The sequence below is a fragment of the Crotalus tigris genome, unplaced genomic scaffold (genome assembly GCF_016545835.1).
Source record: "Crotalus tigris isolate CLP2741 ecotype Arizona unplaced genomic scaffold, ASM1654583v1 scf7180000020497.760770, whole genome shotgun sequence".
Taxonomy (NCBI): Eukaryota; Metazoa; Chordata; class Lepidosauria; order Squamata; family Viperidae; genus Crotalus; species Crotalus tigris.
In genome coordinates, this window is record NW_024098046.1 from 72090 (window position 1) to 137896 (window position 65807).

The following is a 65807-nucleotide window of genomic DNA, read 5'->3' on the forward strand; positions in this document are numbered from 1 at the left end:
AATAGAATAGAATAGAATAGAATAGAATAGAATAGAATAGAATAGAAGTATCTTTATTGTTATTGTGTAACTCACAACGAAATTAAGTGCTGTCCACAGCACACACTACATACAAGTAAAAACCACAAATAAGAACATACGTTATATACACCCTGTCCTTCACATTCTATTAACCACTGCGCTGCCCCTAATATTGCACTTCAAGGTTGCACTATACAGTGATATTCAATATGGTTACAGCTCTGGGATAAAAACTATTTTTCAGCCTATTTGCTTTTGTTTTTATTATCCTGTACCATCTGCCAGATAGTAATAGTTCAAAAAAAGCATGTCCAGGATGAGATGAGTCTTTAAGAATATTTTGAGCTTTTCTAAGACAACAGGAACTGTACAGTTGATCCAGGGTGGGGAGGAGAGGACAGCCAATAATCCTCTGGGCGATGGTAATGACCCTGTGGAGTGCTTTTGTATTTGCTACTGTGCAGATAATGTTAATAATGTGCACAATCAGGAGAAATAAGAGTCTTCTCAAATCATACAACTATATTTGTGTCCCCAAAAAAGTAACAACGTGGACAGCTTCAAATATATATTTGGGTGATGCTCTAAAAAGTCATGTTGATAATGCTAAAATGACCATTGCTAGATCACAGCTCCTGTAATTCCTTTTAACTGGCCATGTAGGGTGGAGTTGATGTGAATGGGATTCAGCAACATCCGAAGTACCTCCTCATTATGTAATGACAATCCATTTGATGTCTGGATAAGGGCATCCAGGTTAAAAGGCCACCCTCAGCCTTAGAGCTCACTGGATTATTTTGGTCCAATCATCTTTGCTTAACCTAACATATCCCACAAGTAATACCTTGCTCAATTGTAGTAACTGTGAGAGGAATCTTGGAGTCCTACCTAGTGAATCATCACTTAAATGGTGTGTGCTGCAGCTGCCAAAACAGCCAACACAATTATAGGCTGCATTAACAGAGGGATAGAATCAAGATCACGTGAAGTGTTAATACCATCTTATAATACCTTGGTAAGGCCACACTTGGAATACTGCATCCAATTTTGGTCACCACAATGTAAAAAAGATGTTACCACAAAGAAGAGGGAGTCGAACTATTCTCCAAAATACCTGAGGGCAGGACAAGAAGCAATGGATGGAAACTAATCATGGAGGGAAGCAACCTAGAATTAAGGAGAAATTTCCTGAAAGTTAGAACAATTAATCAGTGGAACAACTTGCCTCCAGAAGTTGTGGATGCTCCAACACTGGAGGTTTTTAAGAAGAGATTGGACAACCATTGGTCTGAAATGGTACAGGGTTTCCTGCCTGATCAGAGAGTTGGACTAGAAGACTTCCAGGGTCTCCTCCAACTCTGTTATTCTATTCTGTTCTGTTCTGTTCTGTTCTGTTCTGTTCTGTTCTATTCTTGTTGTGAACTTAAAATGAAAGGGGATCTCCCTGACATGCAAGGCTCTAGAAGGTAGGACAGAAACGCAATATTCATTCATTCATCATTCATTTATTCATTCATCTTTCATGAATTATATAATTATAGAATAATTATAGAATTATAGAATTATGGAGCTGGAATGGCCCCTAATATCATCTAATCTAGAGCTTGGTGGCGCAGTGGTTAGAATGTAGTATTGCAGGCTAATTCTGCCGACTGCCAGCAGTTCGATTCTCACCAGCTCAAGGCTTCCCATCCTTTTGAGGTCGGTAAAATGAGGACCCAGATTGTTGGGAACAATATGCTGGCTCTGTAAATCACTTAGAGAGGGCTGTAAAGCACTGTGAAGCAGTATATAAGTCTAAGTGCTATTGTTATTGTTATTGCTGTTGCTATTGCTAATCCAATCCTGTGCAATTTTCAGGAAAACCAATTAAACCATCAGTGAGAAGCTGATAAATGGTGGCTAGCAAATGAGAATATGTCTGCACTTTCTCTAACCTGATCGCCTTCAAAAAAAGCCAATGCAGTCCTAGCCTGCATTTACAAAGGAACAGAATCAAGATCACATGAAGTGTTAATACCACTTTATAATGTCTTGGTAAGACCAAACTTGGAATACAGCATCTGGTTTTGGTCACCACAGTATAAAAAAGATGTTGAGACTCTAGAAAGTAATGCAAAGAGTAGCAACAAAAACGCTTAGGGGATTGGAAACTAATACGCATTGCTGGAATTGGGTATGTCTAGTTTAATGAAGAGAAGGACTAGGGGGGACACAACAGCAGGGTTCCAATATTTCAGAGGTTTCCCCAAAGAAGAGGGAGTCAAGCTATTCTCCAAAGCACCTGAAGGCAGGACAAGAAGCAATGGATGAAAACCAACCTAGAAATAAGGAGAAGTTTACTAACAGAATAATTAACCAGGGGAACAATTTGCCTTTAGAAGTTGTGGGTGCTTCAACACTGAAGGTTTTTAAGAAGAGACTGGATAGCTAATTGTCTGAAATGGTATAGGGTTTTCTGACTGAGCAGGGGGTTGGACTAGATGACCTCCAAGGTCCCTTCCAACACTCTTATTCTGCTATCTTTGAAGGGACCTATCATATCCCCTCTCAACCTTCTCATCCGCAAGCTAAACATACTAGGTCTTTTAATCATTCCTCATAGGACTTTGTTCCCAGTTCTTTCACAAAATTGGTAGCCCTTCTCTGGATTTTGCCTCGATTTATCATTGTCTCTTCTTAAACTGGCGTGGACAGAAGACACAGCAGAAAAAAACAGCCCTAGGTTGTATTCACGCTGTCTGTAAGGACCCACCCCACTTTGCATCTTAAGAAGACAGAACTCTTGGAATAGTTCTTCCAAAAGGCATCCTTTATTAAGAGAAAATGGTTGCAGGCGTTCTAGACAGGACTTGGGGTCCAAGCTCTCCCATTCAAGGTTTTAAGGGATTTCCCCAGTAGCCCCACCCAATCACCCCCTTCTTCCAACGACAGTCTCAGGCATTACACTCCCACCCCCTTTTCCTTACTGCCGGCTGGATGGAGTCTTCAGAGAGGAGTACATGAAAGGTAATAGCCCCATTGTTATGGTTAGTCCTTTTGGTGATATCCACATCCAGTCCCTTTGAAGTGTACTGAAGGAAGTGAGGGCCATAAAGCCCCTTTGTTCACCCCCTTCCCTTCATGGTATGACAGAATCCAGAGAAGGCAAAAATTTTCTATAGTTGATAACTAGAGATAAAATATAATTGGATTCTGACACTGTCATTTTGGAGGGGCTTCTCTTTTCAAGCAGACCCTTTGAGGCAGTCTGAATGACAAGAGATACTTAGCTATTTAAAATTTTCCCTCTTTCCCCTTCTTTTTTTTTTCTACATCAGGATGGAAGGGTTACCTGGGGATTTTTCCACTCCATGTTTCAAAACAGCTTGCATAATCAGCTGAAGCCCCCCCCCCCAAAAAAAGGGTTCAATACCAGAATTTCCTTAGAACAGATTCCTGGGGTGCATAAATAATCAAACTTCTGCATGCTTTTCCATTTGCTGGTCCATCCCTGGGGAAACCTGTCTTCCAAATTCTTCCCATTTTAATAGGGACAGTCTATAATCCTGGCATGGTGAAATCTCCCCGTAGTTGTGCTCAATTCCTGGTGGCAAATGCAAGCATGTCCATGTCAATTTGTTGACCATATGGAAATAGTTTAGGATTTTTTTTTTCCAATTTCCAGTCTAGTTTGCAGACTGAGACTTTTCTGGCGGTCTTCCATCTAAGCCCTAGCCACATCCAACCTTTTTAGCTTGCTCACATGGCTGGTAATGGCACATGAGGATATTTTTATCGGAGAAAGATGTTGAGGTTGGAAAGGGAGGAGCTTTGCAGAAACTGCAGGAGCTTCATGGGGCCTCTGCAGGCTGGAAGGAGAGATTCTCCTCATTGGAGTCTATGTTATTTCATTACCTCCCTCAACCATGTCCTTTTCCAGTTCCCTTGAATGCAACTCCCATCATCTCCAGCCGTCCTGCTATTGCAGTGTTTCCCAAACTTGACAATTTTAAGGCATGAGGACCTCAACTCCCAGAATTCCACAGCCAGCAACGCTGGCTGTGGAATTCTGGGAGTTGAAGTCCACATGCCTTAAAATTGTCAAGTTTGGGAAACACTGTGCTATTGGGTAGTTGAATGCTTCTGTGTGTTTTCCCAACAGACTGTGGGGAAGGCTGTGACATTTTGTGAGACTGGGGAAAGAAGCAGCATAAAATGACATACTGGGAAGGCTACTTGGCCAGTAAGAAAAGAGACTGATGTACAGACGGTCATTTTTTCTCCCTATAACAGTGATTGCATTAATTGGCAGGAGCTAACTTCTTAATTATTATTTTTTTTTTTAATCTTCAGGTATCCCAGCCCTGTGCCAGAGTACACTGCTCTGTTATAACTGTACCCTTGGACAACGCTGCTTGGAGCCATCATTGGTAACCTGTAAAGAAGAAGAGAGGTGTGGCACCATAAAGGGATTTTCAGGTGTGTTCCAGGATTGTTCTGGCCTTCTGTAGATGCCAGATTTATTTGTTTGTTTGTTTGTTCGTTTGTTCGTTCATTTATTTTCTTTCTTCCTTCCTTCCTTTCTTCCTTATTTCCTTCCTTCTTTTTTCCTTCCCTCCATTTCCTTCCTTCCTCCCTCTCTCCCTCCTTCCTTTCTTACCTCCTTCCTTCCTATTTTCCTTCTTCCTTCCCTCCTTCCCTTCCTTCTTTCTTCCCTTCCTTCTTATTTTCCTTCCTTCCCTCCCTCCTTCCCTCCCTCCTTCTGTCCACAACTGTATGTGTGACTTTTTCAAAACAAACTGGATGTCTTGGGTACAATCTAGATATAAAATCCATATCAAGCTTGCTGACAGCTGGAATCATGGTCTAAATTTGGTTCGTATACCTATTAATGAGCCCATGGCAAAAGGGGTGGGGGAAGTTTCCATTTGCTTCCAATAAAAACTTCAGGGATAGGGTAGAGAATTTTACAAGAAATCCCACTCCATCCCCCTTCAACTCTCATGATATTATTAATTGCTTCCATGGGGTCCCATTGAATGGGATCTTAGAGCTTTTGAGTTTATATTCTGGCATTTCTATAATAATTTTGTACCTACTCCAATATCCCACCACTGCAGAATCCCAGCTAGAGACCTACACTCTGTACAAGTATGTACAGTGAAAGTAGGTACAAGGATGTGGTGGCGCAGTGGTTAGAATGTATTGCAGGCTAATTCCGCTGACTGCCAACTGCCAGCAGTTTGGCAGTTCAAGTCTCACCAGCTCAGGGTTGACTCAGCCTTCCATCCTTCAGAGGTCAGTAAATGAGGACCTAGATTGTTGAGGGGCAATATGCTGACTCTGTAAACCGCTTAGAGAGGGCTGTGAAGCGGTATATAAGTCTAAGTGCTATTGGTATTGTATGCACATCTGTGCACCAACATACCTCTTTCTCAATACTTTCTGCTTATACCATCCACCCTTTGCACACCCAAACTAGTTTAACCCTAACTTTGCATTTTTGTTTTTGCAGATTTCAAAGTGCACGAATACATCTATGCAAGGGGTTGCATCCCTGCCATAAAATGCAATAAGTTGGACAAGGCTCACTATTCAGACGTCCCCTACCGGGTCAAAGTCTCCTGTTGCAATTCCCATCTCTGCAATGGGAGTAACTCCTGGCCATCCCAGACTTCTGTCACATTCTTCTTCTTGCTGGTTGCGACCACAACTGTAGCTGTTCTGCTTGCCACTTGTTCCTGAAATGCAAAATCCACCTGCTTCTTCCCACAGTCACAGCAATGACTGATCTACTGAACATCAATGGTTAGAAACTTTATTGTAGGGGTTAGATAAAAAGTTAACATTCTGTTGGAAGTCTGGTAGATTCATTGCTAGTTCATATAGTACAAGGGGTCCTCACTTATCTGACACAATTGGGACTGGAAACTGTCTCTAAGTGATGTGGGTATTAAGTGAATCATTGTGGATCCTTAAGCACAACATTATGTGACCATGACCTGCAACTTCCTTCCAGTTCTCCATTGACTTTGCTTGTCAGAAGACAGCTATGAAGGTCACAAATGACAATCACGTAACCGCGGGGATGCTGTGATGCCCACAAGTTCAAGGATTGGTCATAAATCTCCTTTTTCAGCACCATTGAACAGTCATGGAATGAGGCAATCAGTAAGTGAGGTCTACCTGTAGTTGAGGCGAAACATGCTTACTGGAATATAATTCCTATAAAACTTACTAGGGCTTGCTTCAAAATAAACAGGGCTAGAATTTGGCTGCAAACACTATAATCAGAGATTATAATAATTGTACTCCAATGGCTCAGAGGAACCACTTTTGTGAAAGTCTGCCGATTTTCATCTCTACAACATGAAGACAATCAGAACACCGATCTATCTCAAAGAGTCTTGAAAGAGTTAATATCAGCTAATTCCATTAAGTGGCTCAGTGTCTTAACAAAGCTGGGGATGGTCTCAGCGCCAGCCATTTGAGCCCTAGCACTGTGTGGCAGGGTGAGGTCCTGTCACTCGCCTCAGCTTCTGTCCACCTAACAGTTTGAAAGCATGTTCTATGCAAATAGATAAATAAGTACCACTTCACTGGGGAGTCGGTGCTCTGTGCAGGTAGTCAGATTCCTGGTTGCTCTGAACCTTCCCAGTTGTGAGCTCTGGGAAGGGAGGGGAACTTGGGTGATGCTACAGAAATAGCTGCTCATTTTTCTCTCTGGTGCGAAGCCAATTCGCCTTTCAGTGGGTCACCTTGGGAAGCACACAATCATGTCCTATAACAGAACTGGAACTTTGATAAGCCAAACTACTACTCTGCAATAGCATTGTGGTCTCCTGACTACTGTAGCAAAGTTATACACTAATAATAATAAAAATAGCTAATTCCATTTAAAAACAGTTGGAACTGTAACTTCTAATTAGGATGGAAATGTAGATCTTTGACCTTAACACATGCTTGATATGCACTTTTACTGCAAAGAAACTTATGGAGACCAATGATACAGAGTGCCATTGACCTTGCTCTGTGCAATACCAGCACACATCCATAGAACTCCATAGAATTATAGGACTGGAAGGGACCTTGAATCCCATGTATTTACTTAATGATAAGCAGGTTGTTATTATTATTATTATTATGAAATTTATTTGCCACCCATCTTGTATCCAATGACTTTTGGATGACAAAGTTATCAAAATAGTTACAATAAAGTTTTTCCCAGAAAAGTCATAATTTTGTGTTTTTATTTCAAGGAACATGATGGACATTTCCTTTGAGTACTGCTATGAAAATCCTTCCTCGGGCTAATATACATCACAAGAGTCTTGAGTCACCATAATCCTAGGACAGATGAAGCTGATAGAGAATGAGTCATCAATGTCATCACGTCAGTGTTTGAAATGGGCATCTCTCCTTCTGGGCCATTCACTGGACCTCATGGTGAAGCCAACCACTTTCTTTATCAGATTTTATGGAAGTACAAAGGTTTAAAAAAAAGTGCAAAAGCTAAGCTCTTCTGGAAAACATGGGACCAACATCCTTCAAAACCTGAGGAAGCTGCATTTAATGTGCTTGATAGTTTTGTGAGACTCTCTGCTCGTGAGACTCAGCTTTCACCATCCCATTCAGTCCTCTTTGTAATCCCAGCTCATCTCCTTTGGCAACAGAAAAGGGTGTGGGTCATCAAAGATAATGTACAAACTGTACACCAGAATATTTTTCTGCTGACTCAAAGATGGGCAGAGAGCATCTCAATATCGGTGAATGGCCCAGAAGGAGAGGCACCCATTTCAGACACTGACATGGTCTCTGCCCATCTTTGAGTCAGCACAAAAATATTCTGGTGTACAGTTTGTTGGGCCCCTTACTACCGGGCCCAAAACCAAGAATGACATGTAGCAATTCTTCCAAGTGGAGTTCTTTATTGTTTCACACCTATAGACAAAATCTTGCCTTACTGAGCACTCTACTACCTGCATCTCCAATATACTCTATTGTGAAATATTAGGGAGGGTCTGTCTTCACTCTCCTTCTCTCACATGTGATATCCAGGTTGAGTTGCCTCTTATTTCACTGGAATGCACCCTCTCTCTCCTGGGGATCCCCCTCCTTAGTACATTACATCATATCTTTTAAAGTTTTTGTTTTTTGCAGTTACTCATGTTTGGGCTTGCTGTTGAGTAGTAGTATCCTGATCTGGTGCTTGCAAAATATATTAAGTAACACAACCTTCTGGTTTCACTGTCCCTATATTCTGTTTGAACCTCACACAATGACACCACTGTAGCAGGAATGGAATGGTATTTGTCATCTGAAGCCCATTATCTTTGATAGCACACATCCTTCCTATTGCCAAGGGAGATGAGCTGGGATTACACTGAATGGGATCATGAAAGCTGAGTCTCACAAGCAGAGAGTCTCATAAAACTATCAAGGACATTAAATGCAGCTTCCTCAGGTTTTAAAGGATGTTGGTTCCATGTTTTCTAAAAGAGTATAGGTTTTGTACATTTTTTAACCTTTGTACTTCCATAAAATCTGCTAAAGAAAGTGGTGGGTCCACCATGACGTCCAGTACTTTTGGCAAGGGAATGAAAAAATGGTGGACTGTGCCTGATGTACTGTTATTTGTGGATGACCTGGGGAGAACAGAGGGAAGCGTCACAGCCAAGAAAATGGTAGGATAAGGGCAGCTTAGCCTGCAGAAGGAATGTGGGTATGGCAAATTTCTCAGAAGGGACCCTCCCAAGTATATTTGGCTGTAAACGTGAGGGGAGGATACCGTATTTTCCAGCGTATAAGGCGACTGGGCATATAAGACGACCTCCGACTTTGGCGCTGATTTCCACGCCTTAGAAAGTCGTCTTATACACCAGAAAATACGGTATGTACTTTCAGATTTACAACATTCTGTTAACGTAGCCTTACAATAAAGTAAAGCTAGTACTTCTGGGTCTGGATTACCTCACCAGGCTGACACTGTGCCTGGAAAAGAAGAGATGTGCTTACATCCATCTTGTAAGAGTCCAATACATGCTGGGCTGATTCCATCTGTCACAAATCAACTGTGTTTCCCCCAGCATGCCTTTCATATCTTGCAACTATTGTGGGCTCTTGGAAAAGGGGCACAATGGCTCAGCAGTTAAAGAGCTGACAGCCCAGTTTCAAGACCCGAGCACTGCATGGCAGGGTGAGCTCATTACTTGCCCCAGCTTTTGTCCACGTAGCAGTTCAAAAGCATGCAAATGCAAGTAGATTACTAGGTATCCCTTCGAATGGGAAGGTAACAGTGTTCCCTATGCCTTTGATATATAGCCTTGCTGGCCCCATGACCGCAGAAATTGTCTTTGGATTCCCTCAGCCAAGAAATGGACACAATTGATGGGGAAACCTTTACTTTTTTACTTGTACAGTAAGAACGGTTTAAAGTTATTCACGCATGGGTTGAAGATGAGCATGAAAGCAGGCTGAAGATGAGATGAAGGACATGGCAGAAAAAAGGTCTGCAAGGACATATTTATCCCATGGTATAGCCCCCTTCAAGACTAGGTCAACATATCCCACAAGGAATATTAGGACAATAAAGTGATAAAGACTATAATAACAGAATATAGCAGCATGACAGTGTTTTTTCCTTTCCTTCCTCTTGTGCCCAAGAGAATCAGGGCAGGTCAGTCTTGAATTGTTTTTCTCAGATCTTTCTTTTACCCTAGCTGTCAATGCTGCAAATATTGTATATTCTTGCTTTTGACAATATGCAGAACTGTCTGGTATTTATGGGATTAATACAGAGCAGAAGGGAGGTGGGGGTAAAGCCCGGAAAGAAAGAGGAAGAAAACCTTTGACCTTCACACTAATTGGATAATGTGGTATATGACGGCTAATTTAGGGAGGGAACATGCTGATAATTTAAATGCTCAGAGGAAGAGAACTTAGATCCTAGCATCCCTCCATTGTGCCTGTGCCGACATTTTGTAACAATAAAAGACTTTTAGGAAAATAAATGCCTGGAAGTTCTTTGAAATGTTTCATTAGCTGGAACCATAACACTAGCCTAAATTCATGCATTCTCAGTAACTATTGCATATTTTCTTCAAAGACATCTCTGCACTCTTCTACGTAAGAGTGAGACCAGGAAACTTCTTGGTTCTAAGAATCCCTCTGGATTTCTTCTTCTAGCTTCCTCTGATGCACCACTCAAGTTGCTTCCAAGGAAAGAGAAGCCCTATGCAATAAAGCCATAAACAACCTCTTGACTAGGCTACTCTAACATGATCTGTGGAGATCTGAACCTGGAGACTGTTTGGTGAGTTCAACTGAACTAGAACTCAATAGTCAAAGCAGTGATATGCAGGTTCTGAGGTTTTGCTGGTTGAAGAAATACAGGAAACCAGAAAGTGCCTTTTAAGTTTTACGTGCTTATTCAGCTGAATAGAGACGGACTCCTCTAAATGAGGGGAGCAACAAATGACAAGAAATCCTTGTATTTATTCTGTATAATTACATAATCAACCCATCCAGCAAAGCTGACACACATAAGATAAAGATTGCACCCAGTAAGTCTGGCATACTGTAGATAAGAAGGGAGAAAGTAGAATTAGCTAAACATGTTCTCATTTGAGTGTTACTTAAAGATATCGTATGTTCTTGGGTGAGTTAGGACATTGGGTGTTGTCCTTGCTATCCTTTCTTGACCCTGAATCCAGGATTACAAGTGACCAAAGAAAGAGAAGCCATCTATATGTATTCATAATTAATACTGTCCCCTAATTCCTGGTCATCAGCAGTTACTACAGTTACTATGGTAAAGATGCTGCATAGTGCCTGATTTAAGGGCAAAAAAGAAAAATGCTCCAGGGGAGACAAGGGTAAGCAGGAAGAAGATTCTCAGTCACCCAGGTCATGATTGTCCCAACGATGCTTTTTCAAAAGACAACTGGACTTTATTTATAAGGAAAGGCTGCTGAAATTGGGTATGTCTAGTTTAATGAAAAGAAGGACGAGGGGGGACATGATAGCAGTGTTCCAATATCTCAGGGGCTGCCACAAAGAAGAGGGAGTCAAGCTATTTTCCAAGGTGCCTGAAGGCAGGACAAGAAGCAATGGATGGAAACTGATCAAGGAGAGAAGCAACCTAGAACTAAGGAGAAACTTCCTGATAGTTAGAACAATTAACCAGTGGAACAACCTGCCTCCAGAAGCGGTAAATACTCCAACACTGGAAATTTTTAAGAAGAGACTGGACAGCCATTTGTCCGAAATGGTATAGGGTTTCCTGCCTGACCAGGGGGTTGGACTAGATGACCTCCAAGATCCCTTCCAACATTATTATTATTATTATTATTATTATTATTATTATTATTATTATTATTATTAATTTCTTGAAGATGTTTCGTTTCTCATCCAAGAAACTTCTTCAGTTTTGAAGTCCGCCCATCCACTGTTTAGTTTCTGCCCTGGATTTTCTAAACTATTCCTGCTATTTTTAACATTTGACTTCTTCTTTGAGTTAAAACGTGGATTAAGAATTATAATTCAAGTAAATACATCTGCATACTTGAACATTGTTGTCACCACTTCATTCTAGGTAAACCTGTTTGAATTATCCCACTCCAAGACCATATTTTGTTCTCCTGTTTTCCTAAGTTTTGTCACGCTTTTATACTTTTTTGGATCAGTTTGTCCACAGCTTTGATTTATTCCTAAGCAGTCATCTAGCTTTCTGTTTTCATCCTTCCATGAGATAGAAACATTTTTTCCTAATGTACTTTGTTTGCTAATGTGTTTTTTGTTTCTGTTCTTATTGTTTTGGGATGTCCTATTAAATTATCTTAAGAAGTCGGAAGCTGTTTTTTCTTAGGTGGAGAACCACAGCATGACAAGGGTCATAACTCAAAAAAAAAAAAAACGTTTGTCCAGGGAAGATCCATTATGCTAAAGAGGAAACCATACAGGTCCAGAGCAAAGCAACAAAAGACAAAATTCAAATTTATATCTGATGGATTAAATGTAACAAGAACCCAAAATGTCAACCTCCGAAAAAATATAAACAGATTATAGATGTGAGCTGTAACAAGGAGGTGGATGTATATTTAATTTCAGAAAACATTTATATATTGGATTCAGAAGCTGTTTGAATCCAGGCAACTATGAGCTGAAATAGAGGCATGTTTTCAGGAGTCAGTCCTTCTAGGTAATCCAGGCAAGAAACCAAACCATGATATCAACATTACCTTTATTGTACGGTTGGATTAACAGCATCTTGCAAGTCTGAAAGCATTTCTCCCCTCCCTTGCCTTTACTTACCAGAGAAAGAGGGAGGGTCCCTACTGAGATGCTTTCTCCATCCTCATTCCTTCTGTGGGCTGAGACATCTCTTGTCTGACATTGCCTCTGCTGCTGTTCCGCCTCCTCTTGTCTCTCAGTATTATTCCCATAGAGAATGTGTTCCTTTGAGTCAGGGTTGTTTTGGGGACTCTTCTTCTTCCTGCTCCTGCTCCTGCTCCTCCTCCTCCTCCTCCTCCTCCTCCTCTTCTTCTTCTTCTTCTTTTTCTTTCTCCTCCTCCTCCTTCTCCTCCTCCTCCTCCTGCTCCTCTTCTTCTTCTTCTTTTCCTTTTTTCTTTTTCTTTCTTCTCCTCCTCCTCCTCCTCCTCTTCTTCTTCCTTCTTCTTCTTCTTTTCCTTTTTTCTTTTTCTTTCTTCTTCTCATCCTCCTCCTCCAGAAAAAGGACTCTTCTTCTTCCTCCTGCTGCTCCTGCTGCTCCTGCTCCTCCTCCTCTTCTTCTTCTTCTTTTCCTTTTTTCTTTTTCTTTCTTCTTCTCCTCTTCCTCCTCCAGAAAAAGGACTCTTCTTCTTCCTCCTCCTCCTCCTCCTCTTCTTCTTCTTCTTCTTCTTTTCCTTTTTTCTTTCTTTCTTCTTCTTCTTCTTCTCCTCCTCTTCCTCCTCTTCTTCTTCTTCTTCTTCGTTTTCTTTTTTTCTTTCTTCTTCTTCTTCTTCTCCTCCTCCTCCTCCTCCTCCTCCAGAAAAAGCAACTGGTCCAAGGTTACTCAGCTGGCTTTGTGTCTAAGATTGGATGAGAACTTGTGGTCTCCTATTTACTAGCCTGGTGCCTTACATGCTACATCAAACTGGCTCTCAAATATTACTCAGTTCTGGTTAAAGGGAAGCCAATGTGATATAGTGGCTAAGGTGCTGGACCAGGATAGGGAGACACAAGTTTTAGTCCTCCTCCATCAAACAGTCTCCTGGGGAACTTCGAGCTAGTTCCTCTCTCTCAACCAAGGAGCAATATGATGAAGTGGTGAAGGTGCTGGCCTGGGAGCTTAGATCTTGTGGAGGGTGCATCTGGGTAGGTGGGTGTGTGGTGGGTGTACATGCAAACACGTGCATGCATGCATGTGTGCACACACCTTCAAGTCATTCTTGACTCCTGGCAACTGCCTAGACGTCCCTACAGATTCACAAGAAGTGATAATATCACTTTATACTGTATTAGTGAGACCATTATTGGACTAATGCATACAGTTCTGGCCAGCAGAATATTAAAATGGTGTTGGGACCCTGAAAAGGGCACAGAGAAGAGCAACAAAGATGATAAAGAGTATGGAAGCTAAATCATATGATGAACAATTGAGGGAGCTAGATGTGTCTAGCCTATCAAAGAGAAGGATTGGGGGGGGGGACGTGATAATTGTCTTCCTATATCTGAGGGGCTGTTACAGAGAAGAGGGCATTGACTGTAAATATTAGTTCCCAACAAGGATCTGTGGGGGTTTAATCCAGTCTTGGACTGTAAAAGTGACCCACTTCAGAATATAACCAACTGGGGGCAACATATTAACAGGGAGTCCATCAGGATTCAGTGGAACAGGGAATAGACCTAAATCCATGATCACTAGAAAAGAAGAAAATCTATTTTGAAAAAATAGTAGACAAGTTTCTTTGGCAGAGAAAGTTATGAGTAACTGAAAACCTGTTTTTCACATAGATTTACCAGGATTCATAAAAACATGGCTTTGAGCACACAACATGACACATTTTGCAAGAAGCTCATAAAAACACATAAAAATCAAATTATAGCTCTCCCATGTGGGCCCTTCCTTGAGATTTCTTTATTCTTAGCCACAGAGAGGGAAAAAATAGATTTAAGGGCCTCCAAGTTTGTATCAGAACTTTAGTGTCTATTGGGGCAAAGTGAATAGCTGGCTAAATATCTGATATCTCTCTTAAGCTGAAAATGATGTTCAGATTTTTTTTTCTTTCTGAATTTCTCTACTTTCTTGGCACTGCTTCTCAGCTGTTTTCACTCAGACTTGTCCTACAGGCAAAAAAAAAAAAAATCTCATGAGGGCCTTAGAGCACAATAACGCCGATTGTAGCAGCTTCCTCTTGTGACAGTTATCAAAAATAGCTTGAGTAAGACATCCAAACATATCTAGCCATCCTGTTTGCTTCGGACATAACCCTTGGAACATTTTTTGTGGACTGCATTTGTTAAAGCAAGCATTTGTTTGCTCTTTTTTAAAAAAAAATAACCTTAGCCTAATTATCCAAATTGCACTTATTTTCCTAATTCCCAATGTGTTTTGGGACAGAGGGGCCCCAAAGAAAGGACACTGTACTTTTGTCCATTTGAAAGCTCAAATAAGTAAACTGATAGTTGCCCAATAGTTCTGAACCCAGGGATGACAGAATAGAGAGAGAGAAAGAGAGAGAGGGGTAGATAGATTGATAGAGGAGAGAGAGAGGGAGGGAGGGAGGGAGGGAGGGAGGGAGGGAGAGAGAGAGAGAGAGAGAGAGAGAGAGAGAGAGAGAGAGAGAGAGAGAGAGAGAGAGAGAGATGGAACAAACAATTCCTTAGGAGATTACAGCAATTTCTTGAGACCAATTCAGCCTGTGGGGCTACAAGCTAGACAGAGAAGTGCTATAATGGTTGAATTCTGAAGTAGGACTGAGAAAGTACAAGTCAAGTCCTATGACAAACCTTTAAAAGGAGTGGACAGGTTTAGCCTGCATAAGAAACGATTGAAGATATATAATGATCTACCTTTTCAGATATCAAACGGGTTGTCATATACAGGAGGAAATGGGCTTGTTCTCTGTTACCACCACCCCAAAGGCAGAAGTAAGACAGTTGGAACTACAGAGTGTAATCATCAATAGAAGAGAATATTTGTAGCTTCAGGTTAAACTGTGGGGTCCTTGCGGCTGTCTGAGCTTGGTTCTTTTTTGAAGATGCTTCACTACCCAAGTAGGTAATATCATCAGTGCCCCAGTTGGGTAATGAAAAGTCTGCAAGAAAACAACCAAGTTCAGAGATCAGCAAGGACCCCAGAATATATTCAGTTTAAATATTAGGAGAAATTTCCTAATAGTAAGATTTGTCAACCAGTGGAACAGGTTTCAGTATGGTATGGTATGGTATGGTATGGTATGGTATGGTATGGTATGGTATGGTGTATGGTATGGTATGGTATGGTATAGTATGGTATGGTATGGTATATGGTATGGTGTATGGTATGGTATGGTATGGTGTATGGTATGGTATGGTATGGTGTGGTGTATGATATGGTATGGTACAATGCGTCTCCACCTAAGTTGCATTAACAGAGGCATTCAATTGAGATTGGGTGAGGTACTAATACCATTCTATAAAGCCTTAGTAAGACCACACCTAGAATACTGCAACCAGTTTTGGTCACCACCCTATAAAAAAGATGTTGAGACTCTAGAAAGAGTGCAGAGAAGAGCAACGAAGATGATTAGGAGCCTGGAGGCTAAAACATATGAAGAACGATTAAGGAACTGGGCATGACTAGTCTAGTGAAGAGAAGGAGCAGGGGAGACATGATAGCAGTGTTCCAATATTTGAGGGGCTGTCACAGAAAAGAAGGGGACAACCTATTTTCCAAAGCACCTGAAGGCCAGACAAGGAATAATGGATAGAAACTGACCAAGGAGAGATTCAACCTAGAAATAAGGAGAAATTTTCTGACAGTGAGAACAATCAGTCAATGAAATAGTGTAGATTGCCTTCAAATGTTGTGGGAGCTTCATCACTGGAAGCTTTCAAGAAGAGACTGGACTGGACTTCCACTTCCGGATCACAGCACCTCAGTCATACGAAGAGACCTCTCTCTTTGTTGACTGTTTTCCCTCTGCTGGTAGACCCTTATGCGTGTCTTAAATTGCCCTGGAGAGGCGACTACCATCAAGGAGGCTTTGCTCAGCTGCAGTGGAGTGGCGGCTCCCCCTGCAGTCCGAGCTAACTCCATAGGGCCGACGGAGAAGAAGATCGGCCAGTAAAATGGCCAATCACTTAGCTGCGCTAGCCGAAGTCAGAAAATCATCTAAGCATAAAGAACCACCGTGGTGAATCCGGGTGAGATCTTTCCTCCCTCTCTCTGTCCTGACTATTTGCCTGTAAAAAGTTTTTGATCACTTCCCTTCTTAAGAGAGCAGCTTCTGTCTACTTGGGAAAGAAAGTTTTAAAAGAACTAAAATAATTAAAACTTTATTAACTACTTGATTTTTTTTCTGGATACCTAGGGGCCCTGAAAAAAATAAAAAAGAAACACTATATTTTTTATTTTATCTATTATATTGGAGATATTTGCTTTTGCTTTTTTTGTTTCCGGAAAGAGATAAATTTTTACCTATTTGGAAGAAAGAGTTTACAGTCCACTGAGGACATCTTGTGGCGAAAAATCCCATTACAACTCTATTTTCTTTTGCTATTTGAAGATGAATTTGACTTTCAAATAAAGGGAAAAGATAAAAGATTTGCAACAGCTGTGGTGAATTTGTTTATTAGAATTTTGGAGGTGGATATTTGTTGACCTTTTTGAAATATAGCCTTCATTAAAAGATCAAAGACTATTCTTGATCAAAGACTATTTCACCATTGAAATGGAGGAATCTTATCCACAGTTCGACTATGAACTTGGAAACTACAAACTATATGAAAGTTTATATCAAATCTTGGAGAAAAATCAAAGATGATATTAGAGAACCACAAATTGATTTTCAACCATCGGTTCAAAATATAGACCAAAGAATAACGGAGGAAGAACAGAGTAACCCTAGAGAGGTTCCTATTCAACAAAATATACAACTGAATGAGACAGAGGAACTGCACTTACAATTTAATTATGAACTTACAGTAGAAACTACTGAGCAAATTAATTCTACAAAATCCTACTTACGACCTATGGAGAACATTGATGATCAAAGAATAACATTAACTGAGCTATTTGATCTGCCAAAAATAACAGAGTTTGACATTCAGCTACAAGTTATTGAAAACTGTGATAATGTGGACAATCAACTAGCAACTACAATAAGGAATAAATAAAAAAAATTTCTTCATAAAAAAAAGAAGAGACTGGACTGCCATCTGTCAGAAATGGTGTAGGGTCTCCTGCTTGGGTGGGCAGTTGGACTAGATGACCTACATCTAGTCTCTTTCAACTCTGTTACTCTATTCATCTCTGGAGGTGTTCAAACATGCTTTAGTAGATCTTGCATCAAGTAGGGGATGGGCAGGATGACCTCTGTGGAACTATTCAGCTCTATTATTCTGTGATACTACCCCGGAATCAATGACTCAGTGGGTGAGCTGATGATTCATTTGGAATATGGCAAGGCTTTTGTTCTAGAATAAAGAATATGAATCTGCTAGTAACCATTTTTCATTGACTTCTCATTCAAAGGATCCTAATTCAAAGGTCTATGGAGATTCTCAATCATCCAGGTCATGGTTGTCCCAATGGTGCTTTTCAAAAGACAACTGGACATCTTGGTTGAAAGAGTTAAAAGAGTTAAAAGAGTTGGATAATGTGATTAAAGAGGTCATTTAATTCTGAATTTAAACTAAGTCTCTCAACAGCAGGATTTCTAGTCAGATGGGCCCCTGTAGTGTCTCCAAGTGCATATATTTGCTTTATTGTTCTGTGGTCAGGGGATTGTCTTGTTGAAACTTTTTTCTGTGAATTGTGGGACTGTGCTTGAATGAAACACCCTCTGGGGTTGTCATTCCTGAACTGCAAGTGGCTATCGAAACTTGCTTATCTCACAAGAACATTTTCAGAACTTAGTAAGCTGTTATTTCAGGACAACGTTCCATTTGGGCAAATAGAGAACTTGATACAATTTGGAAAGGTGAACTGAAATTCTGGCAGAGGAAGACCGAAGCTAACAAGATTGCTTTTTTCTGCCAGAATCCCCCAGCTGGCATACAATGCACTCTCTGTGGGACTGCCCTTGAAGACCACATAGAAACGACAACTAGTCCACAATGTGGTAGTGTGAATAGTTATGGGCATAGCTTAGTACATCTATGTAACACATCAATGCAGTTACCAGTAGCTATTGGATGCAGTTCATAGTGCTACTTTGCATCTGTAAAGACCTGTAGAGTACACTCAGCGGTGGAATTCAGCCAGTTTTCACCAGTTTGGCTCATTTTTGTTGCCCCAGCCCAGAATGGACATCTGAAAGCAGCATCTACACAGAGAACCGGTTGTTCACATATTTGAATCCCACCATGAGTACACTGTAGATTAGAACATGGATTGTCTACCTCCCATTATGTTTACCCTTCTAGTAAGATCCCATAGGATCCAGAAATGTGCCTTTAATATCAAAGCTTCTACAGCAATATTCCCTCAAAATCTGCAGAGATCCAGGCTTGTTTGCCTTCAAGAAAGCTCTGAAGATCTATCGAGGTGTAACCTATACATTGCACTTTTTGAATTAGTTGCTTTTCTTTTCTCCACTGGAATTCTTTCTTCAATTGTTCTATTGTTTTTCACCTTTCCTTTCCTTGCTCTTCCATTTCCTTCTCTACCCCTCTTTCCTTTCCCACTCTTTCTTTCTCTCGTTTTGCACCCTCTCTCTCTCTTCTTTGCCTGTCTTTTTTCTTTTTCTCTTTTTTCCTTTATTTCTGACTTTCTTTCCCTCCTTTCTTTCTATTCTCCCCCTTTTCCTTCTTTCTTTCTCTCCTCTTGTTCTTTCAGCCTTTCTTTTTGTTTCACCCTCTCTCTCCCTCTCTCTCTCTCTCTCTCTCTCTCTCTCTCTCTCTCTCTCTCTCTGTCCCTCTCTTTCCCCCCTCCATCCACCCCCTCCCTGCCCGTTTCTGACTCACTTTCTCCGTGTGACTTTTCTGCCTCCAAGGATCACACCCGCAGCCGAAGGAGGGCCGTTTACTCCGAACCCACCCAGTCAGCCAATTCGGGCTGAGGAAGGTGGAGCGTATCACGTGGATATATAGATAGGATGGAGGGCGGGAGGGGGAGAACACTTCAGGCACTCCAAGCTGTCGCCGGGCTGCAATAACGTCGCTACCCCTCTATCCGTCAGTGCATCAACTTCACCATGGGGAAGTTACTTGGGCTATGCGCTGTGGTTCTGGCTTGTATCACTATTGGTAAGAGGGACAATCCGTCGCGTTGCGGAACTCTCTGGTTTTGCCTATGATCCTCCGGTCTCCTTATCCTTCACTTCTTTTTTTCTCGTTCTTTTCTCATCCTTCTATTAGTTTGGTTTTTGCCTGGTTTTTAACCAATATCTCTCTCTCTCTCTCTCTCTCTCTCTCTCTCAGAGAAGATCAGGTTTACTAGCATATCAGTAAGAAATGCAAAGAAATAAGCTCCCCATATAGAAAAAAATATAGCTATTTCTCAAAAACAGGGATGGAAGCATCTCTCAAGATGTGTTTCAGCCAGCTTCTCCTTTTTTCCACACCTTAAGTTTATTCTGTCTCGGTTCCTGGGTTGTTCTTAAAAATAATATGTCTTTAAATTAATATGTGCATGTTTGCCTACATGTTTCTTAACGCATACATTTGGAAAGAAGTTTCTGTAGCATCGTTTAATTTTTCTCTGCGCGCTCTGTTATCACACACATATTTTGAGTGCACTTTTCAGTGCATACTTTGTATTGAGTTGCAAATTGCATTGCAAATTCAGTAAAGCCTGAATCGTGGTTTGGGGGTGCGTGGGTGGGGAGCGATCAGAATATATAAGGAAGTGAAAATATCATTGTTTCACACTAAATTGATGTAGTATTTGGTGTCACTAATAAAGAGCAACAGCCGTTGTGCAACAGATTCATTTTTCTTTAAAAAAAAACAACAGGTGAAATTGGAAATAGAATGCAGCCCAAACAGGTTTTCTCCTGGCCAAACACCTATGAACTATGCAAAAGTCAATGGAAGATTTAAATCCATCAAGGAAAAAAAATGTTTTGAGAACTTCATCCCAAACAGCAGATCAGCTTTATAGCAAACAACCTACAGCTTAAAATAGATCAGGGTGGGGGAGCTAGACCAGTGGTTCTCAACCTTCCTAATGCCGCGACCCTTTAATACAGTTCCTCATGTTGTGGTGACCCCCAACCATAAAATTGTTTTCGTTGCTACTTCATAACAGTAATTTTGCTACTGTTACGAATCGTAATGTAAATATCCGATATGCAGGGTGTATTTTCATTGTTACGAATTGAACATAATTAAAGCATAGTGATTAATCACAAAAACAATATAGCAATGCTTGCTGGAGAAGCTTACTCTTCCTTGCTCAAAAATGTTGGGAGGGAGGGAAGGGGAAGGAAGGAAGGAAGATTGAAGGGGAAAGGAAGGAGATGGAGAAGGAAGGAGATTGAAGGGGAAGGAAGGAAGGAGAGAGATTGAAGGGGAAGGGATGGAGAGGGAGATGGAAGGAAGGAAGGAAGGAAGGAAGGAAGGAAGGAAGGAAGGAAGGAAGGAAGGAAGGAGAAAGATTGAAGGGGAAGGGATGGAGATGGAAGGAAGGAGATTGAAGGGGAAAGGAAGGAAGGAAGGAAGGAAGGAAGGAAGGAAGGAAGGAAGGAAGGAAGGAGAGAGATTGAAGGGGAAGAAATGGAGATGGAAGGAAGGAAGATTGAAGGGGAAAGGAAGGAGATGAGAAGGAAGGAGATTGAAGGGGGAAGGAAGGAAGGAAGGAGAGAGAGATTGAAGGGGAAGGGATGGAGAAGGAAGGAAGGAAGGAAGGAAGGAAGGAAGGAAGGAAGGAAGGAAGGAAGGAAGGAAGGAAGATTGAAGGGGAAAGGAAGGAGATGGAGAAGGAAGGAGATTGAAGGGGGGAGGCACTGCAAAGGACACATAAGCAGCTCCGCACAATTGCCCGGGGAAGGGGGAAGCTCTGGCGGAGAGCCTGGTGGAGAGCCAAGTGGTGGCACTTCTGGGGCCTCAGAAGCCACGCAGACAATCCGTGCGCCTTGGAGCCGCCGGCCACCCTCTCACACCGCCAACCTGGAGCCCCCCATCCTCATCCCGGCACCTCTTGCCCTCTCCCAGCCACCCCCCGGGACCTGCCCGCCCCTCTATCTTCCTGAGCACCATAGCAGCAGCGGAGTCACGGGAGCCCCTTTCCACGCTGCGCAGCCCATCACACACAAGAGGGGCACAACCGGAGCACTAGCTCCCACTCGGAAGGCACCACTTCTCCCCTCCCGGTCCGGCCAGCTGGCCTCCGATGCATATGCAGGCATCGCCACTGCCTCGCCATCTTCCCCGCCCCCTGGCCGCTTCCAGAGCGCAGCAAGCCAGGAAGGAACTGCTCCTGTCTGGCAGCCCCACAGCCGCGCCAGGCGCCAGAGGGCCGAGGCAGCCTCCGATGGTGAGGGAGGCAGGCCGGGCGGTGCAGAGGAGGCTCCCGAGTGGCGTGGAGGGCGGCCAGGGGTGGAGCGTGGCCAGGCAACCAGGAGGCATAGAGACCGGCTCGGCGCCGCAGCTCAGCTCAGCCGGAAGCGGCGGCAGTGGCGGAGCAGCCCACCGGCAGCGCCAGCAGTGGCCCAGACCCAGCTTGGCTTGGCACGGCCACCCACGCAGCTGAGCCGGCCCAGGGTGGCGTCGGGGGCGCGCACAATGGCACTGTGGCAGCAGGAGCAGGCGCTGTTGGAGAAAGGCGCCCTGGAGGTGGAGGAGCCGGCGGAGAAGGAGGGCGGCAGCGGTGGCCAGATATGTGTTTTCCGATGGTCTTAGGCGACCCCTGTGAAAGCATCATTCAACTCCCAAAAGGGTCGCGACCCACAGGTTGAGAACTGCTGATCTAGATGCAAAACCTCACACGGTCCAAACTAATGCTGGCTTTGCCTTATGTGTAAATAAACACCTTCTTTTAAGATGGTCAGATGACAGCCTGAGTAATAGTTTCATAATTTAACAACATCCCACAAAGTATCTCTGCCTGCAGACTAACCATATCATAAAGAAACAGGCTAGATAATTAAAGAAACCTGTTTGCCCTGGGGAAGGATTTGCATCCACAGCTTTTTTTGGCTGTAGCAACTGAAGAAGGGAAGTAAAGTCGGAGCAATCAAATTTGTTTGGGTGTGGAGCTGTATTTTTTACATCCACCAAACAAAAGCAGGGAGTATACCTGAATCCCAGTTCCAATCTGTGTAATATATTGGTGGGCTGCATGATCAGTGTTGGCAAGGGGTCTTTGGCAAATATCTTTTCCAGCTTTCATGTGGATATGGGTGTGGTACAACCCAGGTCACTAAACTAGCCTTGGAGCTCCATGTGCCGTTCTTTTGAAGCAAGCTGCCATGCCCTGCTTGTAAACAACATTCTTCTTACATAAGAAGCCTTACAACTAGGGTATGGCTTGGCTTAAAAGCAGCTTTGTGCCTTTTTGCCTCCTAACCCCAGCCATTCCTACCAAAAACTCAGGATACCCCCAAACTTTGTCCTAATTCTTCTGTTTGGGGGAAATCTGGGGCAATTGTTTTACAAAATGTCCTAGAAAAAAATTGACATGCCCAATCCCACAAACAGAGAGAGGCTACTTAAGACTCTTTACACCAGTGGTTCTCAACCTGTGGGTCGGGACCCCATTTGGGGTCGAACGATCATTTCACGGGGGTCGCCAAACAACGCAGTCTGCCATTTTTTCCCCCTTTTCCTTAGCTGTGCTACTCCCTTTTATTCTATTGGCTTTTGAAAGCCAATAAATAGACTCTCTTGAATAGAGTCTAATTCTATTGGCTTTCAAAAGCCAATAGGAATTGTCCAGGCTGTCTCTGCCCTGCTGAGCCCGCCAAAAGTCCCATTCTGCAAACGGTGCTGCTCTAGTTGAGTAGTCCTCGACTTACGACCGGTTGAGTAGTCCTCGACTTATGACCGGTTGGGGGTCGCGGCATTAAAAAGGTTGAGAACCACTGCTTTAGACTCTTTCTCCAGTCTGAAAAGCATCCTGAATTTTATTATCTGCAACTTGGGGTATACTGTAAATTTTAAGCTATGCACAGGTGTTATCTTGGAAAGAATTGTGCTTGAAATGGAATCTGAATGTTGATGATACAACAGAAATGTTAATTTGTCAACAAGGAATGTTTTTTTTTTATGGTGCTACATTGTTTGTGAAAGCAATGCCTCGGGAAATCTCTTTTGCTTTGTGATCTGAACATTAAACAAGTTGGCAGAACTGGGATGGGTCCTCCTACCAATTTATTTCAAAATATTGAATTCACTATTAACTCAATAGGGGGTGCCATGGCTCAGTGTTTAAGCTGACAGCCTATGTTCAAGACCCAAGTGCTGCAAGATGGGGTGAGCTCCCATCCTCACCCCAGCTCTTGCCAACCTAGCAGTTTGAAAGCATGCAAATGTGAATAGATAAATAGGTACCACCTCAATGGGAAGGTAACAGTGTATTGTGTAATTCACCATATAGTTATGGTGGCCACATGACCATAGACGTATCTTCAGACAATGCTGGCTCCATTGGTTAAGTAACAGAGATGAGCATTGTGCCCTAGAGTTGGACACAACTGGACAGGGGAAAACCTTTATCGTTATTAATAACAATAGCAATAACATTTAGACTTATATACCGCTTCACAGTGCTTTACAGCCCTCTCTAAGCAGTTTACAGAGTCAGCATATTGCCTCCAACAATCTGGGTTCCTCATTTTACCGAACTGGGAAGGATGGAAGGCTGAAATCATCTTGAGCCAGTGGGAATCGAACTGCAGAACTGCTGGCAGCCGGCAGTCAGCAGAATTAGCCTGCAGTACTGCATTCTAATCACTGCGTCACCACAGCTTAATTCAAAGGAACTTTATAAAGCAACTTCAACTGGTCTACCAGAACAGGACCTTCAAGGTTGATATTTGAGAGATCACATAAATCAGTGGTTCTCAACCTTTTTAATGCCGCAACCCCCAATCGGTCATAAGTCGAGGACTACTCAACCGGTCGTAAGTCGAGGACTACTCAACTGGTGCAGCACCATTTGCAGAATGGGACTTTTGGTGGGCTCAGCAGGGCAGAGACAGCCTGGATAATTCCTATTGGCTTTTGAAAGCCAATAGAATTAGACTCTATTCAAGAGAGTCTATTCTATTGGCTTTCAAAAGCCAATAGAATAAAAGGGAGTAGCACAGCTAAGGAAAAGGGGAAAAAAATGGCAGACTGCGTTGTTTGGCGACCCCCGTGAAATGGTTGTTCGACCCCAAATAGGGTCCCGACCCACAGGTTGAGAACCACTGACATAAATAATTAAATTCAAAGGAGAGGGAGGGTGGTCTAGTGGTTAGGGCACCAGGCTAGGAACCGTGAGACCGTAAGTTCTAGACATGAAACCTAGCTAGGTGAATTAGGACCAGTGATTCTCTCTCAGTCTTCAATGTCAGTCAGATTTAGGGGACAAGCCAGTCGATCGATTCCTGCTGTGAAAAGGCACGTAGATCTCAGTACTTGCCAGAATTTCGGTGGCCAAATACTTATCTTCAGGTTCTACTCAATGAAAACCTGAAATTAGATCCTTGATATCCCAACCCAAAATTTTATCATCACCCGCCTTTCATTGCCTGGCAATCTAAATCAAAGTCAAATGTTTACCTAACGCTAAGAATGGTTAAGAAGCAAAATGTATTGAGTGAGGTTCCTCTGCCCTTGATAAGGATTGCAGCTCCTTCATGGCAATTGGTAAGAGAACTAGCATTACGGTATTTACCGTGTAATCACTGGATGAGGAGGGTTTTGCCTTGCCCCCTCTTTAAACCTGATGCAAAAGTTGCCTTGAAAGCTGGGCTGGGCACTCCCGTTCTCCTCCAACGATTCTAAAGAAGATCATTGTTTTCAACAGTTCAAGTAGAAACAGCGAGAACAGCAAATTGTTTCCACTCACCAGTGATGAAAAACAGGTGGGAAGCAGGCAAGATTTAGATGCATCCAACCCTGAGCCATGAATTTTTTATAGGGGTGTGAGATCTAATTGTCCTGGATCTGGCACTGACATGAATAACAGGAAAATCAATGAATGCCTAGTTCGTTCTTCTATCATTGTTCTGTGAGAAGACCAAAATATATTTTGCTATAAAAAAGAGGTTGAGACTCTGGAAAGAGTACAGAGAAGAGCAACAAAGATGATTAGGGGACTGGAGGCTAAAACATATAAGGAACAGTTGCTGGAATTGGGTATATCTAGTTTAACGAAGAGAAGGACAAGGGGGGACGTGATAGCAGTGTTCCAATATCTCAGGGGCTGCCATAAAGAAGAGGGAATCAAGCTATTTTCCTGCCTGAGCAGGGGGTTGGACTAGATGACCTCCAAGGTCCCTTCCAACTTTTTATTATTATTATTATTATTATTATTATTATTATTATTATTATTACTATAGACGTTGTCATTTTTTCCTTTGTAAGCCTAAATAGGAGCAAACATTTTCCCAGATCTCAGTTGAAATGTAGAAATACAGGCAGTCCTCAAACGTACGACCGCAACAGAGCCCAAAATTTATGTTGCTGAGTGAGAAATTTGTTAAGTGAGTTTTGCCCCATTTGACGACTTTTTTTGCCACATTTGTTAAGCGAATCGCTGCAGTTGTTAAATTAGTAACACGGTTGCTAAGTGAATTTGACTTTGCTTGTTAGAAGATGATCACATGACCCTGGGACATGCAACCATCATAAATGTAAGTCAGTTGCCAAGCATCTGAATTTTGATCACGTGACCATGGGGACGCTGCAAAGGTCATAAGTGAGAAAAATCATTTTTTTTCAGTGCCGTTGTAACTTCAGTCACTAAATGAACTGTTGTGTGTCAAGGATAGCCTCTTTAGAAAATGTGTTACTAACTTAATAATTGCAGTGATTCACTTAACAGCTGTGGCAAGAAAGGTTGTAAAATGGGGCAAAACTCACTTCACAACTGTTGCACTTAGCAACAGAAATTTTGGGCTCAATTGTAGTCCTACGTTGAGGACTAACTAGATTTTAACTCTTCCACAGATTTACCCACCTACCCGCCCCTGGGTCCTCACCCTTGCAACAGGAATGCCAGCCATGCTCTTGAAAAATCTCTTAACAGGAAGTTTCATAACTTGCATTTTTCTCTCACACACAACTTCTTCAACCCATTTTTCACTTTGCAGAAGAACACTTCCTTGCTTCCATAATTTCGAGTGCATTCACTCCAGGCCTGATTATTTGCTGTCATTAACAATTTAAAAAAAATCCCATCATATAGCTGAGTGCGTGATCTTTTCCTCAAATTCGGCAAAGCTGTGTATTTACTGATGGTTTAGACACATAAAACCCTATCCACCCTTTTTTCTTTGGCACTTTACTGTGAAATTCTTTTGTTCGCATTGAATGAAATTCATTGGTTAAATCTCTCCTATTAGACACAGCCACACCCTGCTGTTCAACATTTTTTAAAAAATATTTTCTTTCACTCCTGCAGTGAAAGCAAATAAGTACCGTAAATGCCGGCGTATAAGACGACTTCCGTGAGCGCTGAAATCAGCGCCAAAGACGGGGGTCATCTTATACGCCGAGTCGTCTTATACGCCGGAAATACTGGTAGTTTCCGGCGTATAAGATGACGTTCTAGGAATGCAGCCCGGCTATAAAGACGGGGGTCGTCTTATACGCCGGATCGCCTAATACAGTGGCATATACGGTAACTAAAAGCAGACCATCTTACATGGATTAGAACTGAGGTCTCCAACCTTTTTGATTTGGCGGCCCGGAAAGGGAAGCAGGCACCGCTACGTGTGTGTGTGCAAATGAGTCGCGCGCATGTGCGCATGCAAAAATGAGCCCCATGCACATGCGCACAAATGGGATGCTCGGGGCGGGGCGGCGCTAGTGCAGGCAGGATGCTCGGGGCAGCACTAGTGCGAGTGGGGGGGGTGGCCATCCCTTCACACGACCCAGTGGCCAAGCGGCTGCAGCATGTTGGAGACCCCTGGATTAAAAGGTGTAATCAGAAGAGTAAGAAGACGCATGTCCAATCTTGTAGAGATGAACTGCTAAAACAATTATTCCATCTCCCAAAGGAAGGCTGGGAATTGTAGTTCTCAGGGGCTGGGTTATCTTGGGATGTCCCTTGAAACTAATTCTTTCCAAACTACTACTACCAGGATCCTTTGAGGAAACTCTGGTTTGAACTTGAAATTTTATGAAGTCTTGACATAAATAATATCTACATCAGGGAACAGAAAAGGCTAAGAATAATCACATGTACCATAAAAAAAAATTAGGGCATGTTTGTTATGGCTGTTGGGAAGAAGATACAACTATGGAAGCACCGATAATCCTTGACTTATGACAACTGAGCCCAGAATTTTTGCTGATAAGTAAGACAGTTGTTGAGTTGTGCCCCATTTTACAACCTTTTTGCCACAGTTCCTAAGTGAATCACTGTGGTTTTTAAGTGAATCATGTGGTTGTTATGCCAGTCTGATTTCCTCCATTGATTTTGCTTCTCAGAAACCAGCTAGGAAAGTTACAAATAGTGATCACATGACCCCAAAACAGTGTAACAATCATAAATACATGACAGTTGCCAAGGGCCCAAATTTTGATCACGTGACCGTGGGGATACTGCAACAGTGGTAAGTGTGAAAAACGGTCATAAGTCACTTTTTTCAGTGCTGTTGTAACTTCAAATGGTCATGAAACAAACGGTTGCAATTCAAGGACTACCTGAGTTGAGGTTCTGTAGACCCTTTGATGGATGCATTATAATGGGTATACTGATTTCCATATGCAGATGGGTGATTTTTTTTTCAGATTGAAAAATGGTATACGTGTTATAGGTTGTCAAAGAATTAATACTATGAAAGTATTCTTCAAAACCGTCTTCATCCTTAATTAATGCTTTAAATCAGACATGTCAAACTCACGACGTCACGTGACGTTGTGCAACATATCAGGACGGTTTTGCCATTGCCGGCAATGAGGTGGGCGCAACTTCCAGATGATGTGTCCGGCCCACGGGCCAGCAGTTTGACACCCCTGCCTTAGATCAGAGATCTCCAAACTTGGCAACTTTAAGACTTGTGGACTCTGGCTGGGAAATTTTGGGAGTTGAAGTCCACAAATCTTAAAGTTGCCAAGTTGGGAGACTCCTGCCCTAGATGGATTGAATTAATTAAACAATTTAGAGGACATCCAGCCCCAAGCAACTTTGAACAGCCCACACTTTAAAAGCAAGAATACAAAATCAAGAAACAGATCATAGACATCCAGATAATAGAATGCTAGCCATCATTGGTTGGTTCACAACACATGCTCAACCATAACAGTTACAAAATTCACAACGATATTTGAGCTACAGACATGCAGCAGTTTGATCTCCATAAAATGTTCTGAAGTGCCCTTATAGCACTGCTCTGTAACATCCCAAAGGAATTTAAGGTGATATGGATAGATGTGGTGTCTGCTCTCTTTTGTGAATGCTCTTCTTTGCATTCAGAAGCACCTTTTGGTGACTGAATCCAAAGCACTGCACAGTTGTAAGGCTAAGCATTGTTTTCATCTTAATAGCAGGGTGTTGTTTCCGTGGCTTATCAAGTTGTGCAAACCCAGGCCATTTGGTTAGCTTGCGGTTTGATGTATTATATGAACTCAGAACATGGGTTAATTTAGTCATCAGGATAAGCCATACAATAGGAACCCAGCCCCTGTAGACATGTTTTTTCAGCTGTGCAATTATGATACTGCATAATGTTCTTCATTGTCAATTCTACAACCAATGATAAGTCTTAATTTTTCTAGCACGTAGGAACATGAAGTTGGATAGAACCATCTAGCACCACCCAACTCCTAGAGCAGAATCTACTAGACCAGGGGTGTCAAACTACATCATGCAGAAGCCGCGCCAACCCCAGCTCCGGCAATGAGAAAAAAGTCATGATACATCACAACACGTCACGTGACATGGCGAGTTTGACACCCTTGTACTAGACCATCAACCCAGCAATTATGTCCTAACCTCTAGACCAAAAGAGTTCAAATCTTCTTTCTTCTAGGCAACAGTTCTTGAGATCTTTGAAGTTCTATCATAACTCCCCAACAATCAAGTACAGGTTGATTTAACATAAGTTATTTTTCCAATTCCTCTTAGCAGCAATCAAATGCAGAATGCAGTCTCCCAAAACATGGAGAGGAAGTTTTCTAGAGTTTTAAACCATGGCTGAGATTTGACTAGACCTTTCTTCATAAACCCTTTCCAGTGTATTAATTCTGCTACTTAAGTCATGTAAGTAGATTAATGTAACTCTTATGTAGCACTCCTACTATGGGAGCTCCACAGGCTTCCAGATGCAATTCAAGGTAGTAGTTATCTCCTAAATAGTCCTAAATGGCAGAGGGCCTAGCTATTGAGGGAGTATCTGTCCTATTTATAGCAAGAGGGTGCACTTGCTTCTGGTCACATCATTTAAGCAATGCCAACTACTGGGAGCCTGAAAGTGGACCTTCTTAGTTGTAGATCTGTCATTTGAAATAGACTTCTCCTGCCCCCCAAAAAATCCATACGACACCTTCTTCCTATCTTTCCTGCTTTTAAAACCTGTTTTTCCCCATGTGGATTTTGTAGTTTCCTATATGCCCATTTATATTATGTTCTGGCTTATTTTATGTATAATGTAGTATTTTTTTATTTCATAAAGCCACACAGATTTTTTTTTCTAGAGTTGGGTAGCCCAGAAACTTGACAACCAAACAAATAATATTGACGAAACTCTTTAATATTTTAATGCTTTTAATCATAAGGTTTTTGATGATTTTACTGTTGTTGTTTTTGGTTGTCTTTGGAATTGTTTCTTGGATTTTTCAACTTTGCAAGCCATCCAGAGCTACCGCAATGAGAAAGATGGCTATTTTAAATTGTTTAAAAAAATATATAAATGTCTACTTTAACCTGTTTAACCAGGCCAGATTCATTTCTTAAATACAAATTCTTACCTTCCTATTACCACAAGTTATTTTGTTTAATGTCATTGCTGCTTCTTAGCAAAATTAGCAAACTTTCTTTGACATTTGTGTTTGTTTGTTTGTTTGTTTGTTTGTTTGTTTGTTTGTTTGTTTGTTTGTAAAATGTATTGGCTGCCCATCTTACAACAGGGCAACTCTGGCTTACAGTCTTAAAAAGAGAAAAACTATACAAAAGTTAAAACACACAACTAAAATACTCTGAAGATCCACTTACTGTGGCCCAATTAAAAGATGCAGAGCTTGAGAACAGGATGGAGGGGAGATGGGATCTGTTGATAATCTATCAACTACCTCCCCTGTGATGCTCTCCCATTGGAGCCCCAAGCTGACTGGCAGAGCCAGGTCTTTAGGCTCTTAAGGAAGGTGTATGCTGAGTATGCTGTTGCAAAGTCTTGACAGCTCAAAGCTAGTCATTTATACTCCCAGTGGAGACTGTGGCTGAATTCTACTTGAGTCTAAACCAAAGGTTGGGAACTGTGGCCTCTATAGGACTTGTGGACTTCAACTGTGGTTGTCTCAGGAATTCTGGGAGTTGAAGTCCACAAATCCTACAAGGGCCATAGTTCCCCACCCCCTGGCCTAAACCAGCCAGAAATTTCAGCCATCCTGCTAGGAAGTAAAAGGAACTTTTCCATTCAGTCAATTGGATTTGATATATTCTGCTAGTGCTGTTCTGAAACCAATAGTCTAAATGTGTGACATTCTTTTCCTGCAATTCATTGTATCCTTGGTTTGTTTTGGATTTCTTTATAATTCATACTTTTCTTTTGTAAATTACCTTTATTTGCCCATTCCTTAAATCTCTGCTAGCACATATCATTGCTTACTACTGTAGCACAAACTTCTCAGATGAGAAGTGAAATGTTTTCAAAGAAAAGGCCAAGAAAGTCTGGTTGCCTTTTGGGAAAAAAAAACACCTTTGGTGCTTTGACCTGGATGATTGAGAATGATTGAGACACTAAAAATATGCATAGCCTATTTTCCTTTAAAATAGGAGCCACCCTTACAATGTTGGGACAGTCCTCTAAAAAGGGTCTTTTTGTGGACCAGCATCAGTGACAGAAGATTGGAAGAACAAAGAACAAGATTGGAAGACTAGAAATGGCTGAAAGATATGGAGGGATAACAATATACCATAGATCAGTGGTTCTCAACCTGTGGGTCGGGACCCCATTTGGGGTCGAATGACCATTTCATGGGGGTCGCCAAACAACGCAGTCTGCCATTTTTTCCCCCTTTTCCTTAGCTGTGCTACTCCCTTTTATTCTATTGGCTTTTGAAAGCCAATTAGAATAGACTCTCTTGAATAGAGTCTAATTCTATTGGCTTTCAAAAGCCAATAGGAATTGTCCAGGCTGTCTCTGCCCTGCTGAGCCCGCCAAAAGTCCCATTCTGCAAACGGTGCTGCACCAGTTGAGTAGTCCTCGACTTACAACCGGTTGAGTAGTCCTCGACTTACGACCGGTTGGGGGTCACGGCATTAAAAAGGTTGAGAACCACTGTCATAGATAGTCTTCAATATGCAACCTCAGTTGGTTGTTCATGCTCTCTAGCTTGTTGGTTGGGACATTCTCCAACGAAAACAGATCGAGCAGGCTGTGCAGGAAATCCTTTTATACACCATCTCCTCTTCTTTTTTTCTGAAAGCAGCAAAAAGTGGTGTGACTAGCTCAAGTTTTCGTCTTCCTCCCATCTCATCCCTCAATTTGAGGACACACTACACAGATGAACAACAGGCTGTCTGAGCAAGCAGGAAATGCAGTTTCAGAGGTCCTGGGAAGAGTTTGTTTTCCTTGAAAAGCTGTGGTTTGCAGCAGCGTTATTTTTTCCAGGCTGGGCCTTCATTTTGTTCCTGTTTTTCCAAATTTGCTCCAGCTACTCTTGACAGGCTCCAAAAACCCCTCTGTTTGCTTTGCTCCAGCAGAGAACAAATAGCATGTGTGATTCTTCCTGTAAATGGACTTTAGATATTTGTCTGTCTTCCACTAACATCAGTGAAGATTTGGGATTTTAGCTTCTTCACTTTTTGAGGGAAGATTTCCTTGGCAGAAAAGCAAAAATGGCAGGCCATTTTTCAGAATAAAAATAAGGTTCTTGCTCAAACAACATGGCCTAGGATTTTTTTAAAAAAAAATGGTCAACTTAGATTGGATTGGATTCTGCAAAGTATGTAACTGGGAGAAATAAAACCAGTAGAGCTGACTTCTTTTTTTTCCAACAGCAAATATTATGAAAGAATCCATGGGAGATCATATTGTGATTATAACTGAAGAAAGAACTATTATAGGACCCAAGGATGCTTTTTCAAAAGGCAACTGGACTTTCTTTGTTTTTCCTTTGAAGATGTTTTGCTTCTCATTCAAGAAGCTTTTTCAGTTCTGAAGTGAAGAAACTTCTTGGATGAAAAGTGAAATGTCTTCAAGAAAAAAACAAGGAAGTCCAATTGCCTTTTGAAAAAGCACCTTTGGGACAACTGTGACCTGGATAAATGTCAATCTCCATAGATATTTAACTATTATAGGAAGAAAAGTGTTGCAGTATTAGGACTTAATTTCTCATTCATTTTCTGTATAAGCATAGGCGAAAGCAAAATAACACAATTACTGAAAAACCATTTAAAACTGAAAAATATAAGATAATACCATTGTTATTCTGAAAACATAGACAAAAGCACCGGCATAATAAACTCCAAACATGTAATTTTTAGGCAGTAAAATATAAATACATTTACAGCTACTATCAAAAAGATCAAAAGCCATATTTTATGAATGAATATCAAATATTATAGAGAATTGTTTTATAAGTTATGGAGTTAAAGGTTAATTATGACATTTTTTTTCTTTCTCTTTTTTTTCTTTTTTTTTAATTATTATAATTTTCTTTTTCTTTTTTTTTCTTAACCCTGTATTCTGCTCTGGGAAGTGAAGGGAGGGGGGGGTGGGGGTGGGAGGGAGGGTAAGGGGGGGGTTCTCTATTTTAAAATTTTATTGTATTTTTATAAATGATTGTATGTTTTAAAAAATAAAAATTTTCAATAAAAAAAAAAAAGATCAAAAGCCACTTCTTTAACATCTTTACTTTTTTTACTGTTTCTATTTTCCTTCTTACTTCATTATTCTTCCTTACTTAATAATAATAATAATAATAATAATAATAATAATAATAATAATAATAAAGTTGGAAGGGACCTTGGAGGTCATCTAGTCTAACCCCCTGCTCAGGCAGGAAACCCTATACCATTTCAGACAAATGGCTGTCCAGTCTCTTCTTAAAAACTTCCAGTGATGGAACATTCACCACTTCCGGAGGCAGGTTGTTCCACTGGTTAATTGTTCTGTCAGGAAGTTTCTCCTTAGTTCTAGGTTGCTTCTTTCCTTGATTAGTTTCCATCCGTTGCTTTTTGTCCTGCCTTCAGGCGCCTTGGAGAATAGCTTGACTCCCTCTTCTTTGTGGCAGCCCCTGAGATACTGGAACACTGCTTTCATGTCCCCCCTCGTCCTTCTCTTCATTAAACTAGACATACCCAGTTCCATCAACCTTTCCTCGTATGCTTTAGCCTCCGGTCCCCTAATCATCTTTGTTTCCTTTGTGTGTTAAAAAAAAAAAAAATTTCAAGCAGTGTGTTAGAAAGGCATTTATACTGTAATATGTGTGCCTGTGTTTGGGTGGGGAGCGGGGGATTGGAAGAAAGGTTCTGTGTGAATTCTTTAGTGCTGATTGTGTTGCAAAATGCCATCAAAATTTGCAAGAGATATTGTTGGCCCAGATTTGTTAACTGTCCTTCAAACCACTGGGTTCAGAGGAAGCAGAGCTGTGGGTCAGGCCAGCAGTATAAAATCTCATGCTTAAAAGTAGTGTGTCACAAAATCCTAGTTCTATGGAAATCATACAATCTAGTCCAGAGCGTCCCAACTTTTCCGGCTTTGCAGCCTGGAGGGAAAGGGAGGAACAGGAAAATGTGCATGCACACAATGTAACGCAGTAGTTCTAGCACGAGTGGGGGGGTGAGCACACACGTGCGTGCACTCGCCAGCCATTCCTGTGGCCCAGTAGTCGACAGGTTGGGGACCTCTGTTCTAGTCCAACCCCCTTGCTGTCTAATCTTTTTTTGAAAACTTCCAGAGATAAGAGCTCCCACAACTCCTGGAGGCAAGCTGTTGCATTGATTATTTGTTGTCGCTGTCAGGAAATTCCTCCTTATTTCCAGGTTGGTTCTCTCTTTAACAAGACCCCTTCCTTCTTCTCCTGCCCTCTGGCGCTTTGGAGAATAAGTCAATCCCCTTTTTTCCATGACAGTGGCTCAAATATCTGAAGATTATTATCATGTCCCCTTAATCCAGTGGTGGTGAACCTATGGCACGGGTGCCAGAGGCGGCACTCAGAGTCCTCTCTGTGGGCATGTGCACCGCTGCCCCAGTCCTAGGCCTTCAGCTGGGTTTTATAAAACCTTTTCGCTTTAGACCTCCGCCACTGTGTGCAAAAAAAAAAAAGGTTCAATCAGTCAATTTCAACTTCTCGCAGGAAAAAAAAGATCTTGCAAAGTTGGAATTGATTGATTGAACTTTTTAGTCCCACCCAGTCTGCCATTACCACCATAGCCACGCCCACCCAATGGGCCACACCCACCCAATTGGCCACAACCAGCCAATGAGCCACACTCACCCAGCACCTGACGATGCATAAGTGGGTTTTTGGTTGCAGTTTGGGCACTCGGTCTCTAAAAGGTTCGCCATCACTGCCTTAATCCTTCTCCTCTAAAATCTAGATGTACCTACTGCTCTGTTAGCCATTCATCATACATCATCTCCAGACTCCTTATCATTGTTGCAATGGTATAGGGTTTCCTGCTTGAGCAGGGGGTTGGACTAGAAGACCTCCAAGCTCCCTTCCAACTCTGTTATTCTGCTTTTCTCTGCTCTCTTTGACAGAATTTTTTAGGAGCCTAGAAATTCTGTAGCCTCATTGTGTTGGTGGTAAAGTGGCCTCCCACCTCCCCCCAGCCAGCTCTCACCACAAAAATGAATGCATGTTTGAATTTCATGGGCACATTTGCAAATTTAAAATTGCTGTTATTTTAAAGTATCTCTCATCTACTCAGCTATGTTTTGCTCTGCCTAATTTCCTGAGGCTGCTAACTGGGTGGGCCACAAACTCCACTCTCTTAGAGCTTGCAGCTGAACTCACAACAGAAACAATCTTGCAGTAAAGGATGTTTTGTTTTGTGTTTTGTGTTTTGTTTTGTTTTGTAAACAGCACATCCAGCCATTCCGGTGCTTGGATTGCATTGTAGCACCTGGCTAGCCACTATAGGCGTGCTCACAATTCAATTGCATTTTAGCCCAACTGGGTGAATCCAGGCCCTGTGGCCCCTGTGCTGTGCGAACTCTGAAAACTGAGTTGTGAGAAACACAATAAGGCATGTGAATCCAGGTATTCAGGTGTCAGAAGATCCATTAAGACCTTTATCCAAAAAAGGTTGTCCACCGGATAGTTCAGTGGGTGTTAAACTGGAGGTAATTATCATCTTACCAGTAATTTACAAGGGGGTCATTTGGGCATATCCTGAGGATAATGAAGTAATGTAATTGCTTGTTTGTGAGTCAAGGATCCAGTTTGGCACTATGGCTGCCAAGATACTGGTGTAAAACAACCGAGTCTAAGCTTTTTTGATGAGGATAATGGCATTACTTGTGATGGGCTGTCTGCTAAAACAAAGCAAGGTTATGGCATATGCTTGAAACGAGACAGGAAAACCTGTAATTGTCTGGCAAGAACAAAGAATGCTTATTCCCAGGGAATATGCACGTGTAAAGCTTGCAACAATTCTGGGTGGTTAGAAAGCTGATAAAAGTAACAAAGAGTTAGGCATCTTGCAGACCTCAGCTAGAAGTTAGGAATAAGGATGGCCTGGAGCCAAATACAATGTGTATTAGGTAACTCTTGAAGCATTCAGTAGCCAAGGCTTAGGAATAGGGATGGCTAGAGACTAATAGAATAATTGTTAGATCATGATTAAAATGTTTATTAGATGGTATTTCTTATATATCCTGCCTTATCCCGCCTTCTGCTTTAGTGAAAATATATAAAGCTTTCTTAATTCTTTTGCTGAGGGTTCCTTGGCATTTTGGCCAGGATTTCTTTTCTTGGAGCATTTCAATAAAAGGAAAAAAAAACCTGCACTTTGTGCCTGGTGTTCTTCATCGGCCTCAGCACTAGGCTCAGACCCAAATTGGGGACAACCATCAAGCCTGGGAAAAGGGTTAATCAAGCAGTTTAAGAACCGCTGCTGTAATGCTTGGATTGCCTTGAACTAAATGGTAAGAGATGCTGAAAAAAAAATATCTAACTTGAATATCGTACAAGTAGCCCTTGATTTATAGTCTTTGTTTAGCAACGGTTCAAAGTTACAACAGCACTGAAAAAAACAAATGACTAACAACCATTCTTGCACTTATAACTGGCTCAGCGTGCCCTTTGGTCCCATGATCAAAATGTGGGCATTTGGCCAAACGGCATGCAGCATCCTGCAGTCATATAATCACTGTTTGCAACCTTCCCCAGCCGGCTTCCAACAAGCCAAGACAATGGGGGAAGCCGGGTTCCCTTAATGATTCACTTAACAACTGTAGTGATTTGCTTAACAACCAAGGTGAAAAGTGTCATAAAATCGGGCACGACCTCACTTAACAACCGCTTTGCTTAGCAATGAAAATTCTGGTTCCAGCTGTGGTCATAACTAGAAGACTCCAACACTGGAAGTTTTTAAGAAGAGACTGGACAGCCATTTGTCCGAAATGGTTTAGGGTTTCCTGCCTGAGCAGGGCTTTGGACTAGATGACCTCCAAGGTCCCTTCCAACTCGTTGTTGTTGTTGTTGTTACTTGCATTTGAGAATAGGTGTGCATTAATCAACACCTGAAATTAGAAGACAATGAAACAGAGTCGTTTCAATACAAGATGAATCACAAATAAATTTAATAAATAAATATAAATAAATAAATAAAACCTCATCTTGCCAGTTCCAGCTTCCCTGTTCTTTGACTGCATTGTTCTCCTCTTCTTAATCCTGCCACCAACTTCTCACACCCTCTGACAAATAACACTCGTACAATTGTTCCCAAGGAGAAATAAATAAATCTCCCTCATGGGGCAGCCAGGGTTTGCATTGCAACCATTTGTTTGAAAGTAGCACTTTTTGCCGCTTGCGGTTGAATCCTATAGCTCAAAGGCGGACAAGTCAAGATAGGACCCTGATTTTGAAACGTCATCGCATTGCCTTCTAATCCCAGTTTGCAAGGGAATTAAGTGGTGTGTTTTTGGATGATTTGTGTCCACATTTTGCTGTGTTATTAAATGCAACCACAAAAAGTAATTGCCCTCTATGGTATTTCTTGCAAAGTTCTAAGGTAAAGGCAAAGATTTCCCCTGTCCAGGCATGTCCAACTCTAGGGCACAATGTTAATCTCTGTTTCTTGGCTGAGGGAGCCAGTGTTGTCCGAAGACAATTTCCATGGATCATGTGGCCAGCATGACTACACACCAAAGGTGCACAGAACCATGTTGTCTTCCCACCAAAGTGGTACCTATTTATCTACTTGAATCTAGGTGGGCAGGAGCCCAGTTCTAGCCCTAACTATTATTATTTAATTGGGGTGGCACCAAAAGTGTGCATAGTATTGTGAATTCCAGCTTGAATTGATTTCATCTCCCTCCTTTTTAAAAAACAAAACAAAACTTTCTTTGCATCTCAGGATCTGCTCTTCAATGTCTGCAGTGTAAATTCACCATTTTCAATTTACCCTGCCACACTTCAACGGTCACCTGTAAAAGCGGAGAGGTTTGTGCTGTCATCCATGGAGCTATTGGTAAGGATGTTTTTTTGTTTTGTTTGTTTTTATTTTTGTAATTTCTTCCCTGTCTTCACCTAGGCTGTTTCCCCAGGGACTTTAATCTGGTATAACTTTGTTTATTGGAATAATACTTCTGAATAGGTCCCCGTAGAACCTATTTGTGGAATAAACAACCCTGAGTTTCCTAATCAATATCAGGCAATGCATTAAAAATGTTCCATTTTGTTCATCTGTTTAACCATTTTTGGTCTGTTTAAGACCAATAAAGCCACATGAAATTTTTCAGCAAAAGACCCACTCAGTTTTGAGTATTTTAGACTCAAGTGTGTGGATTTGTAACATTTAGCAATATCTACTTCACACGGACCCCCTTTGGAATATCTTCTCCCCCAAAGGTGTGGTGGGCCCTCACTCTCCTTTTGGAAGAGTTTGAAGATCTGACTCGTTCAACCTGCATAGGACTTGCAGAGAGGCGTGCAAGGTCAGAGTTGGCTAGACCCTCCCCCTGCCTTTTAATTTTAATAATTCTAGTCTTGTTTTATTTATATATTAAATGTGTATATATTCATTCATTTGCCAGCTGGCTTGGGGTTCCAATGGGAGTGTCCCATTCTGAAGGTAGCTAGTAGAATAAGAGAAGATCCCACCTCCACACTATTTACGCCTTGGTCCTTTGCCTCCACATTCTCCTTCTAAGGTTGCTAATTTTAATGATTTAACTTTTTAGCACCTAATGTTTTTCATGTTTTTAAACCTTCTAATTTATTTATATTGCTATTTTTGACATTGCAAGCCACCCAGTCACTTGATAGTGAGATCGGCAGCATATAATTTTTAATTTTTATGATTGTATGCAGCCCAGAATTACCTCAGGTAAGATGGGCAACCTATAAATTTTACAAATAATACAATAAAATTAAATTAAATTAAATTAAAATAAAATAAAATAAAAAATAAAATAAAAAATAAAATAAATAAAATAATAAAATAAAATAATAATAAAATAAAATAATAAAATAAAATAAAATAATAAAATAAAATAAAATAAAACACCATCCAGAATTACTCTGTGAGTATTGGGAAACACCAGACAGGAAGGACGAGTCAAGCAGGGAACTAGTCTTATGCTTTTGGAGACTACGCGGGGACTCAAGGCTAGTTCCTCACTTGACCCTTCCTTCCTGCCTAGCTGTGACTTTTGCAATAGTGAGTGAAATGGGTGGTCTCTAACACTGATATATCAAACTATCAGTCAGTTCTGCTCTGCTTTCTGCCCTGCTTGTTCCCAACAATGCAATAATGGTGTGTTGTATGGGTGGCAGGGAGCATTATCCATACATACCTCTCACTCTCTTTCTTTTGATGTTCCACCTAGCTGGTAAGAATCTCATCAAGAAGAAGAACTGCGTCATGGAGGATAAATGTAGCAAGAATGATACTGAGAGCTACGAGGGCCTCAAATATGTCACCAGTTACAAGTGCTGCCACAGCGATTTCTGCAATTCGGGGGCCACCTTGCCCTCTGCTCACATCTCTCTGCCTGTGCTTCTGGCCATCTCAGGCGCCTGGCTCCTTCGCTTCCTCTAATCCTCTTTTCAAGAAGGAGAGAAAACCAACTCTAGAAGGTGCCAAAGATTAAGTCTGCTATCCTTCTACTTTTTGTACCTGAAAGTAACGTCCATGGAGCTCCAGGGGATTGTAGTTTTATCCAATCAAGCACTGTATTAAATAGACACTCTCGCCTTTTCTTTTTATTCAAAAATGCCTCTGTGACTTAATGAAGGCATATCCTATCTTTTAGAGCATATGAATGAAGCTTTAAGATTTGAAGTTGCCTTAATCCTCCTCTTCCTCCTCCTCCTCCTCCTCTTCTTTTTTCATTGTCTTTGCCTTCTACCTTTTCCATTCCTTTTCCACTTATTTTCATCCTCTGCAAGCTTCTCTTTAAAACAGGGTTGGGAAACTAGTGTTAGACCAATTACAACTCCAGTAGTTCCACAACCCATGGTCAAGAAATACTGATACCCATCTCCCTTAAGCCCCTTTTAATCTTTTTCACCCTTTGAGATTTTACACTGTCTTCCTCCTCCTGTACTAAAAGCTTCTGCCGAACCGGCTTTGTATATTATTATTATTATTTTACATTTTCAGCCCAGAGGCAGTAGTGTTGTGTTTTCTCTCCAACCGTCCAAAGCCTCAGTTCATAGGATTTTCTCCAAATATGATCACGAGTTGCGCTTTTTTTTCCTCAGCATGGCTGGGGCCTTCTCATTCTCCCAACATTTCTCCTGATGACAGTGTCATGTCTATGAGGGAGATAAGGCAATGGAGGATGAGTCCCCCCCCAATGCAATTTCCCCCCCCCTTCCATCCCACCCCTCATTCCACTGAAGAAATATGATATCTGGCATGCCTGGGGCCCTAGGCAGATATTTGAAAGCTGAGCAGCAGCAGTGAGAGAGGTCTTCTAAGGCAAGCAACCCACTGGAAGCTGATGAAAATATGCCAAGGGCTGCTATTTTGGGCTGCCCCTGAGCCGGTTATCTTTTAAAGGCTGCATACATAACAGTCTAAAAAGGAGGGGCTATGTTGCCCTATTCCTGCATACAGGAAGGAGAGTTGGATTTAACCCTATATATGCCGACATTTCTGCCTTTGTCCCCAAATACTCCTGCGACGTCAGCCACATTCAGTTACCCGTTCAGCAGGTCCATTCAAGCACTTCTGCCTTGTCTTCTGGCTTCCCCCAAATCTATAATACTAGTAGTCCTCGATTTACAACATTTAGCAACCATTCAAAGTTACAGCGGCACTGAAAAAAAGTAACATGTGACCGTTTTTCACACTTATGAGTGTGCCAGCATTCCCCATGGTCACATGATCACAATTCAGACACAATGGCAACAGAATGTGAGGGATTGCAGTGTCCTGGGGGGGGGTCATGGGATCCCCTTTTGCAACCTTCTGGCAAGCAAAGTCAATGGGAAGGCCAGATTCACTTAACAACCTTGTTACTAACTTAAGTACAGAGATTCACTTAGCAGCTGTGGTAAGAAAGGTCATAAAAATATGGCAAAACTCACTTAACAACTGTCTTGCTTAGCAATAGAAATTTGGGGTTCAGTTGTCGTAAATCGGGGACTACCTGTATTTGCTTCCTGGAGTTATCTGGAATACGGGTAACCCATCTGCTTTGCCTTTACCCATTTCCTTGTTTTTCCTGTGTTGAAAATTATTCCTATTTCCACATCAGTTTGCCAATTTGTTTTAAAGTCAACATTTATATACCTTTGCTCTGAATATATGGATTGCATCCACACACTTTCTCCAACACAGTACAATTTTTTTTAAATACAGATAAGTAACAGTGGATTTTTTTTATATAATATAATACATTTCTACACGTACATTCCCCACATGTGTACATCCTTGTGCTTTGTGTGTGTGTGTGTGTGTGTGTGTGTGTGTGTGTGTTGTGAAAACAACCATTGAATTTTAGATACCAGCATACATAGTAGCTCCATTCTTCATTTTGAAAGTTCAGATTAATTCAATTTGCTTTAGAATGCAAGCTGAACAGATTTCTTCTCTTACTAATTTGGACAAGCAAGACGAACTAAATAAATCTCTGAACTGGTACAGTTTATTTCCAGCTTTTAGTTTCTCAAAGGACAACTTAATGAATCAAACTAAGCATCCTACAACCGTTGATTTCCCAATTTTTACAGAGTGCTCAGAGGTGGAACTGGGAAAATGCTTTCTGATCTTTTGGATCTGCTACAGGGCAAACAAGAAATCACATCAAGGAATTTTAGGAAGTTCTAGGCAGTACCTGCAGCCAAGGACTCTAAGTTTTGGGAGGAGTTTTTCGTTTTCCAAATATTTGTTCAATTGTCACAGAAGCCTCTTTAAGCCCCATCATTCATTTTCCTCATTAGTGAGAATAAATCAATTTATAAAGTAAAGTATAGGTTGGTCTATGATGGTAATGAAAATTTTATCTGATATAGTATTGAGATGGGATCTTCCAAAAAAGAGCTTGTAAAACAGAAAGCAATATAGGATTAATTCTATAGATGAGGTAGAACCAAAGATAGTTGGAAGAATGGAAAGGTGTAAGGAATGGTGTTTGTGTAAATTAAATTCATTTCATTTTCTTTTTAGCCTTTAATTTCTTTTGCTTACTACTTTTTACTTTTCTGCACTTTATATAACATGGCTTACCCTGAAAGGGAACAGAGAGATTGATGTGCATATATTTACTTTTAAAAAATTACTTTAATTTACTTTAATTTTGTTTGATAGTAGAATTTCAAAATGTGCTTTTAAACCATGAAAAAAGATCTATTGGCTGTATGTTTATTCCCTCTTATCTAGAAGCAAGTTACATTGAAATTAATGGGTCTTACTTCTGAGTAGATATGTATATCTGTATTCTGTAAAAAATAAACATGAGTCCTCCACACATTCGGGTTTATTCCTTTGATCTCATTTCCACACCAATCTTGGTATGTTCACAGCATTCCTAAAATATTGGAAGAAACTTCCCCTTTAGAGCAGGCATATTTTCCAAAGCATCTGAAGGCAGGACAAGAAGCAATGGATGGAAACTAATCAAGGAGAGAACCAATCTAGAAATAAAGAGAAATTTCCTAACAGTGAGAACAAATAATCAGTGGGAAAACTTGCCTCCAGAAGTTGTAGGTGCTCCAACACTGGAGGTTTTTAAGAAGAGATTGGATAACCATTTGTCTGAAATGGCATAGAGTTTCTTGCCTGAGCAGGAGGTTGGACTAGATGACCTCCTTCCAACTCTGTTATTCTGTTACAGTGTTGGGCAACTATGGCAACTTTATGACTTGTGGACTTCAACTCCCAGAATTCCTGAGCCAGCCCCACCAGATGTCTTGGGCAAGTCCTATCACTGTATTCAGTTCTGCTATTGAGTGAGATTGTGGCACTTCTCATCCAAGACGTCAGAAAGATACCCATTATAGAAAAATAGGGAAAAGCCTAGAACTGTAGTGGCAAACCTATGGCACGTGTACCACAGGTGGCACACAGAGCCCTCTCTGTGAGCACGTGCGCCATTGCCCCAGTCCTAGGCCTTCAGCTAGGTTTTATAAAATCTTTTCGCTTTAGGCCTCCACTGCCATGTGCAAAGAAAAAAAGGTTCAATCAATCAATTTCAACTTCTTGCAGAAAAAAAAAAGATCTCGCAAAGTTGGAATTGATTGATTGAACTTTTTAGTCCCACCCAGTCTGCCATTACCACTGCAGCCACACCCACCTAATGGGCCGTGCCCACCTAATTGGCCACACCCACCCAATGAGCCACGGCCACCCGGCACCCAACGATACATAAGTGGGTTTGGGGTTGCAGTTTGGGCACTTGGTCTCTAAAAGGTTCGCCATCAATGGCCTAGAAGGCCTAGAAGATAGCAGAGACGCTATCAGAGCAATGGTCACATAAGAGGGGCTTGAGCCCAGGCCAAAAAAGGCAATTTGAGAAAGTTCACATAAATATAAAGTGAAGTGAAAGAAAACACATTCAGATTTGCAAGATTCTGTAACTGTAGCTTTTATACTGAAAAGTAGTCCTAACCTACACGACATTTGATCTACCTGTTTTGTTTCATAGTCCCAGACCAGGGGCATCTACCCTACATGGAATTAGAAAATACAGGTAGTCCTCGACTTATGATGATAATTGAGCCCAAAATTTACGTTGCTAAGCAAGACAGCTGTTAAATGAATTTTGCCCCATTTTACGAGCTTTCTTGCCACATCTGTTAAGTGAATGACTGCAGTTGTTAGTAACACCATTGTTAAGTGAATCTGGCTTCCCCATAGACTTTGCTTGTCAGAAGGTCACCGAAGGGAATCACGTGACCCCAGGACATTGCAACCGTCATAGATACAAGTCAGTTGTCAAGCGTCTGAATTTTAATCACATGATCTTGAGGATGCTGCAATGATCGTTGTGTGTGAAAAACGGTCAGAAGTCATTTTTTTTCAGTGTAATTTTGAACGGTCACTAAATGAACTGTTGTAAGTTGAAGACTATCGTATTCCTAAGGTCTGTCAAATCCCAGAGATCTTTGGTATAATCTGCTGCTTTTTAAAAGCTTCATAATGGCCGTCACGGACTATATTTTACAGGTGAAAAATCACTTACTTTTATTGGAGATAATCAATTCTAAACAACAGACAGGGAATGCTAGGTGTTTCTCAGGGATATGGCAGTATAGACGCTTTAGAACAATGGTTCTCAACCTTTTTAATGCCGAGACCCCCAACCGGTCGTAAGTCGAAGACTACTCAACCGTTTGTAAGTCGAGGACTACTCAACTGGTGCAGCAATAGAATTAGACTCTATTCAAGAGAGTCTATTCTATTGGCTTTCAAAAGCCAATAGAATAAAAGGGAGTAGCACAGCTAAGAAAAGGGGGGGGAAATGGCGGACTGCGTTGTTTGGCGACCCCCGTGAAATGGTCGTTCGACCCCAAATGGGGTCCTGACCCACAGGTTGAGAACCACTGCTTTAGAAAAAGAGAGGAGAAACCATGAGGGAGATTTGAATACTAATCCTTTGCTCTTCCTACTCATTGTTAATGTTGAAGCACGAAAAAGTCATGGATTTTCAATTCTCTGCTTTTAAATTAACAGAACACAGAATAAGAGAGTTGGGAGGGACCTCAGAAGTCTTCTAGTCCAACCCACTGCTCAAGCAGGAGAGTCTTTAGACAACTGGATATCCAGTCTCTTCTTAAAAGCCTCCAATAATGGGACACCCGCAATTTCTGAAGGCAAGCTGTTCTCACTGTGAGGAAATTTCTCCTTAGTTCCAGGTTGCTTCTCTCCTTGATTAGTTTCCCTCCATTGCTTCTTTTCTTGCCTTCTGATGATTTGGAAAATAGGTTGCCTTCTTTGAGGTAGCCCCTCAAATATTAGAACACTCCTATCATGTCACCTGTTGTGTCCTGGGCCTGATGAGGAAACTCAGCAGGCCCAGAATTGTTGCAAATGGTCCTGGGCATTCTAAAAGCTGTCCGGGACCAGACAGAGCGGCGCCAGCTTGTGCGCATGCGCAAGGCACGAAGAAAGAAGAACTCTTATTGGTTCACTCTGTGCGGGGTTCAAGCCCTATAAAAGGCCTGCGTGCCTTTTGCCTTTTGCTTGGAGTTGGAGTAGGAGAATAAAGCAGTTGTCACCATGTGTCTTCATCATTCACACGCAAACGGAGAACACAACATCACCCCTAATCCTTCTTTTCACTAGACTAGACATACCCAATTCCTGCAATTGTTCTTCATCTGTTTTAGCCTTCAGTCCCTTCAATCGTCTGTGTCGCTCTTCTCTGCAGTCTTAAAGATATATAATCATATTTGTTTATCTTTAGAAGGTGGAATTCATCTGGGCCAGGATTTGTGATGCAGGATCAGGCAGAACCTTGAGTGATTTTTACTAGCAGGAAAGGAGGAACATCCCTGGTCTTGAATGTAAATCATAGCCCTGTTCTGCTGGGCCTGGTGAAGTGTAGCTGCAACATCCATCAGATGGAACATTTGTAAAATGACTGAAAACTTCACCCAATGAAATTGCTGAAGGAGCAGCAATGCTGTGTTTGGCCACTTTCTAAAGTAGTATGAAATAGAAGGCACTTCACAAGATCAAAAGGGATGTGGGAAGAATCCAGAGAAATAAATCTTTTAGGAAATACTAAAAAGGCAAAATATATTTCCCCAAAAGATTTTAAAGGCAGAAACCAACCAACCCCCCAATTCTCTCTGCCCCAAACAGAAAACCAGGTCTGCAGAAATGCAGATGTGATAATCTTGTCAGAAAGATTGGAGCCAGGAATCTTGGATTAGAAAGAAAGATCCCTAGAATCAACAATCCCTCACACCAAAAATCCAACAGTCATCAGCCACAGCCCCAGGGAAGCAGGATATGACCTTTGGGACATAATAGGATTAACCCACCACCATCAGAATACCAGAAAGGTACACTCAGACTCAGGTCAAAGTTCATGCCACAGGAACAACTCCAAGTACAAAGCCCAATGGAGGTATAAAAGCCCACCACTCCCTGCTACGTGGTCAGTTTTTCCCAGAGCCATCTCTCTGTCTGGCTCTCCTCTTCAATAAATTACAGCCTTCTTTCTAAAGCAGTCTCCAGGTTCGCCTGGTGCACCAGTTGCGGCCTTATTTGGACCAGGAGGCTCTACTCACAGTTACTCATGCCCTTGTCACCTCAAGACTGGATTACTGTAATGCGCTCTACATGGGGCTACCCTTGAAGAGCGTTTGGAGGCTGCAGTTGGTTCAGAATGCAGCCGCGAGAGCGATTGTGGGTGCACCAAGGTACACCCACGTGTCACCTATCCTCCGCGAGCTGCACTGGTTTCCTGTGGGTCTCCGGACGCAATTCAAGGTGTTGGTTATCACCTTTAAAGCCCTTCATGGCTTAGGACCAGGTTACTTACAGGACCGCATACTGCCGCATAGTTCCCAGAGACCGGTGAGGTCCCACAGATTGGGCCTCCTTCAGGTCCCGTCAGCCAGACAATGTCGGCTGGCGGGCCCTCGGGGAAGGGCCTTTTCTGTGGTGGCTCCGATGTGGTGGAATCAATTTCCCCCCGGGGTTCGAACTACTCCCACCTTGCCAGCCTTCAAGAAAGCCATTAAAACTTTCCTGTTCCGGCAGGCCTGGAGTTGATGTCCCCGGGTGGGCAGGACACGATTGAGACATGCTGTATGAATGCACTCATTTTTATTGTTATATTTATTGTTTTAATTTTGTACGCCGCCCTGAGTCCCTAGGGATTGGGCGGCATATAAATTTTATTAATAAATAAATAAATATTCCTGGCTTGGACTGGACCCTGGAGAAGATTTTTCCTTCAACAAGGAATTAAAGGTGCTACTTGGCTCCAAAACTAATTTAGTTTTATACTGTATTTGATTTTTCTCTAGAAACTCAAGGTACAATACAATGTTCCATCCTCTTGATTTTATATTTATCAACAATTCCATGATGCTGGCTGCCTGAGCCTCTAAAACAAAACCAGGAAATAAATAGATAAATAACTGAGTGTGGACCTCAACACAAGTTTCCTCTATCCTGGTCTTACAGCATAATCCAAATATAAGCCACCTGTGTCTTCCTTATGAGCCCTTCTCCCAGCCTCTGACAAATTGCCAGCACTATTCAATGTCCTTTTGTGCCACGAAGTACATAAACATGATAGTGTTTGCTCTAAAATATCTTTGACATTTTTAAAATGGTGGAGGGAGGGAATCACAAGATGTTTCCAAGCACCAGAGGGAAGGACAAGAACCAATGGTGGGAAACTGAACAAAGAGAGAAGCAACCTAGAATTAAGGAGAAACTTCCTGACAGTGAGGACAATTAACCAGTGGAACAGCTTGCCCCCAGAAATCATGGGCGCTCCATCACTGGAGATTTTTAAGAGGCTAGATAATCACTTGTCTGAGATGATATAGGTCTCTTGCTTATGCAGGGGAGGGGGGCTGGACTAGAAGACCTCCAAGGTCCCTTCCAGCTCTATTCTAGTCTAGTCTAGTCTATTCTAGTCTATTCTAGTCTAGTCTAGTCTATTAAGAAACCTGAAGAGGCTGGCCTTTAGGAATGCAGATTTTTTAATCCATTCAGGACTGGGCCATTCATAAGTAAAACGCTTTCAGCCACAGCTACCACAGAAGGCTGGAGCTGCTGGGATTAAGAAAAACAAAGACTCCTAAAATATATATTCCCCACCCAGCTCTGCAAACAAGACATCACCTTTAGCACATAATAGAATTAACCCAACACCCTCTTCAGACTAGCAAAAAAACACAAAAGCCCACCTCATTGCACAAGCCAGAAACATTTCCAGTTCAAAGTCTCAGAGCCCCATAAAGATCCATCCATTCGCTCAGCCATTTTGTCAGCTGTCCCAGAACTACATGCTGTTGTTGGTTCTGCTTATCATTAAACCTTCTTTCCTAAGCAGCTAGCCTCCATTTTATTTCCAGCATCCTAGCCACCATTTAATTTACTCTCAGCTTGGAGCTGGACCTGATTTTTCTTCCAACAGTGAATCTTACAGTCAGAAAGCACCATAGCTTTTTATAATTTTCCCAAATTCTGAATTTTATTTCTTCTCATTGGAATAAACCCCACCTGAACCCTTTCTAATTCTGATTTCCTTATTGACTCCAAACTGTCTAACAAATAGCCTATTATCTGTGCCAGGGAGTCTGGGATTTGCTCCCTGTTTATGTACTGTGGTTTGCCTTGCCAGTGTTGGTAAGGGTATGGTTTTCTCCCTACTAGTCTGTTTGTTTGTCCAATTTAGAAACAGCCCATCTCCCTCACAGAGCAATTCTGAGTGGTATACAAGTAAAACATAAAAACTGTATATAAATATTATTATATAAGGAGGCGATTAAGAGTAGAATAATTAAAATTCAATGTTAAAAAGGAGAGGGAGGGCCATCAAGGTCCTTGATTAGGGTATTGTTTTTTGTTTGCTTGTCTGGTGTAAATCTCTGTTTATCTGGGTGTAGGCAGCCGGAAAGGATGCATTCTGATCCTTTTATTTCCATCTTGTATTTTTTTAATCTCTGTGTGTCTGTTGATGGCTAATTTGACTGAATGCCAAACTTACAAGAGAATCACTTCATATCACAGCAAAAGGGAGGGCTAGATTTGGTTAAATCTGAATCTTGGCCTTCTGAAAAACTCTGACACTCTTCACAAGATACCTTGCCCCATCCAGAGGTATTTCTTCTACACAATTGCTAATAGGGCATCCAATGTTTAACTCATGCTTGACTTTTCTTGCTTTTAACTGCATGTTGATCACCGGTTACATTCCCAGATGATATAACTTATTTCCAGTGTTGTGAAAATGTTCACTTTCTGATTCCTAACCATCAAGGGGCAACTGAAGGCATAATTAGTTGGAGAGGGAGGGGCGAAGATAGAGAAAAAGATCATTTGGTTCCCTTATATATATTTTTTTATTATTATTAAAATTTTTATAAACTTTTACAATAAAATCCCTCCCCCCATCCCCCCATCCCCCCTTAACCCTCCCCCCCTTCCCAGAGCTGAATACAGAGCTAAAAAAGACAAGAAAAAAAAACATAAAAATTAAATAAACATCAATCAACTATACATAAATCCTAAAAAAATTTAAAAAACACTTTAACTCCAATACAATAAAATCAGCAAATCTAACAATAACAACTTTACACTATAAATTATTCAAAAGCTAAATAATACTTTCTAAACCCATATTTAATATACTGTGTTGAAAAGATGGTCATCCTAAATATATTTCGGGGTGCTACAGGTACACCTCGACCTACGACCACAATTGAGATTGAAATGTCTGTAGCTAAGCAAGGCAGTCATTCAGGGAATCATCATGTGACTGCATCCAATTTTTAATGAGCTATTTGCCATGGTTGTTAAGCAAATTACCACCATCGTTAAGTGAATCACATGGTTGATAAGCAAATCTATTTTCCCCCATTGTCTTTGCTTGTTGGAAGCCAGCTGGAAAGACTGGAAATGGTGATCACATGACCACAAGACGCTGCCACTGTCATAAGTACAGGCCAGGTGCCAAGTCGCCAAATTATAATTACATGACTACGGGGACTTGCGGTGGTTGTAAGGTCAAGGATTGATCATTAGTCCCTTTTTTTTCAGCACTGTCGTAACTTCGGGCAGTCGCTAAACAAATGGTCATAAGCTGAGAACTACCTGTACACAGGAAATTATTAAAGTGAGAAACCAGGAAAATGTATTTCACATTGGCATAAGTTCCTTTTTGGAGAACTCCTCCCCCTCTGAGCAGCAAATCAAACCATAACTGACCACTTTGGAAGGCCAGTAGATCCAAATCTCCAAAACTTGGGACCTTTTTCTTGTTGCAGTTACAGACAACATAAATAAGGTGACCAACTTTTTTACAATGAAAAGGAGGACACAAATAAATTGAAGGAAAAAAATATCATAAATAAAAGAAACATTTTATTCATTGCAACAATAATACAGTCAACTTGCATGTGCAAAGTTTGTCAGCCGGGTGTTTTGGCACGCTCAGCAGCAATTTCTATTGGCTTTCGAAAGCCAATAGTGCAGTGGTTCTCAACCTTTTTAATGCCGTGACCCCCCAACCAGTCGTAAGTCGAGGACTACTCAACCGGTCGTAAGTCGAGGACTACTCAACTGGTGCAGCACCGTTTGCAGAATGGGACTTTTGGTGGGCTCAGCAGGGCAGAGACAGCCTGGACAATTCCTATTGGCTTTTGAAAGCCAATAGAATTAGACTCTATTCAAGAGAGTCTATTCTATTGGCTTTCAAAAGCCAATAGAATAAAAGGGAGTAGCACAGCTAAGGAAAAGGGGGGAAAATGGCGGACTGCATTGTTTGGCGACCCCCGTGAAATGGTCGTTTGACCCCAAATGGGGTCCCGACCCACAAGTTGAGAACCACTGCAATAGTGGGAGTAGCACACCTCATGCAAAAGTTGAAAAAAAAAATCATCAAAAAAAGGTGCCGGAACACCATTCGGAGCATTCTATGAGGGGGAAAAAAAGCCCTGCAGATTAATCTTCAAATATTGAAAAGGAGGACATGTAGGAGGACACTTTTCGAGGGAGGACAGAACGTACAAAAGGAGGACTGTCCTCCCTAAAGGAGGACGGTTGGTCACCTTAAATAAATAAACCAGCTAGTCCCTAGCTCATGAATCAGACAGGCTTAAGCGGCCCTTAGCTGTACTGATCTTAAAATAATATTTTCCTCCTATTTTCAGTATCCCCCAAGGGCAGCTTCAGAGTGTGTAGAAACCATTCAGCTTTGTTGCTTGGAGAAAAAGAACAAGTTTTGCATGGCTTTGAAATGGAGGCAGCAGAGGGATCAGCCATGGAGACAGCACATGTCATGCCTCTATTGTTTTCTGTTGACTCATGGATGGGTGGAGGCTGTTTTAATTCAGAGGAGAGGAAATCACCCGCAAAACCAAGGCCTTGTTATTTGACCTACCTACTCTGGTGCGTTCCTGATATGCTAAGCTAAATCAACGTATCTTCCCCAGCCAACCTAACCAATAGATGATGGGAGCTGCAATCCTGGCAGATTGATCAGAGAATTAAGAACAACCTGGTAGGATTTTTTTTAAAAAAGCTCACAAAAAAGCCTGGAAAATCTTAGATCTTGGAAAATGTAACATTGGTCAAGAGTTGCTGGGTTTGGTCCAAGGTTGTTCAACTCAGTGAGAACCGAAATATTTCTTTAGTCACAGCAGTAGTCCTGGTCAGATATTCTCGTAGATCTCTGATGTGTATTCAGACAGGGGGACATCTGTAATTATCAGAGGCAGCAGAATGAGTAAGCCCGTTTGCACTAGGAAGTTAAAAATTACCTTGTTGTTCCAAAACTCTGCATTCCTAAAATAGGAGATTTTCTAATGGAACCAATGATTCAATAGATGTTTGCTTCTTTTGCCAGTTTCTTTTTTTTCCTTCCTTTTGCTCAAAGTCTTAAAGATCTTTCTCTCTCCCCTCCCCTTTATTTCTCTTCTCTCTCCCCCCCCTTTATTTCTCTTCCCTGTCCCCCCCTTTTTTCTCTCTCCCTCCCCCTTTTATTTCTCTTTCTCTCCCTCCCTTCTTTAATTCTCTTTCTCCCCCTTTATTTGTCTTCTCTCTCCCCTTTCTCGCTCTCTCTCTCTCTCTCTCTCTCTCTCACACACACACACACACACACACACAGAGAGAGAGAGACACGCAAAAGCACACTTTTCCTAAGGTCTTCTAAAAGCCACCTGCATCCTCGTGGCTGAGAACATCAGATTTTAATTAAATACAGGTAGTCTTCGACTTACAACATGTCATTCAGTGATCGTTCAAAGCTACAACACCACGGAAAAAAACGACTTAAGACCATTTGTCACACTTAATGATTGTTGTAGCATCCCCATGGTCACGTGATTAAAATTCAGACGCTTGGCGACTGATTCACGTCTATGACCCGGGGGGGGGTGTCACGTGATGCCCTTTTTGTGATCCTCTGACAAGCAAAGTCAATGGGGAAGCCAGAGGCACTTAACAGCTGTGTTACTAACTTGACAACTGCCTTGGTTCATTTAACAACTGTGGCAAGAAAGGACGTAAAATGGGGCAAAACTCACTTTACAACTGTCTCACTTAACAACAGAAATTGTGGTCCTAAGTCAAGGACCACCTGTAATGCATAGTGAAACTTCAGCCTCAACTGCTAAAATACATCAGTCTGCTCAGCAAAGGACATAACATGTACAATGTCTCTTCACTAATAGCACTGCTGCATCCTGCTGCTCCTGCTGATTTTGATTCACCTAAATCAGGAGCAGTTTCAGAATCAGAATAACAGAGTTGGAAGGGACCTTGTAGATCATCTAGTCCAACCCCCTGCCCAAGAAGGAGATCCTACACCATTTCTGACAGATGGCAGTCCATTCTCTTCCTGAAAGCTTCCAATGATGAAACTCCCACAACATCTGAAGGGAAACTGTTCCATTGGTTGATTGTTCTCACTGTCAAGAAATTTCTCCTTATTTCTAAGTTGAATCTCTCCTTGATCAGTTTCTATCCGTTATTCCTTGTCTGGCCTTCAGGTGCTTTGGAAAATAAGTTGATCCCCTCCTCTCTGTGACAGCCCCTCAAATATTGGAAGACTGCTATCATATCATGTCACCCCTAGTCCTTCTCTTCACCAGACTAGCCATGTCCGGTTCCTGTAACCATTCTTCATATGTTTTAGCCTCCTGTCCCCTAAACCCCTAATTGCCACAATACTCCTTTGGAGGTGGATACTATACAGCAGAGAGCAGGTGATATGGTTAAATGCTTCTCTATAGAAATCCAACTCATTGAATATAGATCAGAGGTCTTCAGACTTGGCCCTTTTATGACTTGTAGACTTCAACTCCCAGAATTCCTCAGCCAGGCATTCTGGGAGTTGAAATCCACAAATCATAAAAGGGTCAAGTTTGAAGACCCATGATATAGACTATCAAACTAATTAGGAAGAATAGTTCTAACCAGCTTTCTCAGTAATGTCCACCCACATCTTTCATCCTTACAGCAACTCTAACTGAAGAAATCTTTCTGCTCAGCTCTCCAAAATTCATTGATCTTGATTTTCTATCCAGTCTTATGTCCTCCTTTTCAAGCTTGGTCCCCTTTTGAACAGAATCTAGGCGGCCAAAAATGAGAGGCATGCAAGCTGAGAAAATTCAGCGCACCCACCTTTCCTGGGCGTCTTCAGATTGTCTGAGTACTTCTGGCTGAAAAAAAAGGGATTGCAAAAATTAGCACAATCCAAAGTGAAGATTTGCATCAAGGGCCCTCTACTGTCCAAAATGTGCAAAGGATTTACTAAACTCCTTGAAGGGTACCTTCAACCCACACAAAAGCAATAAATAAATATTCCTATAAACAAATGTTTCCATAGCCTTGTGAAAAGGGAGGGAGGGTTTCAGATTGCCAGTTCTACTAAATTATTCCATGAAATGAACAAGAAAACCAGCAGATTGGGAGAATATAACTTGAAGGCTTTAAGTTTTCTGGCTGGGGAATTCTGGGAGTTGAAGTCCCCAAATCTTAAAGTTGCCAAGTTTGAAGAGCCCTGTCCCAAACTGTGTCCATATCCAATCTATAGATTGCCAAAGATTCATCCATCCAGAATTCAGGTAAGAACTTCAAGTCCCTAAAATCATAGAGTGGAAGGTATCTTAAAGGACTTCTCATCCAACTCCCGTTTGAAGACTTAAAAATGAAAGAGAACCTACCACCTCATGAGTCAGACCAGTTCATTGGCTGTCAGCTCATATATTGTGCACATTTTTAGCTGAATCTACTTTCGGTAGCTTCAACCATTCATTTTAGTCCTACCTTATGGGGCAATAATAATAAATCAGTCCTCTCCTTTGTGGTGGGCAACCTTCTAGATCAGTGGTTCTCAACCTTTCTAATGCCGCGACCCCATAATACAGTTCCCCATGTTGTGGTGACCCCCAACCACTTATACATCACCGGGTGCCAGGGGTGTGGCCAAAGAAAAGGGAGGAAAAATGGCGGACAGCCTTGTTTGGCGACCCCCGTGAAATGGTCGTTCAACCCCAAATGGGGTCCCGACCCACAGGTTGAGAACCACTGTTCTAGATATTTAATAAGCATTACATTTTCTATTAGTCATCTCTTCTGTAAGTTAAACATATCCAGATTATTCTTTCCTTCCTTCCTTCCTTCTTTCCGTCCATCAGTCAGTCAGTCAGTCAGTAGTTCATTCATTCGTTTGTTCGTTCATTTGTTCATTTGTTAGTTCATTCATTTGTCTTCCATCTCACATGATGACTCTAATTGTTCCTCATAAGGCTGGATTTCTAGGCTTTAGCTATTTTGGTACTTTTCACTGTATTTTTCTATGCCACCATCATTATTTACAGATCGACTAATCATAATGTCTTCTCAAGACTTACAGGTCGACTAATCATAACGTCTTCCCAAGACCCAATTTATATGATTTCAACTTACCTACAGCTCCTCCTCCACAGGACCACCAGAGTAAGTATGATTAGAAATTGCAATATAATGCAAACAACCAGTGGAATCCATGGCACTCCGTTTATTTTGACTTTTGAGCATTGAGATAATAAACCATCTTTCACTGTCCCTATATCTAGGGAAAAGCAGAAAGAGAGGACATCAGCAGGAAAAAGTTCAAATAGTACAGCATATCATAGTTTATATATTTAAGATCCCACTATCCCCCTATATCCAAATTTCTTTTTCTGACAAAGAATTAAAGAATTAAATTGGGAGACTAAGATGGCCATTTCGAGCTCATTCTGCTCTCTTCAGTTAGCCACACCCTTTATGTTCTCTCTACGAGTGTTTTTTCTTTTTCTTTTCTTTTTTTTTTCCCCGTAGAGAGAACAGCTGCATGGGTGTGGATTGGGGGAAAAAGAAAAAGGAGAAATGCAAATCATTACACAAGCCCGAGCAGGAAAGTGGAAGAGGGGGTGAGAACAACCAGGGAGATAGGGAGGGCGTTCCACCTATCCTGGAATCCAAGGAAAAGAAGACAAGTGATGACATACACGTAGATAAGTGGTACAGGAAGAAACGGATCAATGGAGTGCAATCCACCCAATTAGGTCCGATAACAAGATCGAGGAGCCGAGTGCAGACCTTGGCTTGCTTATAAGGGAATTCCTCACTTCCTAGCGTTTTAAGCCCTGATGATGCCGGCAGGTGACGGCGAAAGCTTGGCGTTTTTTAATTAAACTTTTTATAGTTTTAACTACCCTGGTGCTCATTTTATTTTAAATATGAATACACCCAGGGTTCATATTTTTAATGCTATTACTCATATATACATACATACATACATACATACATACATACATACATACATACATATATTCAGCATCCAGCCAGGGTGGATCCTAGATGCTAAATGTTAAATTTAATTCACCATTTTTTCCTCTCTCTTTTTTTGTACACTATTTTTTTTCTTTTTTGTTGTTCTTAGGGTTGAATGTATGCTTTTGTTTTGTTTCATTTTGTTTGTTTGTTTTACTGTTTTGTATTTTATTTTCTATGATAAAGCAAATAATAATAATAATAATAATAGTAATAATAATAACCACCAAAACAACTGGAGCACCACTTGAACATCATTGGCATTGACAAATTCGCTATTAGTCAATTGCAAAAGGCAGCCTTTCTAGGAACTGCTTCCATCCTGCGACGATATCTGTAATACCATCAAACATCCACATCTGCCTATCCCAGGTCCTGGGTAAGGACTCGATAGGTAGACAAAATGCCAAATCCAGTCTGAACATCTGGCTGACTGTGCGATGATCCATAATAATAGTAATAATAAAAAGAAAGAAACATCAGAATAAGATTCTTACCTTCTGATGCTCAAAATTCAAATATCAGGACAAAGCCAGAAGGTGAACTGGACAGGACTTCCCCCAAGAGAATTATAAATTATATAAATATGCTTTCTACCCATCCCATCATGTCCTTAATCTTAAAGTAGAGATACTCATCTATGATTTCACCGTATACAATAGGTAACACCACCCAATTTTGCAATTATTCCTTGGGAAAAGCCCTTTTTCTATTTTATTTTTGTATCTTTTAGCACAGCGGTTCTCAACCTGTGGGTCACGACCCCATTTGGGGTCGAACGACCATTTCACGGGGGTCGCCAAACAACGCGATCCGCCATTTTCCCCTCAGCTGGCGGCACCGTGCATGCGCGCTGCGCATGGGCTGCGCATGGGCTGCGCATGGGTGCAGCACAGTGCATGTGTGCCGCGCATGGGGGACGTCGCCACGCATGTGCACCGTGCGCGGGGCGCCGCCACGCATGCGCACCGTGCACGGGGGTGCCACCGCGCTTGTGCGGCGCGTCCTTATGACCGGGGTCGCCGGTATAAAAAGGTTGAGAACCACTGTTTTAGCAGCAGCTATACCATGTTGAACCTATGTCTGAATCACATCAAATTACGACTGTAAGGAAGCCTGCCCATTATAGTCATAAGTCATAATGGTCATAAAATAGGGTTATGTGACTGTTCTGTAAAATCATTAAGCATGCAACATTACGCGAATCACCACGGTCTTAATTGCAGGTGCCCAGTTGCTAAATAACATGGCAGTTGTAAGTGTGAATCCATTGTTTTACTATGGACACAATTTTGCTGAAAACGGCACATAAGTGTTGGTTTTCAGCAAAACCATTGTAAAACACAATCTCATGACCACAGGAAGCTTGAAATGGCTGTAATTGCAGCCGTGTTGCCAAAATGGAAAAGGCCAGCATATAGCACAATTCAGTATGTAACTAAAGGAGTAGTGTAAAGGGGAAGGCTTTGGATATACAATGTCTGTAGCTGGTCCAATGAAAAAATGTACAAAAGAGATTATTTGCATCCATCAAAGAAAGGGACCGAGTTACTTGGCTATAAATTCACAGATTTTCTAGAGGAATATTTAAACTAAACAGTGGGGACAGTGAGTTAATTGATACAGAACATCCCTGTCCCCAGCAATCTAAAAACTATAGGGCTATCAGTGCATGTAACATAGATGTGTGTGCGGACAAGATTCCGAAATGGTATAGGGTTACCTGCCTAAGCAGGGGGTTGGACTAGATGACCTCCAAGGTCCATTCCAACTTTATTATTATTATTATTATTATTATTATTATTATTATTATTGTTGTTGTTGTTATTATTATTATTATTATTCCCAAATGTGGTCACGTGACCATGGGGGGGTTACCATTGGTACTTCAGATCCAGGTCATAAGTTCCTCTTTTCAAGTAGGTTGTAACTCTGAACGGTTGCTAAGCATAGAATGGAGGCACAATTCCTTATCATTTTCTGCAATTTTCCCACCTTGTTCACACACACACATACACACACACAAAGACACACACACACACACCACAGCACTCCTTGTCTCAACACAGGAGAAGTAGAATTGGATTCCCCCCCCCCCAAAGTAGCAACATGCAAAATGTAACATTGTGATCTGTGTGATGGTATTCTTAATAGAATTCCCATTTTAAGGAACAAATATAAGAAGTTATATTACAGTTTATAAATCTCTGGAAGGAAGAGGAATTTAACAATCAGATAATAAAAATAAAATATCTCAGGTTGGAGGCAATCAGTAAGTTGGATCAACATAAAACAACATATAGTAGAAAAGGGGATTTTTTTTATTTGCAGGAATAAAATAATGTGTGATGAGAAATCTTTAGGCTATATTGGGATATGTATTACTTTGGCAGAAATTGTTCTAATATCTTACTATAATATTTTGGACTTTATATATTTTAATAATCGATATGGATTTATTAGTAAACCAATAACCATTAATAAGTTTAATATACAGTACTGTATAAGGTACCTTTCTTTCTTTCTTTTTCTTTTTTCTTTGAATTTTTTATCCTTTGCTTTGCTTTTGGCTTCTATGTTTTTTTTTCTTTAAAGATTGTTTTATTTCATTGTGGAATTTTTAACTGTATTTAAGTGATCTGTCGATATGTTGTTTTGTATTTTGAATGACAATAATGATCAGTATAAAAACCATTGAACATAAATAATAAGCCACAAAACCAATAAAGAGATAAAGCACAATTAATTCGTGATCAATAAAAGTTGTGGAAGGAACTATGTTCTATATCCGTGGTGGCAAACTTATGGCACGTGTGCCACAGGCAGCACGCAGAGCCCTCTCTGTGGGCGCATGCATCATTGCCCCAGTCCTAGGCCTTTAGTCCCGTCCATGAGCAACCTGCATCAATACCTGCGCAGGGAAAGGTTGCCGGGCCCGCCCCCACCTCCCCAAAAGTTAGAAAGTCTGATGGAACTTTTTTTTTTTACTGATAGTCCCACAATCATGTGGCGAAGGCTGAGAAGCAAACGGAAAAACGGAATGCAGCTGAAAGGCAGGTTAGTAAAAAAAATGCTTGAGGAGGCGGGGCGGGCATGGCAACCTTAGCCTGCATGGTGGCGGGAGGGTGGGGTGCATGCCCTTCCCATGCCAGGCCAACCCTTGCAGCCCCAGAGTGGCTATGCTGGGCTGCGGTGGGCAGGGTGTTGAGGTGAGGGCCAATAAGCTGACCAAAGCAGCAGGTGGAGCGTGGAGGCTTGGGGAGGGAGGGCACTGAAGTAGGCAGTCAGGCCATTGGCAAGAGCAATGCATCTGAGCGGAAAGTGGCCTTGGAACAAGTTGGGCAGGTAAGCAAAGAAATCCTCGCTTCCCCAGAAATTGCCTTTCTTTCCTTACCTGACTTCCAGACCTGTGCTGTTTCTCCTTCGCAATCCACCACCGCCGTGTGCAAGGAAACGAAGTTTTTTGGGAGGGGAAAAAAAGGTCAATCAATCAATTCCAACTTCTTGTGAAAGATCTGTCAGAGAAGACAACTTCACAGCTCTGTCTACAGAGCTACCAAAGCAGTAGCTGAATGGGCAGGTGAGGGGGAAACCAGCCCCACTTGTTCCACGGCTGCTTTCGGCCAAGCCACATTGCAACAGCATTGGGTGCAATACGCGAGGTGGCAAACAGCCACGTCACATCAAAACCAGCTGTTTGCCGCCTCCTGCCCAATGCCGCTACCATGAGGCACCCCTCTGGCTCCTGGGAGTTGTGCTGGCATCCTTCTTGCTGGGCATCCTTTGCAGTGAGTTTCTGGAAAGATTTGCGACAGGGGTGGGTGCGATGCACAAGGTGGCAAATGGCCGCGGCCAGTGACAAACAGCCACGTCGCACCAAAATCGAAGGGCCAGCAGGCTATGGCTGCTGATGGACACAGTTGCCCCCATGCGTTCACTGTGTGCAGCAGCCAATAGTGTCAGGCAGTAGCCGCCCCGGCCCCGGCCCCTGCCTCGCCTTGCCTTGCCCTGCGGCAATAGCACCCCTGCCCTGCCCCCTGCCTCATCTCACCCTGCAGGATAAGCCTCCTGCCCACCGTCCCACCCCCCCACAGACCCCCTAGATCTCCCCCAACCCTACCTGGCCTCACAGGCGTCCCTCTCCACAAGCAACATCGAGGTGGCCATGCCCACCCTGACCACACCCACCCAGTCTGTCGTGACCACCGCAGCCATGCCCACCCAATGGGCCACGCCCACCAGGCACCTGGCGATACATAAGTGGGTTTGGGGTTGCAGTTGGGCACTCGGTCTCTAAACGGTTCACCATCACTGTTCTATGTGTTCTACAAACTTTTTTCCCCAGTTATTTCTGCAAAACATGGGGATTCCTTTCCTTCTCACATAGATGGCGGTGTTGGACCAGAAAAGAAAGAATACTTATAGCCAGACTTTAGCAATAGAAGGAATGAACTCTTAAAAAAAAAAAAAAAAAAAACTAAAATGTTCTAAAATACAGGTAGTCCTTGACTTACAATTACAATAGAGTCCAAAATTTTCATTGCTAAGCAAGATAGATATTAAGTGAGTTGTGTTCCTTCAAACAATCTTTTTGCCATTGTTCTTAAGCAAATCATTGAAGTTGTTAAATCAATTGTGTGATTCTTAAGTGAATCTGGCTTCCCCCATTTGACTTTGCTTGTCAGAAGCTCCCTGAGAAGGTTGCAGATGGCAATCCCAGGATCCCAAGATGCTGCAACCATTATATATACATGCTGGTTGTCAACCACCCAAATTTTGATCATGCAACTGCCAGGATGCTGCAACGGACATATGTATGAAAAGTGGTTATAAGTCTCTTTTTTCAGTTCTGTTTTAACTCTGAGCAGTCATTAAATGAACAGTTGTAAGTCGAAGAGTACATGTATTCAGGAGGAGAAACCTACCCTGCACAGAAGGCATCAAAGTACTACAAGTACAGAAATCAGGATGATTATCTGTCAACTTGAACGTGATTTCGGTCTTCCGGGCAAAGCGACATTTGATGTGCTTCTTATTGGTTTTCTCCAAAGCCTCTTTTTTCAAGCAAATGTGGAGCTGAGAAGTCCTTTTCCCCTTAAGTATGCTGGGTCTTCCCATCTGGTCAACATCCTGAATTTGTTTTCCACCTTCCCACCAGGTTATCACATCCGTGTGGAATTCCTTGAATTGGGAAAAACAGCTCAAGATGTAGCACAGGCTATCGGCCTGGTAGGGCTCCAGCCTTTGCTGACTGCCTGGAAGAGAAATGTTCAACAAGAAATCTGAGAAGACAATTTACAGCTGGAGTAGAACCAGCACTGGATAGTTTGTTTGTTTGTATTTTAACCCGCCTTATATAATAATAATAATTATTATTATTATTATCGATCATCGCACAGTCAGCCAGATGTTCAGACTGGATCTGGCATTTTGTCTACCTATCGAGTCCTTACCCAGGACCTGGGATAGGCAGATGTGGATGTTTGATGGTATTACAGATATCGTCGCAGGATGGAAGCAGTTCCTAGTAAGGCCGCCTTTTGCAATTGACTAATAGCGAATTTGTCAATGCCAATGGTGTTCAAGTGGTGCTCCAGTTGTTTTGGGATTGCACCCAAGGAGCCTATGACTATTGGTACTACCCTTGCTTGCTTTTGCCACAGTCTTTCTATTTCTATTTGTAGGTCTTTGTATTTTGTTATCTTCTCCAGTTCTTTCTCTTCTATTCTGCTATCTCCAGGCACTGCCACGTCCACTATCCAGACTTTTTTGTCTTTCTTATCGACAATTGTTAAGTCTGGGGTGTTATGTTGCAGGTGCTTGTCTGTTTGAATTCTGAAGTCCCAGAGCAGTTTAATTTTATCATTTTCTATGACTTTCTCTATTTTATGATCCCACCAGTTTTTGCTTACAGGCAAATGATATTTTTTGCAGATCTTCCAATGCACCATTGTTGCTACTTTGTCATGCCGCTGCTTGTAGTCAGTCTGTGCAATCTTCTTGCAACAGCTTACCAAGTGGTCCACTGTTTCTTCAGCTTCTTTGCATAGGCGGCACTTACTGTCTGTTGCTGTCTTCTCAATTTTGACTTTGTATGCATTTGTCCTTAAGGCTTGGTCTTGTGCAGCCAGAATTAGTCCCTCGGTCTCTTTCTTCAATTTTCCTGCTCTTAGCCATTGCCAGGTTTTATTATTATCTGCTTTCCCAACTATTTTTTTCATGTATTGGCCATGTAGTGCTTTGTCTTCCCATGCCTCTATTCTGTTCTTCATTTGGTCTTTCTTGTAGGCCAGTTTGGTCTCTCCAGTATTTAGTAAGCCTTCCTGATATACTAATTTCAGTGCATCTTCATCATTGTTCTTCAGATATTCTTCCAAAGCCATTTTTCTTCTTCAACCATCTGATGTACTTGTAGCATTCCACGCCCACCTATTTGCCTTGGTAGATAAAGTCTATCAATGTCACTGCGTGGATGAAGGGCGTGATTCATTGTCATTATTTTTCTGGTCTGCCTATCCATTGCTTTTAGTTCTGCTTGAGTCCAGTCCACTATTCCAGCTGTGTACATAATGACTGGGATTGCCCAGGTGTTGATTATTTTATTATTATTCTCAATCATCGCACAGTCAGCCAGATGTTCAGACTGGATTTGGTATTTTGTCTACCTATCGAGTCCTTACCCAGGACCTGGGATAGGCAGATGTGGATGTTTGATGGTATTACAGGTATCGTCGCAGGATGGAAGCAGTTACTAATAAGGCCGCCTTTTGGCAATGACTAATAGCAAATTTTGTCAATGCCAATGGTGTTCAAGTGGTGCCAGTTGTTTTGGGATTGCGACCAAGGAGCCTAGAATATGGTACTACCACTGGCTTGACTTTTGCCACAGTACTTTCTATTCTATTGAGGTCTTGTATTTGTTATCTTCTCCAGTTCGTTCTCTTCTAGTCTGCTGTCTCCAGGCACTGCCACGTCCACTATCCAGACTTTTTTGTCTTTCTTATCGACAATTGTTAAGTCGGGGGTGTTATGTTGCAGGTGCTTGTCTGTTTGAATTCTGAAGTCCCAGAGCAGTTTAATTTTATCATTTTCTATGACTTTCTCTATTTTTTGATCCCACCAGTTTTTGCTTACAGGCAAATGATATTTTTTGCAGATCTTCCAATGCACCATTGTTGCTACTTTGTCATGCCGCTGCTTGTAGTCAGTCTTTGCAATCTTCTTGCAACAGCTTACCAAGTGGTCCACTGTTTCTTCAGCTTCTTTGCATAGGCGGCACTTACTGTCTGTTGCTGTCTTCTCAATTTTTACTTTGTATGCATTTGTCATTAAGGCTTGGTCTTGTGCAGCCAGAATTAGTCCCTCGGTCTCTTTCTTCAATTTTCCTGCTCTTAGCCATTGCCAGGTTTTATTATTATCCGCTTTCCCAGCTATTTTTTTCATGTATTTGCCATGTAGTGCTTTGTCTTCCCATGCCTCTATTCTGTTCTTCATTTGGTCTTTCTTGTAGGCCAGTTTGGTCTCTCCAGCTAGTTAGTAAGCCTTCCTGATATACTAATTTCAGTGCATCTCATAATTGTTCTTCAGATATTCTTCCAAAGCCCATTTTTTCTTCTTCAACCATCTGTTGTACTTGTAGCATTCCACGCCCACTTATTTGCCTTGGTAGATAAAGTCTATCAATGTCACTGCGTGGATGAAGGACATGATTCATTGTCATTATTTTTCTGGTCTGCCTATCCATTGCTTTTAGTTCTGCTTGAGTCCAGTCCACTATTCCAGCTGTGTACCTAATGACTGGGATTGCCCAAGTGTTGATTGCCTTTATGGTAGTTCCTCCATTGAGTTTGGATTTTAAGATCTTCTTCACTCTCTTGATGTATTCACCTCTAATCTTTTTCTTGACTTCAGTGTGCTTGATGTTGTCAGCTTGAAGGATACCCCAGTATTTGTAGTATTCTTCCTCATCCAGACTTTAATGTTATTTTCGTGGGGCATCTTGATTCCTTCAGTTTTCACTATTTTTCCTTGTTTTGATAGTAAGTGTGGCACATTTGTCCAAGCCAAACTCCATTACAATATCTTGGCTATATATACGGACAGTGTTGAGCAGCGATTCTATTTCAGATGATGTTTTTCCATACAGCTTCAGATCATCCATATAAAGGAGGTGGGATAGTCTAGCAGATGTTTTTGATGTTTGATAACCATGTCCTGAGTTATTCAGTATTGTTGACAGAGGAAACAGTGCAATAACAAATAGTAATGGTGATAATGAATCTCCTTGAAATATTCCTCTCTTGATATTAACCTCTCCCAGCCTCTCACCATTGATCTGCAACTGTGTCTTCCATTGTGCCATCGATCTTTGCACAAATTTTCTGATGTTTCTACTGACTCCTGTTATTTCTAGGCACTTGATTATCCAGTCATGTGGAAGAGAGTCAAATGCCTTTTTGTAGTCAATCCATACCACATTCAGGTTGGTCTTCCTTTTCTTGCAGTTTTCCAAGATCATTTTGTCTATTAGGAGTTGATCTTTTGTTCCTCTGCTATTGGGGCGGTTTCCTTTCTGCTCAGGTGGAAAGAGATTGTTTTCAACTAGATGCTGTTGTACTGCATCAGCTACCACACCAGTTAGTAATTTGAAAGTTGTTGGTAAGCAGGTAATTGGCCTGTAGTTACCTGGTGTTGCCCCTCTTGCTGGATTTTTCATTATTAGGTAGGTTTTCCCAGTTGTTAGCCACTTTTCAATTTCTCCTCCTTGTAGTATATTGTTGAATTGCTTGGCAATGAGTGGGTGTATAACAGTTAGATGTTTCAACCAAAACCCATGCAGTTCATCTTCACCTGGTGCTGACCAATTTTTGATTTTCTTTGCTCTTTTTTCTACCATTTTTGTTGTTATTACTAGTTCTTTCATTTCAACTTCTGTTTTATTTGCATCCACCTCTTTTAACCAAGCTGCATCCTTGTTGTATTTCTTTGGGTTATCCCATATCTGCTTCCAGAATTGCACTGTTTCTTCCTTGTCAGGTACTGACTGATTCCTTGCAGTTTCTCCATTGATGGATTGGTAGAAACGTTTCTGATTGGATTGAAATTGGAGGTTCTGCCTATAGTTTGCAATTCGAGCTTCATATCTACTGATTTTCCTGGCTATAGCTGTTATTTGTTGCTTTATTATTTCCAGTGCTTCCTTGATCTTCCTTGTTTCTAAGTGGTATTTCTTGATTAGGTATTCTTTGGTCTTCTTGTTCTTCAGCTTCTTTTCTTTCATCTGTTCTAGCTTGCTTGCATGTGATCTTAACTTGCTGATCTTATTTTCTAGTCTAACCTTCCATTTTTGTGGTGCACTGTTTGTTTGTTTTTCTTTTTTGGTGATTTTACATCCCAGGTATTCTGTTATAACTGCAGCTGTGCTGTACATTAATTGGTTTGTTTCTTGCAGTGAATTGGTGCTTATACTTGCTATTGCAATATTTGCATCTTTTAATGCTTGTGCTAGCTGTTTCTTTGGAACAAGCTTCAATGCAGGTAGCCTTATTCTGTTGTTGTTGTGCTGTTCTAGATGCTCAGTTATTCTTTGTTTCAATTCTTTTATTTCTTTAGTTAGAGGGTTTTGTTCTTCCTGAGGAAGAGGTGCCTGGTTTCCAAATGAGAACAGTTGTATATCTCTACTGGATTCTTTCACTGCCAACTCCCCGTGGTTTGCCTCTACATTCTGAATTACTTCTTGTAAGGCTTTGATTTCTTTGCCCTGGGTAAACCTTTGCAGTTCGTCTAATTCTGTTTCTGTAAATACTTTATTTCGTGTTATAAATCGGCGTTGATCTGCTAGTCTCTGTTCTGTTATTTCTGATTCTGGATGTTGTTCTTTCCAGAATTGGTGCATTTGTTTTAGATATCCTCGTCTTGTTGGACTTGATCTGTAGTAACAGATCATTATTTCTTTGTTTTCCATCACTGTGTATCTGCGACGGGTAAACACCTTTTCTTCAAGTAGTTCTGCAGCTGCTGGCCCTGGTTGCTCAGCCAACAGTCCTGAGTCCTGTAACCCATTTTTCACCAGATATCCAGGAACTCCAATATCTAGTGCGGACATTGTTAACCCGGGCGACGTCCGAGCCGGTATGGCATTCTGAAATTTACGTCTCACCATATTTTTTATGGGAGAGACACTCTT

At 41.7% G+C, this 65807-nt stretch overlaps 1 protein-coding gene and 1 long non-coding RNA gene across 2 annotated transcripts; one reads left to right on the forward strand and one right to left on the reverse strand.

Moving 5' to 3' along the window:
• Positions 1–13029: 13029 nt before the first annotated feature.
• Positions 13030–19193, reverse strand: LOC120318845. Its single transcript, XR_005559607.1, has 3 exons — positions 19153–19193; positions 18369–18512; positions 13030–14325 (listed from the first exon to the last, which is right to left on the reverse strand). It is a non-coding gene; the product is annotated as an uncharacterized LOC120318845 (long non-coding RNA).
• An 84-nt stretch (positions 19194–19277) lies between these two features.
• Positions 19278–41011, forward strand: LOC120318844 (sperm acrosome membrane-associated protein 4-like). Its single transcript, XM_039366962.1, has 3 exons — positions 19278–19434; positions 38033–38146; positions 39507–41011. The coding sequence occupies exons 1-3, from the start codon at positions 19383–19385 to the stop codon at positions 39716–39718; spliced, it is 378 nt and encodes a 125-aa protein (XP_039222896.1). The 5' UTR covers positions 19278–19382; the 3' UTR covers positions 39719–41011.
• Positions 41012–65807: the final 24796 nt, after the last annotated feature.

Excerpts from the sequence above, each read along its gene's own strand:
- LOC120318844 (XM_039366962.1), top strand. The coding sequence starts at position 19,383 with ATGGGGAAGTTACTTGGGCTATGCGCTGTGGTTCTGGCTTGTATCACT. Across the intron at positions 19,435-38,032 it reads TCTGGCTTGTATCACTATTG|GATCTGCTCTTCAATGTCTG; the intron begins GTAAGAGGGACA and ends TTTGCATCTCAG. Across the intron at positions 38,147-39,506 it reads TGTCATCCATGGAGCTATTG|CTGGTAAGAATCTCATCAAG; the intron begins GTAAGGATGTTT and ends TGTTCCACCTAG.